We start from the raw sequence: 70364 nt of genomic DNA, 5'->3' as shown, positions 1-70364 counted from the left end.
CCATTATTGGGCCGCCTCTGCTTAGCGAGGGTGGGTTTGGTGCTGAGTGGGCCCCCTGAAAGCAGAAGCAGGCCTCCTCCCTCATAAAGCTCTCAGCTTCTTCGTACCCCTGGCTTGGGTTTCCAAGGTGAGCTAGTCACAGTCTGTCAGGGGGTGAAACCAAACTGTGTTCCCATCCAATTTATTTCCTGCTCTAGTCTGAAATATGGGTTATTAAGTGTTTTGAAGAGAGGCCCTGTTCAGATGCTGCGTAATAATATACTGGTCTCAAATTAAGTCTGATGGTCTAACTTTATTTTGTATTTTCGGTCGGTTTTTAAAAAAGGGCACTCTTATTGTTGTCTAAAAATCATTTTTCGTCTGTAGAGATATGTGACAGTTTTGCTTTCCTGTTCCGGTAAAATCTAATAGGAAATTAAAGATGGACATGATTTGACAGACATGCGGGAGGAAGAGTTTTATATCTGTGTGTAGACATATTTATTGTGCGTGTCTATTTAGTTCTTGCCCTGGATCCTGGAGAATTCTCTGAGTTGATTATGTAAGGCATGACCGCAGTTACCAAGGGCAACAATGCAATGCTGATTCATTCATTTTACTGTGAGTGGCACAGTTTTAATCGGTGCAGCATGGCCACATTTTCTAGATTATTTTGAAGTCATTGAATGTATTTATTCTGTATTTTCATTGCTGGTTTTGTAGATACTATCATTACAATCTAGATGAACATGAAAGCCATCATTATTCTCATTCTATCTCAAAAATGAACGTTGAATGGAGCATTCAAATAAACCAAATGTACAACATTGGCCACCTCAGGTTTAGATCCTATAGCATTAAACTCACAAGGAGAACTCTATTTAATTTATAGATGCTTATGCAGTGATACATTGTTAAAGGGATTAGCATATTCACAGCCAGCAGTAGAACAGACCTGTACCTACATTCAGTTAATCTAAGGAATGCCAGTTTCATCTAGGAAATGCATGGGGGATGTGCACTGAAATAGTGCTGTAGGTTTCCCTGAAGGCCGCACTTTATACTTGTATGAGGTCCAGGTTACCTAGGAAACTACTCATTATATACAGTGGTTATGACTATGAACTATGTTGAGTGGACAACTTGTGGAATCAGTGGAATTTCAAAATGTTGATTTTATGGCATTCACTTCAAAATTATTATTATCATTAAAACATGACATTGGTATTGAGATTATTTAGATGTAGTCTGACCTTATACTCATCTACTGCTGCAAATTCAATCAATATTATTTATATAAACTCTCCTGTACATACAAATGTCTGATGATGGTGAAGCCTCTGATATGTTCAGTGCTAATATGTCTGCAAGGCTGGCATTTTGTTATTTGAGTGTAATAATGTCCATACTAAAATATTATCAGAAGCTCTGAGAAACTTTACTTGGAAATGGCTGAATGGTGTACCAGGAAAAGATGATTGATGCTGTGAAAAGGTACCTGAAAATGGCCCTGTGGTGGTGTGGCAAAAAAAGAGGTAACTAGAAAATGTATTTCCTGAAGGAAATACCAGTGCATGAAATGCAAAATTTAAGAAAGGAAGAAGAAAAGTGAAAGAAGGAAAGAAGGGTGGAAGAAGGAGTGAAGAAAAGAAAGAAGAATGGAAAAAGAAAAGAAAGAAGTGAAAGAGTGAAAAAAGAAAGGAGAGAAGAGTGGAAGAAGGAAAGAAGAAAAGAAAGAAGAGTGAAGAAAGGAAAGAAGAGTGGAAGAAGGAAAGACGAAATGAAAGAACAGTGAAAGAAGGAAAGAAGAAAGGAAAGAAGAGTGGAAGAAGGAAAGAAGGAAGGACAGAAGAGTGAAAGAAGGAAAGAAGAATGGAAGAAGGAAAGAGGAAAGGAAAGAAGAGTGAAAGAATGAAAGAAAAAAGGAAAGAAGAGTGGAAGAAGGAAAGAAGGAAGGACAGAAGAGTGGAAGAAGGAAAAAAGAGTGGAAGAAGGAAAAAAGAGTGGAAGAAGGAAAGAAGAAAGGAAAGAAGAGTGTTAGAAGGAAAGAAGAGTGGAAGAAGGAAAGAAGGAAGGACAGAAGAGTGAAGAAAGGAAAGAAAAGTGGAAGAAGGAAAGAAGAGTGGAAGAAGGAAAAAAGAGTGGAAGAAGGAAAGAAGAAAGGAAAGAAGAGTGTTAGAAGGAAAGAAGAAAAGAAAGAAGAGTGCAAGAAGGAAAGAAGAATGGAAGAAGGAAAGAAGAGTGGAAGAAGGAAAGAAGAAAAGAAAGAAGAGTGAAAGAAGGAAAGAAGAATGGAAGAAGGAAAGAGGAAAGGAAAGAAGAGTGAAAGAATGAAATAAAAAAGGAAAGAAGAGTGGAAGAAGGAAAGAAGGAAGGACAGAAGAGTGAAGAAAGGAAAGAAAAGTGGAAGAAGGAAAGAAGAGTGGAAGAAGGAAAAAAAGAAAGGCAAGAAGAGTGGAAGAAGGAAAGAAAAATGGAAGAAGGAAAGAAGAAAGGAAAGAAGAGTGGAAGAAGGAAAGAAGAGTGACTCTGGATAAAGAGAGAGTGAAAATACTGAAAAAAAGAGATAAAAATGGAGTGATTAAGAGAGATTGAGTCTGAGAGAAAGTAGACTGAGAGGGATAGAGAGAAAGATGGAGAGATGGAGAGAAAAAAAAGTAGAGAATGGAAGGTGTCTTAATGTTCCTAGTTGCAGTTAAATTGAGAGGGACAGAGAGAAGAGGTTCCTTGGATTTGGCGCAGGTGTCAGTGAAGCACAAGTGCAAGCCAGTTTAAAGACCCTATTATGATGTCATAATGGCCCAATGTAAGTCAATGGGAAAATTGATATTCGTTTTTATTTAATATCTTAAAAAGTATAAAGTTTAGAAAAGTGAAAAATACATAGCATAAGTGTCCTTTACAAGACCTACGCGACAAAGTTTGAATGAAGTTTCTACGTTAAACGGTTCGGGCTGAATTAATCGCAGAAAAAGGTAAGAAGAATAAGAAGAACTAGAAAATGCATTTCCTGAAGGAAATACCAGTGCATGAAATGCAAAAGTTAGGAAAGAAAGAAGAAAAGAAAGAAGAGTGAAAGAAGGAAAGAAGAAAGGAAAGAAGAGTGGAAGAATGAAAGAAGAAAGGATAGAAGAGTGAAGAAAGTAGAGAAGAGAGGATGAAGGAAAGAAGAGTGAAAGAAGGAAAGAAGAAAGGAGAGTGAAGAAAGGAAAGAAAAGTGAAAGAAGGAAAGAAGAGTGGAAGAAGGAAAGATGAGTGGAAGAAGGAAAGAAGAGTGAAAGAGAAAAAGAGAGTGAAAATATTGAAAAAAGGAGATAAAAATGGAGTGAAGAAGAGAGATTGAGTGTGAGAGAAAGTAGACTGAGAGGGATAGAGAGAAAGATGGAGAGATGGAGAGAAAAAAAGTAGAGAATGGAAGTTGTCTTAATGTTCCTAGTTACAGTTAAATTGAGAGGGACAGAGAAGAGGTTCCTTTGATTTGGCGCAGCTGTCAGTGAAGCACAGGTGCAAGCCAGTTTAAAGATCCTATTATGATGTCATAATGGCCCAATGTAAGTCAATGGGAAAATTTCGATTAGTTTTTATTTAATATCTTAAAAAGTATAAAGTTTAGAAAAGTGAAAAATACATAGCATAAGTGTCCTTTACAAGACCTACGCGACAAAGTTTGAATGAAGTTTCTACGTTAAGCGGTTCGGGCTGAATTAATCGCAGAAAAAGGTAACAAGAATAAGAAGAAGAAGAAGAAGAAGAAGAAGAAGCCTAGGAATAACAATACAGGGCATTTCATGCACTGTAACTAGAAAATGCATTTCCTGAAGGAAATACCAGTGCATGAAATGCAAAAGTTAAGAAAGGAAGAAGAAAAGAAAGAAGAGTGAAAGAAGGAAAGAAGAGTGGAAGATGGAAAGAAGAGTGGAAGAAGGAAAGAAGAAAAGAAAGAAGAGTGAAGAAAGGGAAGAAGAGTGAAGAAAGGAAAGAAGGAAAGAATAGTTGAAGAAGGAAAGAAGAAAAGAAAGAAGCGTGAATGAAGGAAAGAAGAAAGGAAAGAAGAGTGAAAGAAGGAAAGAAGAAAGGAGAGTCAAGAAAGGAAAGAAAAGTGAAAGAAGGAAAGAAGAGTGGAAAAAGAAAGGAAAGAAGAGTGGAAGAAGGAAAGAAGAGTGAACAAGAGTGGCTCTGGATAAAGAGAAAAAGAGAGTGAAAATATTGAAAAAAGGAGATAAAAATGGAGTGAAGAAGAGAGATTGAGTGTGAGAGAAAGTAGACTGAGAGGGATAGAGAGAAAGATGGAGAGATGGAGAGAAAAAAAAGTAGAGAATGGAAGGTGTCTTAATGTTCCTAGTTACAGTTAAATTGAGAGGGACAGAGAAGAGGTTCCTTTGATTTGGCGCAGGTGTCAGTGAAGCACAGGTGCAAGCCAGTTTAAAGACCCTATTATGATGTCATAATGGCCCAATGTAAGTCAATGGGAAAATTTAGATTCGTTTTTATTTAATATCTTAAAAAGTATAAAGTTTAGAAAAGTGAAAAATACATAGCATAAGTGTCCTTTACAAGACCTACGCGACAAAGTTTGAATGAAGTTTCTACGTTTAGCGGTTCGGGCTGAATTAATCGCAGAAAAAGGTGAGAAGAAGAAGAAGAAGAAGCCTAGGAATAACAATACAGGGCATTTCATGCAGTGCATGAAATGCCCTGTATTGTTATTCCTAGGCATTGTCTACTTTCTCTCACACTCAATCTCTCTTCTTCATTCCATTTTTATCTCCTTTTTTCAATATTTTCACTCTCTTTTTCTCTTTCACTCTTGTTCACTCTTCTTTCCTTTTTCCACTCTTCTTTCCTTCTTTCACTTTTCTTTCCTTTCTTCACTCTCCTTTCTTCTTTCCTTCTTTTACTCTTCTTTCCTTTCTTCTTTCCTTCTTCAACTATGATTTCCTTCTTTCACTCTTCTTTCTTTTCTTCTTCCACTCTTCTTTCCTTTCCTCACTCTTCTTTCTTTTCTTCTTTCCTTCTTTCACTCTTCTTTCCTTCTTCCTCTCTTCTCTCCTTTCTTCACTCTTCTTTCCTTCTTCCACTGTTCTTTCCTTTCTTCTTTCCTTCTTTCACTCTTCTTTCTTTTCTCCTTCCTTTCCTAACTTTTGCATTTCATGCACTGGTATTTCCTTCAGGAAATGCATTTTCTAGTTTCATTTGGTGTGCTTTAGAAACCCGCTCATTTTGTGGCAAGATTTTTTCAGGCTTCTGCAGGTCTGTAAATCCTCTTTGATGTTTTTCCCCACTCTTCTCATTCTAAGTCCCTCTCTGCCATCATTCTACTGTGTCCTCTTTCCCCCGAGTCACAAGCTTTAGAATGAGATCTGGACATATAATTGGAAACTGGATAATGTTTCTGCCACTGTGCTCGACAAAACAGCACCTAGAGCTGACCCAGTTGCCAGTCACAGTGGTGTACTGGCTTTCTTCAAAAGTGTGAGTATATGCCACTTTTTAGACAAAGCTCTTACGATTTAGTTGGTTGGAACCGAGGCCCCTTTATATCATCTGTAATTTTCTGCAAACTCTGCCTTCTCACGGATGCACAGCTTGTTGTTATGCTCTCCCATGTTAAGGATGGAAGTGAAATGAGGGTGTCTAATGTCATTAAGTAGTGTGCTTACTGGCTTGAAAGTATGCGGTGGCATGCTGTGTCTCTGTAGAACAAGTTGACATATAAGAATGGAGAGGGCTTATGTTGATGTGGTGCATCAGCTGAAGTGAGAGCAAGTGGGCAGCTTTAAACCTGTTTACACTGTCATAATGTGACATTGTAGGATTAGTTAACCCTAGTCTTGGATCTTGCCTCAATATTTTTTCATGACAATTGAAGAATATGAAGGGAGTTCAGAGCCACTGATTATACATAGTAGCCAGAGCTCCTGCTTGTCTCCTGCTTGTCTCTACTACTACTCTGGCTTCTCAGGTATGGTGGGAAAATTCAGTACCTGGACATTTGATCTCTGGTGTTGTGTTACTGGATCTTCAAAAGGAGGGTCACTGCACACACCCCCCCCCCCCCCCCCCATGTTTCCATTCATGCTCAAATATTTGTACGTTGCCTTGGGATTCATCTTAGCTCAGGCTCCCAGCAATGCATGCATTTTGCATGATCTAATTACCTTAAGGATAGCTATTTGCCTTATCTGCAAGTACAGAATGATAATCAGTGCCACTAATCTGAATAAATTGCTCTGCGCAGTTTAAGACTTTCTTGGAAGGTAAACTTTATTTCCCGAATCTCCCTCATTTAAAAAAAGAACAGCCTGCAAGCTAGGTTGAGGTTTTTTAGGTTCATTGAGCCATGACTGTGGGCCTCTTCTGAAAATAAAATACCTCCACTCTTACTCAGCAGAGAAGGATTATGATCAAGGAAGCTTGGATTTGATGTGGATTTGAAATCAACTTAATTTGTTATTACCGCCTCGGCATAGAGTTGTTATTACAAGTCTGTAAATAACCTTCTGTATGCCTAGAGGTTAGCGTGTTGTGTTAAGCATATTCACTTAATCTAGTCAGATAGTCGGCCCCTTGTCACCACAAGGTTCGAAGCCAACAGCTTGTATCCCCTGCGCTCATCTTCAGTTCAGCTACAGTACAGCATTGGAGCAATAACACTGGCCTGCAGAAGCTATAACGGCCGGGGTTCATGGGCTGTGATGTTATTGTGCATGGTTGAGGGAACATTATTATGAATGGCTGTGCATTCACAGTGTCACAGCTGTCAGGCGCAAACTGCTCAGAGATGTGGATTACATTGCATAACCGCTGCACAAATCCATCCATTTATATTTGCCTGGCAGAACATGAACATGTGGATTTAAGACACCGTAAACCAATTACTTATACTCTCCTTTCATTCACTGTTTGTCTTCCAAGTCAGTTTTCTGTGTTTAACGATTATTTTTCATGGTGGGAAATTAAGATGGGTGTATTGACACAGACTGCCTGACTACACTCTATGTGAATATAATAGCAGTTTGGAGAATGGGATTATTATATAATATTTTTTTATATTACGTCTCTTTGTTATCCAACATCAACTTCATGTTTTCTATCTCCTAGCTGAATTTTAATTCATTTTTGTTGGCCTCTGCCTGTTTAGATTTTTCACTTGTATTGGTAATTATATTTTTCATCTATATTGTATATTTGTATATTGGTATTGTAGAGTGCCGTTTGTATCCATGGCTTTGGCGTAGGCCTATTTGTGCTCACTTATATGTTTGAACTGTGTGTACGTTTTTGCATTTGCTCCTACGGTATGCCTATGCCCGTGCGCACGCGCGCGTGTGTGTGTGCATCTGTGCCTGTGTATTGTGTGTTGTGTATGCATGGTGTGTTCATGTGTGTTTGTGTGTGTTTGTAGGTGATCGAGTCTCTGGGCATCATGATCTATAAGGCCCTAGACTACGGCCTGAAGGAGAACGAGGAGCGGGAGCTGAGCCCCCCGCTGGAGCAGCTCATCGACCTCATGACCAACATGGCCGACGCCGCGAGGGACACCTGCCCTGACGAGGGCTACGAGGCCACCGAGGAAGAGGATGAGGAAGGGCCTGCACTGGTCTGCAGTGTCCGAAGCTACCGAGACATCCTGAAGGTATTTCCCTCTGTTACACGTTGGCTTTTGGAATGTTCATGCCATGGAGCAACAACTGAAGATGTCTTGGCTCTGTTAGCAAAGTAAATATTTGCACCCAGTATGTACTCTGTGCACTTTGTGTACATAAAAGATTATGGTCTATATGTGCACTGTATATAACAACTTGTATAAAGAACACAATAGCTATGTTTTGGGTATTAAGTATGGATTTATGTATTTCATGTACTTGATACATGGTTTACACAGTGTAATGCATAATCTTGCCATGTTTCAATGTTATAGTACACTCCATTATGGGTTTGTGTATAATACTTCAAAGGCCTTACATAGGCATGTAGAGCAGAGTATGGTGCATACTGTAGTGATCTAGTGTGGCTATGTACTGCAGAGCCTCCATTAGCTCTCATTAGTTCTCCATCAGTTCTCACCACTTGGAATGAATGGAAGTCTCCCGTACAGTTAAGATAGGGGTAAGCAGGGCAGACACTCAAGTAGCAAGCAGCATTTCACATCACTGATCAGGCTGCATCGGCCCTAAAATGAACCAGCCAATATGTTACATAAGCAGCATTATCAGGCACGCAGTGCCCAGGATGGAGGGCACAGAGAACTGTAATCTTTTGCACTGCGGGATTTCCTCCCTGCAGCACGGGGACTACTAGTGAGGAGGCTGGGGGCAGACTGGGATCTCTGTACCCACACTACAGTGACCTTAGTTAGCTGTGGTTTCATTCAACACTGGGTTTGTCATTGATTTCTTCCCTTTCCCAAGCATGTATTAGTTTCTAGATCTCTTAGCCCCATCTGCTTACTCATGCCTTTTTCACATTCCTGTACTCCTGTTTCGTTATATAATGTACGTCCTGGTCCCTCATACTCACACATCCACTTCCATCAGACTTACTCACTGTCTTTTTAGATTAATCTCTCCCAAACCTTTTTCCGAGCTCAGATATTGGTTTCACTTTATTCAAGATCTAGGTTTGCTCAGTTATGAAAGCTAATCCCTTTAAACAGATGATGACTATATGGATTATGGTCGACATATCCGACATATCCATATTAAACAACTTTTCCTCTTCAGTAAAGACTTTGAACTCTACATTTTAAGAGCATTTCATTTAGAACCAAACCAGGGCTTTTGTTGATGAGATCATTACTGCCCCCTGAGGTGATGCAGAAGAACTTGTGCCAAAGCTCCAACGGAGCGTGACTCACAGTGCCGTCTGCTCAGGCCCTGGAGGAGAAGAGAATGTATGGTTTGTTTATATCTGCTGTGATCCTCCAACACCCACATGCAGCTGACTTCATACAGCCCTACCTGTTGCTCCAGTACTGATGATGCACAGGCAGGAACAGTGCAGCAGGTGTAGGATGCTTTGGCTAAAGGATGACATCTCTGTCTCATTCTTCCTTGTTTTCTCTTTCTGCCTCTACCTTCTCCCAACCCTCTCTCTCTCTCCTCTCTCTCTCTCTCTCTCTCTCCTCTCTCTCTTTCTCTCTCTCTGTGCCCCCTCTCTTTCTCTTTCTCTCTCTGTGCCCCCAACTTTCCTTCCTTCTCTCTCTCTCTCCCTCTCTCCCTTGTAGCTGTGCTCCTCCCACCTCCCCAGTCCCTCAGACGCTCCTGCTCACTACCAGGCGGTGTGCCGTGCCCTATACACAGAAACCAGAGAGCTGCGTACCTTCCTGTCGAAGATCCGCAACGCTAAAGAGGTGAGGGGCTCTGGTGTGAACATTGGCACATGATCACCGTCTCCAGCACATTCCTTTCCCCCACTGGAAAGCAGTTAACGGTTGATTGATGTAGCTATGGTCAGATGCACAAAGAAATCTGATTTCATTAGATATATTTTATATTCTTTTAAGAGAGCGCAAAGGAGACTTTCTTAGTAAAGTACTGCCCATTACTTTTACACAACAGCACAAAGCTGTAGGCTCTGTATACTGGGTGAGTGCCTGTACCAGCTGAAGAGCACACACAGTGTCTATTGTATAAGGATAAAGGAGGGCACCATGAAGACAGAATTGGTTTAAAATGTTCTCACTAGTGTTGTACTGGAAGAGTTATTCATTTATATTGGATAGATACATTGTGACGGTTAACTTAAATAGCTGCCCTAATATCTTTCATCAGAAAAGAAATTACATTTTTATCCATAATTGCTCATACTGTGAGTTTATCCTAACTGCTGCAGGAATGGGAATGATTAGCGGTGAGTGTGCCCCCTAAGGGGTTGTGCTATGCTAACGATTTGCCTTCCTTCGCCATCCGTTTGCTTAGAGCCAAGGTTTTAAGTCATTACATAATTCTCTGTTACAAAAGAGACCGGATTCTTCTTACAAGGCAGTGCGTAAGAAGATTACATTAATAGGGAGAGAAAACGTCTGAGAAACATGGATTTAAGGACCTGTAGATTGACAAAGCGCTGATGTACATTCTGATCAGAAAGTAGGTAGTAAGTCAGTAGGTCTAGATGCCTGGTCTGGGATCAGTTGGATGTGCTGAGGTGATGTGTGACTGGAGTCAGGTTGCAGATTATAGCCTTCACCAATCAGCGTCATCATAAACTGGAATGAAGTTTGTAGGTCAAGGTTTAAGCTCCCTGTATAATCATGTTGGTAAACTTTACATCAAGGCACATTCACTTAGGTACTGTGAAGTTTTAGATGGATATGTGTATCAGTACAGTAGGTTTTTTGCTTAACGTATAAACACATGCATGAATGCACACACACGCACACACACAAACACACACACACACACACACATACACACACACACACACACACACACATTTGCTGCTCTCTGTCGTGGTGCTTTCCTCCCTCAGGGAGATTTGTGTGCCACTGAAAAACCTTTTACTTGGTAACAAAAGAGGCTACAGAGGAAGGCTGTTACGGAGCTATAATTGTACCTGCATTACTGAGGCGCAGGAAAACAAGCCCTCTGCCCAGAGCAGAGCCAAAATCTTATTCCCGCTGATTTTATTTTGTGGTCAAGAGGGCACCGCATGTTCATGTGTGATAGTAAACACTGCACATGAAACAAAACAAAAAGCATCAGTGAATATAAATATTGGCCTCTATGGCTGTCAGCAAGAAAGAAACCACAGTTACCACACCTGGTTATGATTGTGTCGTATTTTAACTGACTATCACATGCACATGTAATTGTATAGCCCATTGCTGACTTTAGACAGATTGTGACTGCCATTTAAACTGAGGTATTGTACTCTAATTATCAGCTGCAGACTGGCTGTGTTGGTGGTACATTTGGATTTCCAGAGTCTCTCCCCCGCTTTTAAATATAATTAACTGCTAAAACGCACTGCATTTCTGTGGAGACTGGAAATTTGTAACTAATTTGTCATTTCATGGGTGAAATTGTATCACTAACGGCTAATTAACTAGGAGAATGAAGGATGAAGTCTATCTAGTTTATGCTAGAAGGGTGTGAATGCCAGGCAGAGGGGGTTTAGCTTTACCATGGCCATCTAAATGCTAATATGCCTGGCTCTAACCATCTTGTCGTGGCTGTAGCCAAAAGCCAACAATCGAGTCTGTTGGCTCTGGCTCAGTGATAAAAGGCCAGGAATCAAGTTTGTGGCTCTGGCTTCGGACACTTGGTGGTATTCAAACTGAAGGCAGGGGTCTATTGATTTGGTATGTGTTATGTGAAATCCACCTGAATCAAACAATTGATTATTATAAATAAGAAAGGATCTTACAAATAAACATCTCTCTTTTTCTGTCTATCACTTAAAATGTCCCCTCTCTGTCTCTGTGTCTGTGTGTCTCTCATCCCCTCCTCTAGAACCTGCGTAAGATGGGGGGCGATGCTGTGGACGACCCTGGCAGGGAGTTGACTGAGCTGCAGAATGCTGACTGGGTGAGGGGCCTGTCACCGCCACTTCATACCTGTCTGTGCCGCCTTGTGACTAAACCAGACTCAGCTCAGCTCCATGCAGCCAATCTCCTTATCACACTGACTCACAGTTACATATGAGCACCACCCTTGTGTGTTTGTGTGGGTGTCTGTGTGAGTGTGTGTGTGTGTGTGTGTGTGTGTGTGTGTGTGTGCGCCTGTGTGTGCGTGTGTGTGCGTGCGTGTGTGTGTGTGTGTGTGTGTGTGTGTGTGTGTGTGTGTGTGTGTGTGTGTGTGTGTGTGTGTGTGTGTGTGTGTGTGTGTGTGTGTGTGTTGTGTGTGTGTGTGTGTGTGTGTGTGTGTGTGTTTGTGTGGATTCTGCTCTGTGTATGAGAGTGTTGACGTTTTACCAGTAGCCATTGGTATTAGTTGGATTAAAAGGTTTTCTCTACATTCCCCTCCCCTCTAATCTATAGGAAGGCAGGCTATTTTCCCCAAACATTTCAACTTGTGTAATAGTACCCAGAGCTGTTGGAGCTTATTTGCCTGTAACTGAGACCTTGGTTTGACTGTGGGCTTCTCCTCTGCATAGGCTCAGTTCTGGGTGCAGGTGATGAAGGACCTTAGGCACGGCGTGAAGCTGAAGAAGGTGCAGGAGCGCCAGTACAACCCGCTGGCCATCGAGTTCCAGCTGACACCCTACGAGATGCTCATGGATGACATACGCTTCAGGCGCTACAAACTGCGCAGTGTTTTGGTGAGTCAAGAAAGAAACATGTCTTTGGAAGCACCAGGGAAACCTTCTGACAATTTCATGTACTTAAACTCATGAAACCTACTGCTTGTTACTGTAAGCAATGCAACCAGTGAAAACACTAAACCCTCAATATGAAGTACTAGATAAATATTTCCTTGATGATGGAACATCTTGAAATTATGGGACGCAAATGATAGACTTGTTTTCTTGTATCACTCCACTGAGATGTTAGATAAACAAACTTGAAATAACAGAAATGTCTTAGATGTTTTGGAGTGTATCCTGTCATGTGCTGGTGTTGGAGTGTATCCAGTCATGTGCTGGTGTGAGGGGGACTTAGCGTAGTTTGCAGATGGATTAGAGGAGTACATTGTGAGTAATGTGGCGCTCCCTGAAACTGTCATACATCTCAGTATACAATTTTCAACACCTTCTACTGGTCATATTTTTGGAACTACAGATCTTTTCCAAGAAGTCAGAAATGTTTTGTATTTTTTCAGCACAGTGTCTAAGATCAATCTTGGCTCCAGGAACTTGTGATAGAGGAGGAGAGTTTGCTTAAAGAAACAAACCTTCCATTAATAATCAACTTTGTTAAAGCTTCACTGGCCCTGATTTCAAATGTACTTTTTTTTTCTTGTGGTCTGGTGAGACACGCTGCCAGAAAACTCTCTGTAACTATTTTTCAGGTGCTTGATTGTTTTCAAACTGACTTGAGCAATCTAACAAATGTCTAGTACATTTATGTTTGGTTTTGCACAAATTAAAGAGAACTGTCCCATTTCTGTGTCTGCAGGTAAATGGAGATATTCCTCCACGGCTAAAGAAGAGTGCCCATGAGGTCATCTTGGACTTCATTCGCTCAAGACCACCTCTAAATCCTGTGAGTGATTTGCTGATGTAACCTGTGATTTAAGAACAGCTTACCAATCAGAGTACTTTTTAGGGATATGAGGGCCGAACATAAGTAATTAGTTAGGTATTAAATTCATAAAGCGCTTCAATGCACAATAAGTGTGAATGTAAAAAGCAAAATTGCATCTGAAGTAGCTTATTTGATTATCAAATGGCATACCAAGAGCTGCTAATCTCAAGTCCCCCTGTCTCTTCTGGTGCCTCCCTGCTTGCCTGTAGGTTGCGGCTCGAAAGCTGAAGCCCCAGGTGGAGCACCCTCCAAGTCTCCACGAGAGGATTCTGGAGGGGATCAAGTCTGAGAGGAAGTTGAGGCCTGTGTCTCCTGACCAGATCCGCAGGAGCAGACTAGGTGAGTGTACATCTCTCTCTTTCTCTCTCTCTCTCTCTCTCTCTCGTTCTACCTGTTGCACCAATAGACACTTAACCAAACACATACAAACATACACGTATATGACATACATGCTAAGATAAAAATGCACGAGAAAAAAACACTGTTTTACTTTATAACTTTAGTTATACACAGGAAAAGATGTTAAATTCCCTTTGCTAGTGGTTGGGGACTTCCCACAGTGGCCAATCATCTCATTGTTATGTGCAAGTATACCCAGCAACATAACCAATTTAACAACTGCCCAACCATAGATACAACAGCAACGCACAACTGGCTGGAAACAGCCGCAACATGGTCACTCCTTTACAGAACAACAGGCACTGTCTGTAGCCCACAAGTGCTAAACACAAAACCATAAAACAACCATCAAAAAAGCTGCCTTCATGAGCATATCACTGATGTTTTCAATCAGGCACAGACAGCTCCTTTGAGTGACTGTCCTTGAAAACCCAAATTGGTTGATTTAGCTACAAAGCCTCTAACACCTATCTCCACTGGTCTTGTGTGTGCTTGCCAACCTTGTTGTCTTTCTTTTGCTACCAGTTCCGCATACTCTAGCTTCTTCCCTTCACATGCTTCCGCAATCTCATTTTCAAAGGAAATTGTTAACTCAATAAAGTAAACCCATTGGTCACACTCAGAATACTATACCTTGTCTGGTCTCATAGCAGAAACAACAATATATTGTGGAACTTGATGTTGTCTAATATCAGCTAGCAATATCCAATATCCTGCTTTGCCCCATTTCTCAAACAGGCACGCACATTATTTTGAAACCTGATTATGTGTCCAAGAATAGCAACCCTGGGTCAGGCTAGTTTAACATCCAGTCAAAATATGTTTCAATGAGCCAACACCCAAACACAACTTGCAGCTTTTGTCTTCACCCACCCACTGACTGAGGTACTGTGCAGTTGGGAGGACATCATACGTGGCTCCAACAATGAATTGAATGCATCCATAGCTCAAAGTGCTATCCATCTGATCTCCCTCGTCTCCACACTATGCCAGTTTATCCATTGTCCTTGCTTTGCTAGAGAAGCTGATGCTGCTCATCTAGTTTCCTCTTCTTGCTCAAGAGCAAAGCTGGTTATCATCTGCCTGCTCTCCAGCAATGTAGCTTTACCCCATGATTTCAAACTGTCACCTAGCCCAAACGCTGCTCTTGCACTCTGTACCTGCCAATTGATATCCCTTTGCTGTAATGCGCATGTTGAACTGCTTCTCATGGATTCTTCTTCCAACCTGTCTTTACCATTGGAGCAGTGATCTTGTGTAGCTGCTTGTTTCAGTACCCAGTGAAAGAATCATTTCATTTGCACTGTTTCACCGTCTCTGGTGCATAACGCCATCATGCTCTGCGGCTGAGTCGGAATCACACTTATATGGTATAATGGTATTATCCTCACACGAGGCACCAGAATGATGAAGGTACAATAGGTCCTTACACAGGTACAATAGGTCCTTACACAGGTACAATAGGTCCTCACACAGGGGCACCAAAAGGACAATGGCTCTGGACAGGCCCCAAATAAATGTGGGTGCAATTATGCATTAATGTTAATACTTTCCACACAAGGGCCACAAAGATAATGCTGCAACTATCTTGACAACAGCACCAGTAAAATGTTGGTGACCTCACCAGATTGGATAGGCATTAACCATTCAACACAACAGCAGATCAGGTTGAATTATAAGGTTAAACACATGGATAGACAGGAAGAAAATGTGTGTGTGTGTGTGTGTGTGTGTGTGTGTGAGAGTGTAAGTGTGAGTGTCTGCTGGCATGCTTGAATGTGCGCATGTTGGGTGTGGGTTAGAAAGAATGTGTGTGTTTCTCTTTGTTCTGCCTTCGTATGTTCCGCATGCACAGGGATGAACACACGTGTTTGGGGCAGGAATGAAAGGATGAACACACGTGTTAGGTCAGACATGAGTAAACATTTTGCTCTTTGGTTTCCCTTGAGTTCGCTGGGCATCTCTGTCTTGCTTTCTCGCTCCCGTTGCATGTGAGCTAGCAAGGTTCCGTTTCTCAGTTCTTAGCTAACGAGGAATCTTAGACAGGCTTTGGTGTCGCTGCCATAAGAAAAGGGTTCAGTGCATCTGCCCTGAGCAGGCTACACAGTGGAGGGGACCTCTGCCCAGAGGTCAGAGAGCCAAAGAGAGAGAGCCAGAGAGGAGAAAGAGGTAAGAGGAGTAAGAGAGAGAACAAAGGAGTCTCAGGGTTTTGTAGACCAGGTCGGGGACATTCTTCAGGTGCTACCAGGTTACGTTACAGTTAAAGGAAATTATTCGAGGAGAGGTGTGACTGTTTACGTTTCACAGTAAAAGTTCAGTTAAAATCACAAAATAAACAAATTCATCAGTGGAGCTCCAATTGTACCTACACAGGCTTCGACCGTTATCCCACAATCATGGACATGTCCAAATGCCAGAGCTCAATTAAGACTCAATTGAGTTTTAGCATTAATGAATCTGGCTTGACCATTCCTCTGACTGCAGCATGCCACTCAAGAGCTGCCTGTCTCTGCAGTGCTATGCAGAGCTGGGGGCATGGAGAGCTCAGATAGCTCAACATGTCACAGAGAGGCTCTACAAACTTTGTGTTGTTTCGTTTCAATTTCTTGTCTTCACTTAATAATCAATGCAGTCTTGAATGTGTTGGGTGTTAATAAATACGATGGTCATTGTTTTTCACAATGACGAGAAGCAATAAGAAGTGTGATTGGTCAGATAGTGGTGGTGTCCACTCCTCTATTGCTTCACTACAGAGAAAATATTGCACAACTTTTGTTTGTGATGCTTTAGCACAGGAAATAACAAACTCTTCAGGGAAGATTGTTATTTGATTAAGGCTCTAGCAGAGACCGGCTTCTCTGCAAGTGGTCTTTGTGAAAGAAGATGTTTTACTTTGTTTTCTTGCCTGCTCACCCTTTCCTCTGTTGATGTTTTTAATCGCCTGCCTGTTTTCCTGCAGCTATTAGGCCACTTAGCATGTCACAGAGTTTTGACACGTCAGGTAAATGAATAAGAGGTTACCTGGCTACAGGTTTTCTGTTGTGGTTTTGTGGTGTTCTTTGTGTAACTGTTTGTGCAGTGGTTGGACATCGACATTTTACATTTCATGCTTCAGTCAGTTCTGGTAACATTCCAGTTGGATATGGATGGGGTACCTAATGTGTTGTCATGAACATGTCTAAAAAATGCACACTGCACTATCTGGCAATTTCAAAACTGCTTTTTTTGGTTTCAGTTGCCATAGCAATAAAAAAGATATTTACATTAAGGGGACATTAATCCTCATCTAAGATATTTACAGTAAGGGGACATTAATCATCTGGATTCCTCCTCTGGAATGTTGCTATATTAGCACTTTGATGTAATTTCAGCCTTGATACCCTTGCCAGTGAGCAGTGATCAAGGCACTGATATGATCAACAGCTCACAAGATGTGTGTATATTTACATATTATACAATGTCGACATATCTCAAGATATTCATCATTGGCTCATGCTATTTACAAATATTCAATGTCTTAATTCAACCCACTAATTGCAACATTAGTTCTTGCACATAAATGAATATAAAAAGAATAAAGAGGAGGAGTTAATTCTCATTTAGGAAGGTATTCAATACATGCTTTTGTTGCAGGCATTTTTACATAGTTTGCATGCTTACAGAGTGTTTAGAATAATTTGTAACTAGAACAGTCACCTAAAGTCTTTGAAAGCCCTTGCACCATTCTTAAGTTTCAGTTCCAAAACAAGCTCACAGAATAATGGAGTGTGCTAGCTGGCTGTGGACTTTCATCGCAGGCCTTCATTGTCACACAGAGAGGCCTTTCATCTTGGCAAATGAGTCTGCAGAAATTTAATCTGAGGAGCTAATGGAGTCACTTTTACACGCCTGCCACAAATCCACAACTATGCAGCGAGGCCCTCAGACACCTTTTCCAGGTCCGCTGACAGACTTGTTTATCTTCTATAGTATTGAATTTGCAAACAGGTTCCTATTTGTATGCAGTTCTCATATTTCCAGATTCAGACTTATTATGATGCAGACAAAATGGCAGCTGCAGGATTGTGTGTGATTTCCGACAGGAAATAAACTCCAACAGCGCTAAAAATAGCTAGCGCAGAAAACATCAGCATCAACAGCGTCTTTACAGGTTGTCAAACAGGTGTCAGTATTTCCAATATGTTACTGAAGCTGTAGAAAATCCCTTTCGGAAGAAGCTTCTTTCAACCCACGTAGAAGTGTTCTTTTATAGGTGCAGGCAAAAGCATCAGCACCCCTCAGGACCTGTTACTGTAACGCAGCCAAGCTGCGTGCCTATGTGTGAGAGCCTGTCTCTCAGTCCCCCCCCCCCCCACTGAGACCTGCTGAGTCTGTGTGTGTCCATCTGTCTGCTCTGCTCTTAATGAAGCCACCAGGTATTTAGGAATATAACTGTCAGCCAGCCAACTCTCATTAACATGGCATAGCCACTGAGACAGTAGCCATTTTTTTCTCAAACTTGCTCAAGACTTTAATGTTTTTATTCTCCATTGGATTTGGAACACATGGCAGAATGAAGAACAGGATAGTAGGAAGAGTTCAAAGAAATATCGGTAGAAATACGGGCGGCTTTCTGCTGTGCGTTCACCATGCTATGTCTGCTTACCTGCTATGGCTTTTCCACTCCGTCTCCAATCATTCCCCCACTCACCCTGTGCTGGATTACTCTATTTAGTGTCTTTCCAGTGTGTTTTTGACTGTGACTGGATGTATTATTGTGTAAATGTATCTGCCTGTGGCTGTGCAGATGTGTCCTCCCCTGATGCTGCCAGGATGTCAGCCAGCACGCGGTCTCTGGCCAATGGCGTGCCACTGCATCCGAATGGCAGTGCTGGATCGGGTCTTTTTCAGAGGAGGAGGCTTCAAGCCCCCACGCTGTCTGAACTAGACAGCTCCGACTCAGACGTGAGTATTTAAGGGCTGAGAGTGAGTGTGTGTGTGTGTGTGTGTGTGTGTGTGTGTGTGTGTGTGTGTGTGTGTGTGTGTGTGTGTGTGTGTGTGTGTGTGTGTGTGTGTGTGTGTGTGTGTGTGTGTGTGGTGTGTGTCGGTGTGTCTGTGTGTGTGTGTGTGCGTGTGTGTGTGTGCATGTGTGTGAGGGTTTGTAGACCTAGGCAATATGTGAATGCATGATTTTATGTTCAGTAGTCATGTATTTCCCCTGTCCTCTAAGTGCTTCTTGGCAGTCTTTGCACACTTGCATGTGCCATCTTGTAATAGGATTGTCCTGACTGTGACCTTAGGATGAGACGGTAGGTCGGAGGTCCGCCAGCAGCTCCAGCATTTCTACATCAGTGGTAGAGGACACATCTCCTGAAGCTGTGCTGGGAAAGAAAAGTGAGTTTGCTTTACTAGACTAGATATCTCAGCAATCGGTTTTACCATACCATACCAGTTCAGGGTTTGTTTGTGTTGTTTACCACCGAGTCGCCAGGTGTGGCATGGCTGTGATGAGCACTCTGTGTGTTCTTCCCAGCGCCACCCATGTTCCTGCCCATCTCCTCCACCCCGCAGCCGGAGCGGAGGCAGGTGGCCCAGCGGAGGCACTCCATAGAGAAGGAGACCCCCACTAACGTACGCCAGTTTCTGCCTCCCACCAGACAAAGCTCCAAGTCTCTGGTGAGTAGTACTGGCATTGTCAAGAGATCCTTCTTTGATTTGAAAATTACTTCAGTGGTTTTGATACTAGAAAAATTATATTTATGTGATTTTTAGCTGCTGATAGCTGCTGCACTTCCTCAAGAGTTTTTCATATTTTCAAACCATTCAACTGTAAAAAGCAGAGCCTAATGCCAGCAGATGACTGGTTGAAAAACGTTTCTGAAAGATATTTCTAGCAGCACTGCTGCTTTTTGCCCACGACTCTAGAGGGTTAGATAACTGTTATATCCTTGAGCAGAAGTAAGTTGATCTTGTATACATTCGGGTACATACTGTATTTGTTTTGTCCTTCAGTTGAAAGAAAGTCATGTCATGCTGGATCACCATCTCTTGCTCAATTGGCTTAGTGCATCTTGGTGCACCTTTATCTGATGAACTCCCATCTCAGCCACGGCTTCTCCTTCACACCGGGTCCTCATACTCCCCTGCTTTTCTCCATCACGGCTGTATTTGACCTCCGTTCACTTCTCCCCCCTCCCTCCCTCCCCTGTGGACTTCCTGCATCCTCAGGTGATGTGGATGGGCTGCCTGCTACGGCGGACGCCCCTCTCTGCCCTGCACCCCATCCAGAGCTCCCTCCCTCTGGAGGTGTCAGTTCTGGGCATGACTGGCTCACTCGCTGCCTTATGCTCTCGGGTGTACATGTCTGGGAGGAAGGTTCTAAAGGTTTGCCTGGTCACCATTGCAACCTAGAGCATAGAATTCCGCCAGCCCTTACTGCTTCTAGGTTTAGTAGCCAGCCATTTGTTTAGCTCATGAATTTAGCCTAGAGGGCAGTATTCACCCAGTGTAGTGGGTAACACTAAACTTGACCCCATTAATGACTAACAAGAACGTATTTCAGTGGTTCATATCAAACCCATTTTCAAAAATGTATAGGTAACATGTAACAGCATTTATTGTATGACTGCTGTACAAACTAGCACGTTTTGTCCAACCTACCAAAACAGAAAACACATCACATACTGCTGTGTTTATTGTGACTTTCTTATAGCTATTTATCAAACAGATGTGGTTTTGATTACATCATGTTTGTGTGGTTTCAAGTTCAGTGTTGCCAAGGTCTTACGAAGGTCAGAGTGGTGCACTAATCATTGCCCTAATCAAAGCTTCAGCTTCTCTCTCTTTAGCAACAGCCGTAGCGTAGCAATTTTAGCTGAAGTGCCTGAAAGGATGTGCTGTGTCTCCAGCATGTCCTAATGTTCTGTCTTCAAGTGATGCCATTTTAAGGAATGTTAAGAACTATGTGATGCAAAGGCTGGTTCATGTTGGGAGCCAAGAATATGAGACACATATTTAGTGCATTGATGTAGATGCAGCACCTGTAAACATGCCAGTCTGGCCATGTTGCTAAGGGATGGTTTTAGCACAAACACAAATAGAAGCCCAGAGGTTTGTATTTGAGTTGAGCTGAATTTGGCTGAATCTATTGAATTGCTGGGCCTCTACCCCTCAAAATCAGATTTATGATTTCTAGTCGTCTGCAATTGAACCTTAAGCAAGCACTCTAGTGTTCAGTCATTCAGTCATCACTGTTTTAGTGCTGTTCATAGTGCACGATGAGGAAATGTTGCCATCTTACATTGGAGACCTCACATTCTAGCCCTGCCAAGGGCTCTCTGGGGTTGACAGTGACAGAGGGCTTTCGTCACTGCTGGAGGAGAAGAGTGAAAAGGGGCCGGCAAGGGTGGGGGGCAGGCGGTGACATTTGGAGCAGAGTGAGTCCCATGTCTGGCGTTGCCATGGTAACGGTGTTTATGTTTTACATTCCTGTCAGGAGGAGTTCTGTTACCCCGTGGAGTGCCTGGCACTGACAGTAGAGGAGGTGATGCACATCCGGCAGGTGCTCGTCAAAGCAGAGCTGGAGAAGTTCCAGCAGTACAGGGACGTCTACAATGCCCTGAAGAAGGGAAAGGTTAGCCACAGGCCAATGTTTCTCAATAAGAGGTGTAGCATGCTGTAAATTAGCATGCTACACCTTTCAGGCATAAAGAGGAATATACAAACACACTTCCAGTGCCATTAGGCCCTTCACACTGGGTTCAGGTCAAGAACACATTGCGGTGCCTATTCATTGTGTTTATTTAATTATCCTTATGTAACTAGACAACAGAGACAATTCATGCTGTTGCAATCCTAAATATTCTGCCTATTGAATCGTCAGTTGCGACAAGAAATGTTTTACTTTTTTTCCCAACAAGCTGTGCTTCTGTTGCCGAACCAAGAGGTTTTCTTTCTTCATCTGGTCCTACACCTGCCAGTTCTGCAAAAGGTAAAGCACTATCTTTCTCACTTTTCTGTCTGCTGGCTTGCAGACTTTCCAAGATTAAGAGATTTGAACACTACTAACCCTCTACCCCTCCATTTGTTTCAGGCCGGTGTGTTCTCAGTGCTGTAAGAAGGTGAGTAGTTGTTTCAGTTATTTCATTTCTTTTTCATTAATGATGTAGTATATATTGTTCTATCCTTTACTTGACCAGACTGAGTTGAGAGGAAAGAGCACACTTTAAACAATAGTTATATATTTATACTTTTAGTAGTGTTTTGATAAAGAGTATATTAATCAAGATCGCTTCTTCTTCACACTGTTTTCTCTCATAACTCTGTCTCTGTGTGCCTCAGATGAGGCTGCCGTCGAGGCCCTATGCCAGTTTACCAATCTACTCCCTGGGCCCCTCCACCTCCACTGCTACGCTGGTCAAGGAGCCAGCAGCCCAGAAGCCTGACAAACCCAGCGGTAGCCCCCGCCGACACGCCGTCCAGAGGACTATGTCCAGGTACCAACCCTGACCCTCTCCGGTGCCATGCTTCACTAAATGACAGATCTACCTCTGGCTAGATTTTGGCCATATATGGGTGTTATGTATTACATTATGATGACGATGATGATGATGATGAAGTATTGCTGACCTCCCAAAGAGGCAGAGGAGATGATCTTTTTATCCCCCCCCCCAACACTTTTCTCTCTTTCTCTCCAACTGTTTCTAATCGATTTCTCTCACCCCTGCCCAGGTTGTCAAAGCACAGTTCCAGTTCATCGAAAGATGAGGTGGAGTTGCCCAAGGAGCTGACGGAGGACTGGAGCACCATGGAGGTGTGCGTGGACTGCAAGAAATTCATCTCTGACATCATCTCCTCCAGCAAGCACAGCCTGTCACTGGCCACCAAACGAGCGCGCTTGAAGCGCAAGACCCAGTCCTTCAGCGTGACTTCGGCCTCCCCCAAGGCCGGCGAGTACAAGCCCTCGGAGAGAACAATCAATGAGGTGTAGACTCTGCATGGATATCCCTCTCCAACTCTGACCTCAGCCCCCTTTAAAATGGCCCTCAGTGTAACTGGCCTCAAGCAGCCATCTCTCTCTCTCTCTCTCTCTCTCTCTCTCTCTCTCTCTCTCTCTCTCTCTCTCTCTCTCTCTCTCTCTCTCAGCAAGGTTGGATCCTATCTCGTTCAGTGTTTGTCTCAGTGAGTCAGTGTGTCAACAGGGTCATAAAAAAGGGTTGTGGAGGCTGGCTGTTGCTCATGTGGTGCGTAGTGGGTAGTGTCGTGCTTGTGGGACATCAGTGTTTATCATTATGAACCAGCTCTTCCATCCAGATGAAGGCGTAGCAGTTTTTGTATGTTTTGTTTCCAATGTACATAAGAGTGCCTCATGGTCAACCTCCATCCTCTTTCCTCCCTCTACTCCGCTTCACAGCAGGGACGAGGGCGTAGAGTCCATAGGTGAGTGTACAATGTGGGTGGTGACACGCCAAACAAACCATCCCATGATCTACCAGGTCCCTCTCTGAATGTCATCCGAAAGCGTTGCATTTGGTTATCAGCCACCCATGATGCTTCAGGGCAGAGGAAAGCACAATTTCTCCCTGCAGGGTTAAGGAGAGGATGAAAAGAAAGAAGCACAGTTTGTCTTCTGCTGACCAGTGGTCTAGCATGGTAAACAGTTAGGGACCAGTGGTCGTAAAGGTCAACAGTCAGTGAGTGACCAGTGGTCTAGAATGGTAAACAGTGAGTGACCAGTGGTCCAACAGTGAATGCCTGCTAGAAACCACTGAGGTAGAAGATAGGTTTAAGAGCAACACATCTGAGATGCACTTGAAGGGATTTGGAGCGCTGAAGTTGTTGGTGTTTTCTACAAGTTTGACTTTTGTACAGATTTTGTGGCCAACATGTATATTTATGTGGTCCATTTCTGAGATGGGTTTGTGATTGATATTTTTGTATCTTTTTTTTTAAACCTTTGGCAGATTGTGGATATTCTGCAGATCATTTTAATGTTTTTCATTTTAATGTCGATTTTTTTGTTGTTGCAGTTCTTGGCTTTAGAGGAACGCTGCATATTGTGCCACAAATTCGCACTTTCAAAAGCCGCCAACCCCCACCCCAGCATTAAGGTTTTGACCAAGAAAAAACTATTGAAAGAGGCATTGTCTAATAATACTGCACTTGAGCCCTCCATCGTGATATTGACATTACCATGCCAACCATGACAGAACAGATGCCATATCCTGTCATGCCTTGTTCTAACATTGTCATGTTACCAATACTGGTAAATAATATGTCTGTCATTGCAGTTATCAATGATAGTAACTGTTTTGTTAATAGAAATAATCTGTCATAATAACAGTGTATGGCATATTAGTAATAGGGAAAGGCATCGGCACAGAAATGTTGCATAACATAAGGCTCCAGGTACAACTGGCTTATCTTATCCAGGCTTTGTGGATTTGTGTAAAACAGGGGCAGTCTAATCCTAATCTTCAGGCCACCATTTATTGTGTTATTTATGAGATTACATGTTTTCTTACCGATGAGATATCACAGACCTCTGTAAATAATATACTGACACATGGCAGATGTACTCAATCAAGTTAATCATCTAACTGGATGCTGGTTTCACCATGTTTATATGTATAAATGTAATTTTTGTACAATATTTTCAAAAAAACGAAATCTGTGAGACCTCCAGTGTAAGTCCTCATAAGTGAGACAGTACTTTGAATGATTCAGTGAAAAACAAGCTGCGGTGATGTCTCCAGTCGAATGCTAACTGTCTTCAAGCATGTGTTGCTTAACTGCACACCATAAACAAAAAACAGTAGAATATGAGTAAAGGGAATGCTCCTTTACACCTTTAGTATACCTGCAATGAGGCCAGAAGCATACACAGTGCATTTCCTTTGAAATGGTCCTGTGTTTGAATCTGGCTCTTTTTGCAAGTGTATTTACCCATGGAGGTGCTGTTTTCTTAACCTTGTCAGATTAAATCTGCCTGTCACTTCATAATGTAATGGTGGAGGAATTCATTAATTATGCAAAGATAATTTTAGTATTCGCGACACATATAAATCAGAGTGACAATGTTACATTTTACAATATTTATCACCCTAAAGCACAGAAACCCATGTAGGCTAATATGCACTTATGTTCCAAAAAGGCGCTTACAATTTCCAGAGTTGCCTCCAAATTGTCAATTGTATGTAATCATATGATCTGATAATTATACATAAAAAAAATGTAAAAACTTTTGAAATTGTTTAAATCTCACTAGTAATTGTGCTGCCCCTGGAGGAACAGTACAGGGGCATCAATACAGTGTAACAATGAAGTGAAAATTGATAACATGCATAACTACTTTAAGGATACTTGCCATTCTTTTTTTGTCTGACCATTTAAACTATTTAAATAATTTGTTTTTAGTGTCATCATACAGATCTGTCCAACTGTATTTAAATGTATGTACTGAAAGGAGATAACTGTTCAGACAGTGAAATTAAACCATGTGAAGAAATTGTTGTGTATTCAGTGAAAATATAACAAATGGTTGCCCATAAGCCTGGGCTGTGTGAGGCTTAGCAGTAAGGCGGTCTGACGTTGTCCTAGGGTCAAAAACCTGTTCAGTCTTTTTATGTCACCTTTCTCAATGTAGCCTCCAGATAGGCTGAATTTTATCGATCTTGCCAATGATTTTGCCTTAAAAAGCATTGCCTTCTTCATCTCTGCATACTCTTTTTTGTAAGAAAGTAATTATCATTATTAGCTGTAACAATCATAGTGGACTATTAGACTGGTGTCCATGTTTTGATCCAAGGCTGCGCTACAGGTGAGATGATGTTTGCATCTGGTTTGAGGTCTCACAGCAGCCGATTTTCAGACCGCCGTCTCTTTTCATCCATCACGTGGCAGCAATGTGCATGTATCTGTGTAGCTTGCTTCTAAAGTGTAGCTGTGCTTGTTTTGGTTTGGTTTGGTTCGTTTTTCAAGGTCTCAAGACGTGATGATGATAATGATAATGATGATGACAATAATAAATTCATGCAATACCTCTGAATGTTGAATGTTTGTGTTGTGATTTTTCACAGCCTGACATCTCATTTGAGAAGTCATGTCACCCTGCTCATTTTGAACAAGGTTGGGAACGTAAGATCTCAATTCTTCCACCCATTTGTCAGATTAATTTACGGTTAAAAAAACAAAAACAAAAACACGGTAGTGCCATGCACATTTGAAACTCATCCACCATGAAATTATTCTATATTTTGTCCTTTTGCTCTACTTTCTGCCATTTCCGGCCTTTTACAAGCATCTTTAACCTTGCACAATCTGAAAGGAATTCTCGCGAGCAGTTTTGTGATTTGGTCGAGCCTCAAAATGGGAAAAGCTAGAGGCCACCTGTGGTCTTTGAAGAGCGAGGACATAAAATAAAGAGCACCCCATCTCAGCAATGGAAGATTTCATTGTCATATAGCTGTCTAGCAGAACTGGATAGTTGTACAGTATGATCCTCTTGGTATGTTGTTACCCACTAAAGTACTTGTGTAAAAGCACTTGTGTAAAGGTACTTGTGTAAAAGTACTTGAGTAATTGTGTACAACAACTCTGTTCTATTTTTGTGTCTTTGTGTGTTTTTTTATTACAGCTTTATCTTTTATATGAATCGTTGTAATTACAGCATCACAATGAGATACACACGGCTAAACACAATAAAATCATGTCAGAACATGTATGTACAGTGCCCTCACCAGTTATTGGCGCCCTTGCAAAATATTTTTTGAAAGGCTTATAATAAAGGCCTTCAGAAAAGAAAGGTTCAAGAGCATTCTATTGCAGTAAGGCAAAAGTGTTGACTGCACAAGTCAGGGAACGAATGTATACAAGAAAATAGCTGCTCAGCTTAAAATGCCCAGCCCATATGATTATAAATGCCAAATAATATGCCCATTCCTAGTGCGGGGGAATTATTAAGAAATGTAAAACTACCATAAACCAGCCCGGAAGAGGTGCAAGGCTTTTTTGTGAACAGTGAGGAGGATGGTCAGAGATGTAAAAAAAATCTCCAAAGATCACAGTTTCAGAATTACAGAGTGGTAGCATCTGTCTCCAAAATGCACAATCAGACGTCACCCCCATGCCAACTAACTGTTTGGAAGAGGCCTTCCCTATCTTTTTGTCCCAATCAAAAGCCCTTAAAATTTGCTAGATGTCACTGAAATGTTAACTGGGGCAGGGTGCTGTGGTCCGCAAAGACAAGACACAAGACATGACAGTAATTTGAAAATAGTTAAATGAAAACAAAAACAAAATCAAGCTTTTGCCATTGCCATCCCAGCCCCTTGACCCAAATCTAATTGAAAACTGGTGGACTGAGCTCAAGACAAGCGTTCACAAGAGAAAACCCAAGACCCTGTGATGTTCTGTTGGCAAAAGGGAGTCGCACAACAGACTAAATAAGGGGGTGCCAACAAGTATGTTTTTCAGAATATAATTTATTTTGTGATCACCTGTGACTTTTTCTTGTGGCAATGGGCCCTTATGAAATTGATATATTTTCTTTATTTGCTGAGCAAAGACAGCATGTGTCATACTACAGTAGGTGGATGTTTCATAAGCCTGTTTCACTCATATTAAATAAGGGCCCTGTATATCTAAACACATCTTATCATACACACAGTACTCAGTCTGATACACTTCAGGCACTTCACTCACTTCAGCATGTTAGGAAACATTACATAGGCACTGTAATGAGACTGATACTGACACAGCGAGTTGCCAGTACATTGTCTCAGAGCAACCAGGATTATATATTTATGGCATCTGTATAAGTCAGTCAAAGTCAAGTAGGCCTAGTGGGTAAGGCTGAGAGTGAAATGGTTTGAAAAACACTGTCACTGCATGTGTGTCACTGAAGTGAAGGCTCGGGGGCCTGAGCATCTTTTCATGTATTTCTCCGCAGCATTTTACAGTTGGCATTTCCTTTAAAACTGAACTCAAAGTGCACCCCACATACTGTCATATCATGCACAATAGCTACTGGCAATGTCAAACAGCTGATCAGAATTCAGTGTCTCAGATCTTCCCATAATCCTAAAGAAATAGATTCTGAAAGTGGAAATGCGACAACTGACACCAGAGCAGCAATTCAGGCATTTACAGTTAGGGCAGCTGTATGGGAAGAGGACATATTTACCTTGTCCATGCCAGGATGAAACCTTCCCTACAAGTGCAGCAAACATCTGATGTACTGTACATGATGGGTTTGGTGGCACAGGTGCACCTTAGTGGGTTAGGCGCTGGGAAGGAGCTGTGACTATGTCCTGCATGCGCTTCAGTCGAGAGAAGAGCCGCCATAATCCAGGGTCTTGCGTCCTACTTGCTATCAGACGTCTTTTCATCAGGGCAGGAGCTCTGCTGGCCACTCTTTGATGTGACAGTCTCCTTGGTGGCCAATTTCCTGGGTTTTGGTTTACTCTGTGCTCAAATGACAGGGACAGAAAAAAAAAGAAGTTAAATACAACTGCCCAAGGTACATGAGGTATGGCATGACACATTACTTAGCTCAGTTATAAAAATGAATTGCCATGTGGGTGTCAACTACCTAACAGTTCTACCCTCCTGGAAGCAAAACATCCATCCTCACTGATGTCATGGTCCAGTCAGTGTTCTCATACAGACAGCTTAGCATCGGGTCTGAATCAGCTAACATAATAACTGAGCAGCAGGTTTGGGGAGTAGGGGGCGGGGGATGTGTGACGCCAGGACTGGGTCTCTCTCTTCTCACCTCGTCTCTGTGGAGTGATCTGCCTTTGCTTCCACTGCTGCTGGTGGCATGGAGGGGAGGCTTCCCGCACTGGGTGGCTGTGTTCACCAGCTTCTTCTCTCTGCTAGGGGCAACAGAGAGCATGTGCCCAGGTTGACGAGCATCCTCTCCTTTACCTAAGGATCCAGATATGTGCAAATATATACAGGGGTTTAGCATGACTGCTGTGGGTACTCATATCAACAAAAGCCATACTCCATGACACAATTTACATTGAGGCTGCAAGCTGGCTGTGAACATCACACACTTGCATCAATAAAAGTGGTTTAGTGAAAAGTAACCATAGCGACTATGAAAGTTCATACAGACGCGATGCAGATCACATATTTACTTACAACGTAATGTTTTGTTTTGATCTAATTATTTTAGTTATGTGAACTGTCAGGTGCTACAACTGCATTTTAAGCATTGTTGTATGTGCTTTGAATGCATATCAGACCGCGGGGTATAGACACTGACAGCAGATATCTTTTCGGAAAATGATCGTGACATGTTGATTTCTTCGGTGTTTCTTTAATTTATCTTTAAGCATTCGCAATTGAACAAACCTTGGCAAGTTGTTGTACATGGTTTCATTGATGCGGTGCCAATGTCAGATATCCCACGTTGGTTGTTGTTATTACTGGCGATGGTTTGGCCAACCTCCGTGTCGGTGTTCGTGAGCCATGTCGACTCCGTCTCCCTTGTCCAACTCTCATAGTAACGTGGTTCGATTGTATCAGCCCTGCTTCCTCCGCAACCCATTGAAATATCTAGCGACACTCTTACTAGCCCTCTATGCTAGGACCAGAGCGGCACTTGGATGACTTCCTAACATTTAAGCCGCGGCTGCATCAGTCAGTGACTGAACGTTCGTCACAGCTATCAGCATCCTCTCCCCCTCGCCACTGGTCTGGTTTCGCTGCTGCTCCGTGCGAATGCGAGAATGCTTGCTCTTATGGATGCATGCCTCTGCTTAACTTGCTGGATATACGGCCACATACGTCATTGACGACGTAAGTTAGAGTAATTGAAAAGACAGCAAACGGCTGACTCGGTCAAGTCAGAGGCTGGTTCGTATTGACAGGTCTGTAAACGCTCACGGTTCCGTGCGTGTAAATGCCTTCATGACTCGTCTATAACATCTATGGATGCTGCGATATCTGCAGTGAAAATTACCACCCGGACAAACCGTTGCCATAGCGCTTGGGAAGAATATCTTCACAATCGTATTTGGCATACACAAAATACAAAATGAACGCAGAAAGAAACTTTAAATTATTATCTTTATTGTTTCATTCAAGTCAACATCAGACATTTTACATTTACTGTATACATATATTTATTCATTTATAATTTCATCTTCACACCAAATATATATAACATGACAACACATAATAAATTACATCAGTTTTGACATGATCATCTGCATTTGAGGTGAACCCAGACTGTGCTTCAACAAAGATATGATGTGGCTGGCCTGATTTCCACACACAAGCCAACATTTCACCCTGCACAAACCAGCAAGTCAATGATCAGTGGACACATCTACCACACAACACTACACCAAGGCGGAATGACTGAAAGTACAGTGTTTCTTATCTGAAGTAAACCTGATTCATCCGTTGAAGAACAAATCTGAATATTCCGATGTTCTTTTTAAAAGCACACCTACGAATACTCTGATGCTCTTAGGGGGGGAAAAATGTAAACAAAATCGTAAACTGTGATACCAGTGCTGAGTCTCTGGCAGTGAGAATTACCTTGCCAAATGGAATGAGTTTAGGGTGACCAGATTTTCTGCACTTAAACATCCCTACAAAGACCTTTATTCAAACAGCAAAGGACTTCAGGGTCAATAATGGGCCTGTTCACCCAGGCTGCACACACACACACACAGCAGTCGAGCAACACATCTCTCCTTTCACAACTGGACAATTGTGCACATTTTGGGAAAAAAAAAACATAGGACACTATAAATTAGGCTGCAAAAGGATGGATGTGTCTTGTACCTTGGGAAAAAACAGTACATCTGGTCACCCAATGAGCATGCAAGAGAGCAAGATGGGGCGGGTGTAGGGAAGAGTCAGACCAATGAAGAGGTGCCCTGGTCAGTCCATTTTCAACACAAAGACAGAGCGAGACAAAAGGGCAGCCACCAACTGAGAACTCTATTTGAAGTCTAAGAGGTTGCAATCGATTTTGTAATACACATAGGGGTAGTACTCCTGCGCGCTGAGGTTCAGACCTGGGATGTCCATGGCAGGCTGCTGTAGAAAAACACAAAGAGCAAGTCTGAGCAACAACATCTAGTGACCGACTAACCTCAGGAAATCACATTCATCATGCATTGTACTGAAGTGGTTTCGCACACTATGATGTGAGGGAAAATGAGGGTACACAGATATTTAGGACACTACAATAGTCCCAAGCATTGTGTTACCTCCTGGTATGAATTGCACAGTATAAATAAAGTTTGATTTTATTTGATTTGAAAAGGGCCTTCCATATCTCCAGCTCTGGTGTAGAGCATTCCAACTTACATCTATGACAGCGGCTGCACTGCTATCCAGGTGCTTGTACAGGTCGTATAGAACCTCTCTCAGCTTCTTCATGGTCTTCTTGTTGGTCTGCAGCAGCATGGCCTGGAAGTTGACAGGCAGGCCATACCTACATTGACCCACACACAGAGGTGATCAGCCCTGGCAAATCTACATTCATCTGTAGCTGTACAGGGATGAGAGATGACCAGACATATCTCCACACACAGCCATGATTTATCTAGTCAGTCTATGGTCAGTCTAAAGTCATTTTAGTCTAAAGGCGATTTCTTGGCAAAGGGGCTGGTGTGCTGATAACATATCAATAGTGACACATTTGTGTTGAGTGCAGGTGGTGAAATGTGTGGGTCTGCGCACGATTCGAACCCCGCACATTCAACTGGAAAACACAATTCCCGTGATTTCAAGACATTTTTAAACACCGGTTATACAACGTCTGATTGCACAATTACCATGCCTCATATACAGAATTGAAATCTGTGAGGTAGCTAGCAACCTGATGCATGTTGGTGGATTACTGCTGGCGATTGAGACTACCTTAAGACGGACTCCACAAACACTCTCAGAGCTTTGATGTGGATCCAGGCGATGAAGGCCTCACTGAAGTTCACCTTCAGCCATCGCACCAGAGGACCCTTACAACAGCAAAGACAGAGTGTTAAAGCTTGGAACCAGCCTATCATTCTAGAACATTTAAGAGCCAAGTGCAGATTCTGTGAAACAGGGGCAGACTGTGTGACATTCAGACAACGGGCAATGGTGGCTTACATCGTCACTGAGGCTAAAGTATTTGGCATACTTCTGCGGATACAGTCTACGTACGGTTTCTGCGCATGATGCAAATTTCGTCATACAGTCCATACGGACTGTCCGTGCTGCAACAAAATTGTTCGTATTGACTGTGTATGTGCTAAACTGAGTGTGCATTAGTTCCCATGCGCTCAGTACAATAAGGTCATAGGGCGCATTCCCTCAGCTTGTCTGTATCCACTTGTCTGCAACAAGAACTACAGTCCCTGACAAAAGTCTTGTCACGTATCCATTTTGTGAAAACAACCTGATAACAACCTTATAACCTGACTTTTAATTTATCCATTGGTTTCAGAAATGGCTCATATGAAAGCTAAAACCCTCCCAAATTATGTTTAATATACTTAAATAAATTTGCTTCACTGAAGAAAGATTGATCATTTAATGAACACAGAAAGGTCAGATTTCGGCAAGACAAAAGTTTTGTCGCCTACAGAGAGTAATGTGAAAATTGAGCAAATAATTTACTTCAAATACAAAAATATGTTAAGTAGTGGTGCTGTGAGATCCATATTTAATATCTTGTATGACTTCCATGAGCTCGAAGGACTGTATCCATGCGGTTCGACAATGATTCATACAATTTATTGATGAAGTCATCAGGAATAGCAAAGAAAGCAGTCTTACATGCCTCCCAGAGTTCATCAAGATTCTGTGGTTTCGTCTTCCATGCTGCCTCTTTCATTATTCCCCAGACATGCTCAATGATGTTCATGTCTGTTGATTGGGCTGGCCAGTCCTGGAGCACCTTGATCTTCTTCGCCTTGAGGAACTTTGATGTAGAGATGGAAGTATGCGATGGAGCACCATCCTGCTGCAAAATTTGACCATTTGTATGGTTGGGAATGTAAGAGGTAGCTAATACTTCTTGATATTTTAGGCTATTGATATTGCCTTCCACCCTGCAAATCTCTCGCACACCCCCATACTGGATGTAACCCCAGACCATGATTTTTCCGCCACCAAACATCTGGGTGAATCTCGGATCCATGCGGGCTCCAGTAGGTCTCCTGCAATATTTGCGGCTGCTGTGATGTAATTCAACTGAAGGTTCATCTGAGAAATTCACCTTCTGCCACTTTTCCACCATCCATTCTTTTAGCAGGCTATGGGCCTTGGCAAATGCCACACGTTTTTTTAATTGCCTTTTGTTTAGTGCTGGTTTCTGGGCACTGATTCGACCATGGAGGCCATTTCGAGACAGAATTCTACAAACTGTCCTGGTTGACACAGGGACTTGAGGTAAACAGGCCTGGTGGAGCTCTGCTGCAGTGGAAAAGGGGCTGGCCTTGGATTTTCGAGCCAACAAACGGCCCTCCCAAGCAGTTGTCTTGCGGGGTCTGCCGGACCTGGGCTTGTCAAAAACATCTCCAGTCTCTTCAAATGATTTTCTTATTCTTTGTACTTGACGCTGAGACACATTGAAGGTGTCAGCCACCTCAGCAGTGGCTCTGGTCTTCAGCCTCTTGATAATCAACGCTTTGGACTCAGGGTGAATCTTAGGCATGTTGTCAGAGGTCAAGTTGCAGTTGATGTGAAGGGTTGGTGTGCTGGGGTTCTTTTTATACACACCCACTAATTGATTGATCAATTATTGATCACAGGTGAGGCTGTAATCTAGGATTGGGTGCATCATATGACAAGGCGACAAGACTTTTGTCTTTGTAAAAACTGACTCAGTGGGCTTTACCAAGCTGTGAACGTTAGAATGCTTTTCAGCAGTTTCGTTTGGCACCAAAACATTATTTCTAAAGCTGTTGGGATTGAAATTAGCCATTTAAAAAAAATTGATTACAAATATATTTGAGGGGCACTTAATGTCAACTTGTACCCAAGCGACAAGACTTTTGTCAGGGACTGTAGTATACTTGGGTAATGTCTGTTTCCGTATTGCGCGAAGCCGCGTCCACAGAAGTGTACCTCTGCCCTAACAGACCATTGGCTCAAGCCCTTTACAGGCTGTGATATCATTTCTGCTCTATGACGGTCCTCTGAGACCATGACAAATTGCTCATTTGGAATGCCTGTCATTGCAGTGTTTCATTAATGTTGTGGTGGGGGTGCATACAAACTGCTTCTTCTTGTCAGTGGAAAGCCGTGTCATCTCCTCCTTGTCTGCCTTCATCTCCTCCTCATTATACTGGAAGTCCCTAACCATGAATCTGCGCACACACACACACACACACACACACACACACACACACACACACACACACACACACACACACACACACACACCACACACACACCACACACACACACACACACACACACACACACAAGTTTGATGTAATTCAGCAGGATTCAATTTGACCTGTGTGCTTCCTATTATCAGATTACATTGAATCATCTTTTCACCAGGGGGACGGTCATTTTCACAGCTCATTCGAGCATCTAATTAAGAGGAACACATAAACGAGTCACAACGCTACAATTGCTACTCGAAGGCAGCGCTCGCAGTGGAGCAGGGCGAAACACAGCCCGCCTTACTTGTTCTCCCGGGCCTTGAGTCTGAAGTCGTCAATGGCCTTCCTGAAGAGGGTCACGCTGAACAGGCCGCTCTCGTTGTCCTCGAACAACAGACTGGTGAGGGGGAGAGTGCAATAATGGAAGCATCGCTTTCACAACTCATTCTTATGTCCTTCTTATGTTAATCACACTCGCACATCATTTAACAACCTCCCCAAGAAACACTCTGAGATATAATCGGAGAGGCTTGTGAGAATACCTGTTTTTTATAAACTGACTTACCACAATTTACTATCAGTCTTAAATATTTAAGTTAATTTTTTCAACTATAGGACTCATTTCTTTATCAGAAAAGAGACTACAAATGAATAGAAATGAACTGAGCATGTATACAAATTACTTACAAAATGGATAAAAAGACGGCGAGGGTTCACATGTGTGTGTTAGAAAGAATGAGTGAGAGAAAAAGAGAGATTTCACCCCCTTGTCAGAAGAGACTGTACCAGTCTGCTAATGCTCTAGCAGGAAGCTAATTGGTTTCCTTAGCAACCAGCTGCTGACTAATCCCTTAGGGTATGGCCTCTCTGCTCCCTTCCCTTCTAGATGCACTGATAATGGTAAATGTCACTGGCTCTCTACTACTACTCCATAGATCTCCTAGAGTCCATCATCCCTCCCACATAGTATCATGTGTGCCATTAAAAACCTGACAACAGTCTTAATTATTATTATCTTAGACTCACAACCATGTTCAGGTGATACACATTGTTCTAGAACTTACTTTGTGGACCGGGGGACCACCATCTCTGAAAGGGTTTCATACGTCTTTTGCCAGTCAGCATAATTTGTCCTGCAGAGTATAAACATGGATTTGCCATTTTTAATACCAATAACAAGAGACATCCAGCAAAGAGTAGAGCCAAAGGATCACCATGTTAACTGCTAATCACAGCCATTTCAAATAAGCTGTCAGCTATAATAGCTTCTCATATATAGCGATTGAATCATTGTTTTGGGGGATTCTTACTTTGGTACAACCACAATCATCGTGATCAGATACTCAGAGTCCAGCACAAAGTCCTCCTTTTTGACAATATCAGCCAAACTCCTACTCAGTAGGCTCCCTCTGGTGGAGAAATGTCATGTTACAACATGGAACATCAACAACAAAGTGGTACAAAGTGGTACAAAGTGGTACAATAGAGTCAGAGAGAATCAGAGAGTAGACCATTTCAGTCATGAAGCTCAGTGGCTCTGTGATTTCGAAAGGAGACAGACCAACATCTTGGGACAGACTCAAGTGACTCAAATCTGTAATGTTTTTGTAGTGTAGCAGGGACTCAAAGATACAGACTAGGGTAGAGTAGAATCCAAGTGCTGTGTCAAGCTTAAAAGGCACCGGGTGCCTAAAAGAGCCCGGGTGATGTAATGTTGACTTTCAAACGCCTCTTGAGTGACAGTTGCTATGCCAACGCCAAAACGTCACCCTGGCACTTTTTTTAAACTACAACCTGCTTCATAACGCGATTTACTTTAGAGCATCTCGCATTGTACTTCGCTACCTGAGACCAGCTTGCTTGTATTTGACCTACAATAAACCAACCAAAACAACCATGTGCTTGATGTTTGACTTTGGTAGGAAAGTGGTTGATTCGCTAGTTGGTTATAGTATCAAAGTAAGCACATTTCATCAGCTAGCTCGTGCTAATGTAACGAGCTATCTTGTTAGCTTGAAGCTATTCATCTGTTGTTGTGCTTAAATTAAGAAAGTCCTTAATTAGTTGTGATTTTAAGACATATCTGACGGCACCCACAATTATTAATTTAAACAAAACAGGGCATTGTTTGCACAACATTTTACTAAAGAACAACGGGGGCTTGCTAGCTTTGACATGCTAGCGGACATTGCTAACTTACAGGTTACCAGCAGGCAGGTGTAGCTAAAACTTTTTATTCGCTTAATATTGTGCCTAAACGGATACTATGTACCCCGACACTTTTTGGCTTTCAGTCAGAGAGTCTCAAGAGTTGTTCGAAAGCCATCAGCTATGTTTTAGTCGCTTAATATTGACGCACAAAAGGAGGAATTGCTATTAGCAATATAGATGCTAGCGGCGAAACCTGTTGATATGTGCATAGTTACAGGAGGCCGGCAGCCAATATTAAGCGTGTAAAAAGTACCTGATGGCTTTCGAACAACTCATGAGACTCTCTGACTGATAGCTAAAAAGTGTCCGGGTGCGTAGTGTCCGTTAAGGCACAATATTAAGCGACTAAAAAGTAGCTGATGGCTTTCGAACGACTCTTCACACTCTCTGACTGATAGCTACAAAGTGCCTGGGTGACGTATTGGCGTTGGCATAGCAACTGTCACTCAAGAGGCGTTCGAAAGTCAACATTACATCACCCGGGCTCTTTTAGGCACCCGGTGCCTTTTAAGCTTGACAGCTGCCTTAATGACATGAAGTGTTGCAGGTGTTGAAGGAGGGTGTCAACTTACGCATTCTTCCTCTCCAGATTTTGCAGGTTGCCCTTCAAGTTGTTGTAGGCAGAAGCCCTGGCCTTCAGGTCATTGTCAATCTGTGTCACTTGCTAAAGAGGGGGTAAAAAAGGAGTTACAGGGGATTCACTCACTCACTTATCTCACCAACATCAGTGTTTTTCTGTGGGTGGACACCCATTTTCTAGTACGTTTACAGGTGTAATGGAAGAACTTCAACAATTAGTAAGAAATGGCATATCATGATCAAAGAGCTGATGAATACTGCTGTTCAAGAATTTGAATACAATACAATACAATCAACATAACTGTATGAGACTGACCTTGGATACAATGTCAGAGATGTTCTTTAAAGACTGTTTGATGGGATACTTGGCCATGTCCCACTGAAACCTTGTGATGTAGGTAATCAGATCAACTAGAGTGAGAGAAAAAACACACTTGTTTATAAAAAACACTCCCGTCTGCAATGAGTAAAGAAATAGGCCCCTGGCCTGCGGCTGCTGTCTCACCTCCATTGGCCAGCAGATTCTCCTGAACTTTGTCTCGGCTGTCCTCCAGCACATCGGCCATGTACTGAGCGACCTTCTTCACCACACTGCGAACAGGATCAAAAGGCATCACACTCCAGTGACACAGCCATATATAATCCTTCCATGATGCTCAATGGCACTTGATCTGACAACAACGGGGATAATGGATGATTGTGACACACAAACATGGCTAATGGGCAGAATTACGACGTGCCCTGAGAGCCTCTTGGGCTCTTTTGTCCGGAGGCCTGAGTGGGTAGCAGGACGCCCACGCTCCACCCGCTGGGATAATGGGGTCTCTCAGCTGACAAGACTGCAGCCGACTGCCTTCAAATAAATACTGGGTTTACTGAGAAGATTCACACATATAGAGAGTAGCTAAATTACTACACTGGTGTAATAATTGTGTGTGTGTGTATGCATCCATTCGGCATACTCCATACTGCATAAATGCATACTGCCTGCAGGAACGCATGTATGTATGTATGTATTTCTGGGTTTGTCTGATATAAAGTGATGCTAAATTTCACTTCACTGGGGAAATTCTGTTTGCCCAAACCACGTTCTGCTAATGTTAATAAATAAACATTTTAAAGGATTCATCTTGTCTTGTTGTGTCACTGCTTTGATCATAATCTTGTTTAGTTGTACACTATAAGATCCAGCATAGGTTACGCAAGAAATGTGCTCTTATGCGATTGATGTGTGATTTTATAAACGACCTAGCTAGCAATAGGGTTTTCACTAGTTTTTGTGAATCCACGTGGATGAGACTGCCAATGCCACTATTTATGATACATTTCCTTCACGCTGTGAAAGACACACTAGTCATGGGATTTAAATATGACTGAGCGAATGGCTGCCAGTGTGTCACCAAACTGCTAATGGCTAATTTTAGCAAGCAGGCATGGCCGCCACACTGCTGTGTGATATTTCGCACTATGAGAGGTTAAACAGAAGAGATTAAAGCACACTGGTTTTGGCCTCGGCCAGTTTTGGCTCGGTCAGTTTTCGGATCAAAGTCAGCACAGATCTGAATTTGGCAACAGTTTTAAAAGCAGAGGGAGAGCAAGAAATGCAATGCTACAATAAAAGCACTGACATTTTCTGCAATTTGGCAATCATAACATGCATGCCACTGCTGTTAAAACGCTAAAATCTGAAATGCAGAGGGAACTCTGGCATACCTCTCCACAAAGGAGTCCAGTTTGGCCAGCTCATCGGACAGTCCCACCAAGACATCTAGTGTTCCGACCTGTGGAGGGTGGGGGCAGGTGGAGAGGGGAGATAAGCAAACCTTTGATGATCACTCTGTGTAATGCACTTATCCAAACCCAGCCAGTGTGTGTTTGTTCAGCAGCGCATGAAGTTTAGTTAGCCGACAGAGGCATTCAGGACCCCAGGCGTTTAGAAAGGCGCCAGCCTCGGTTCCAAGCCCGTCAGGCAGTGGATAAAAGCTCCAGGAAACCACTGGCCACCCAACACGCCACAGAGGCCAGCAAGGTCAGGTTATCCAGGGTAAGATGGGGCAAAACGGGGCCCACAGTCGGCACACACACCACAGAGAGCAGTTATGCATCTCAAACTTCAGCAGAACAAAAAAGAGATCAGAAATGATCTTATGGCCTGTTAAATTTGTTGTTTGAAAGTTCCCATGGATAATAATTTTCCTACATCTACTTGTGCATGGAGCTGAGCAGATAAGCAGTTCACTGTATATTGGAATGTGCATGCAGTTGTTTATATAAATGATTCAACTACATATCAACTACAAGTTCTGTGCTTTAAAATGACAACCTCGAACGCTTAGATTTGATGCCGTTATCATTCAAATGTTAGCATCTCATTCACTTCGGTGCACCATATTTCAGGTTTAAGCTTATGTTTCCTGGTATCCATGTGTTATTCATATTCTAAATAAAATATCATCTGGATCATTCTATTATGTAATCACAAACTGTAAGTACGACTTTGGGGTACTGTTGTATTCTAAGCACAAAGACTAATCTAAATGTTTTCCTGCAATATTTGACTGTTAGTTTGTGTTGCAGACGAAAAAGATAATTTCTAAAACCCCAGAATACACCCTTAAACTAAGTGAAATGAGAAGAAAGTAGGTAATTATTATTAGGTTAACATTCAACATCATTAATTAATAACAATGCCATGACATATGAATACATAGCATTGTGAGCTATCATCATGGGAACTAGAAGGGTCAGGAAAAGCAGTCACATGGTGATGTGTGTATCCTTGTGAAACACAGGAAGGCGTTCAGGCCTGCATTTCTTATCCAACCACAAAGTTTGGACACACCTTTTCATTTTTTGAGAAGTTTTTTCTTTTCTACACTTTTTTTGTTAAGAACATCATTCCATACGTGTTCTTTTGTAGTTATGTCTTCAGTATTAATCTACAATGTAGAAAATAATAAAAGTAAAGAAAACACTTGAAATGAAAGGTGTGTCCAAACTTTTGACTGGTACTGTATATGGTAACGTTTTGGTTGTAAAGCAGTGCCTTGCCTTTAGGTCAGGGATGTTGAACTTGTGGTTAGTGGACAGGTTGTTGGTACGGGTGGTGGCCTGCATCATCTTGTCCCATGTCTGCTGACAAGTCTTCTCTCCAGGGGCCGAAATTAACCAGAACTCTGTCATGGCTGCTGATCACTAAAAAACAAGGGACTAGTTTAGAACTTGCTTTGCAATCAGAAATACTTTCATTTCTTCAGGCTTAAGTATTTTTTCAAAGACCCATCTTTTTAATGGTGTGACGGGGGCCTTAAAATGGGCAAACTGGAGAATGAATCAAAGCTGGAATTTAATTTGGTAATCTGTTCCGTTTTCTGACGTGACTTCCCAAAATCAGTGGCAAGTCACAAGTTATCCTCATGCGGTTGCTAAGAGAAGGGCGGTAACACATAATTTACACAAGATGCCCTGGTTGTAGCAAAAATCATATTTTGTGCGGTCATCAGTTTCGATTGTAACTGTTATATTGTGCACTGATATTTTGTGGAAACCTGAATGCCGAAGAGAACATGTTCAAACAACTAGAAAATCTGGCTTGGGGTCACTAGCTGTTTTCATATAAGGACATGGCCAAAAGTTATTATAAGGAAATGTAACCCAAAGTACACTTAGAAACATCTAGCTAACTATAACTGACAGTTACATGCTTCACATTTAGACACAGACATCGCTGTTTTGAGGTTTAAATTGGGATATATATTGTCACCGTAATAGACAAAATACACACCAAAGACAACTGAGCAAATAAATGTCGAACGTGCATCAAGGTACCATTATTAATCGGTTATGATTAAACGCTAACATTGATGCTGCAAGTAATCCTGGCCAGTGGCTAACGTTATCTAGCTATAGCTGCTTGACGCAGTGTACCCAACAAATCTCATTCGACGAGTCAAAAAGGAAACATTTAGTTGAGTATTTGACATTTTCTGAATTAATTACAGAAACACCACTATATCCATACATTTTGTATACCTTGGCCCTCTAGCTACATGATCCATCTATAACTAGCATTGCGATGCTAGGTTAATCACTGGTTATTATATGATAGCTGTCTTCTAGCCAAGATAGCATAGCAAGGTTATCGATGGCTAACCCTCTGCAAGGTTGATAGAGCGAGGGGGGGAAATCAAATTACTTACCTAATCTTTATGGCGACTTTTTTGTGTGATGAGTCGATTACAAAAGTGACGTATTTGCGATCAGACGACAAATAATGTATTTTTACCCATCAGACTGTGAAGTGGTCTCTGACAGCAACAGTCCAAAGCAGTCAGCTGATCAAGGTGGGTGTTCCTAGACCGAACGTGACCTGAGATGAGAGGTTTTACTAGTAAAACAAACGGCCACTATTGGTAGGGATGAAGTACTGCAACTGAGGAAAAAACTGAAACACTGGTCAAGATTGTATTTGCTGAAAGAAAAAGGTGATCTTGACTACTAAAGAATCTACAGCCAGGACATATCAGGATTTTGAGTTTCTCGTGTTAATATACAGCCTTCTTATTCCAGATTTTTACATTTTTGATACTGATTGTAACCATTTTGATGACAGTTTTGATTGCACATAGCCTGTAGATTTCTACATTATATTTTAAAGACCCAACACTTTTTTTAAGAGTTATTAAAACAAAACTGCCTGAAATTCCAGTTATGGTCCTGATATCAAAAAAAGATTTTTTTTCTTGCCAATGCTACAAGAGCTCACAAAATTTGCTGTATTGTGTATGTTGAGCATGTGAAAGATTTCATCAAGTCACTACTGAAACGTAAACCAGACATCAATTTTTGAAATAGAGTAAAAGGTTCTTCATCTATGAAGTGCAACATACAAACATTTACAATCAGTGCAATGTCTCCAAAATGCTGCAGCAAAAACATTTCTCTGTTGACATATTGAGTGGTGACGTTTTATCCACATGATTTGATCTTTATTCAGTTATGGTTATTGGCCATTATGAGTTCAAAGGTAAATGGGTTTATATATTGGTTTTGATTTAGGTTGTTCTAAGGTGTTTTAGAGTTCCTGCAAAACGCCCATAAAAGACAACTTAATGGCAGTGGTGTAGTCCAGGGTATACGCAGGTATACAGAGTATAGTATACCCACTTATTTTTTTGTCAGCATTGCGTATACCCACTTCTCAAAACAGGGCGTTTATCCTGTGCAGTATGGGCTGCTTAAAAAAAATAAGAGTATACCCACTTCTCCAGGGACCACTACACCACTGCTTAATGGTGCATATTAGTGATCTGGTTTCACTAAATATGGTGTGGAGTTGTTATAAGGCCAGACCTTTGCATACAAAAGCTATGCACCAATGGAGATTTCATGGTCCCTTGAGGTTGCTGGCAGGAATGCCCAGTCAGCAGTGGCTTTCAGGGAGGCACATACATTCTAAATTTGGACAGGAGTCCCACTTCCTGGCGATGGGTGTCTCCGGCACCGAATTCGAGGAAAAACCCACAAAGGAACGTGTTTATGGAGTTCAGTAGGTCTAGGGTGCATTGTTTGAGATACAATGCCGGGACAGTGTGGAGCCGGCCCCATAGATCAAACAGCAGGGTGGGCTGCCCACTGTCTGGCCTTGGTCCAGGTCGATGGGGACGTTGTCTGGGCACGCGTTCCATAATAATTTATTTGGATGCCGATTAGGGTGGTGGAGGATTGTTAAGACATATTTATTATTTATAGTGTGGAGGGTGGAGATGCATAGTCTTGGTCCCAGACGACTTTTGAGACATCAGATTATTTTTAACCAACTGCACACAAGACACACACTCTTATAATCTCTCCCCTTTGATGTCATTATCACACAGGTGTAGTAACAGGTGTAGTAAACTATACTCAGCATCTACCAAAATACATCCAGCCATAAACCAACCTGCTCATTTATTTTAGTCTGTAACCTTGGACTTGGCTCCTCAGACTGGAGGTATTTTGGACAATCACTTCCTGACCAAGAACATTTGTTCAGGTAACAGTGTTATGTAAGATACCATAAACGAAAGGCAAAAGATTAGATAAACTATTGTTTTGATTGGATATCCAGCATTTATTTTTTAACCTGCATGACCCTCACTGGAATAAACCTCAACTTAATTTTAGGGCAAAGGTCATGTAGATTATTTTCTATTACAAATACAGATATAATTTTAGTTCTATGGCCTTGTTTTAACAATATGCTTGCATTGCTGTTTAACCAGCATACATATTAGAGAAAGTAAACAGTAATATAAATATAATATTTTCTATAATATTACATGGAACTCACTGAAGTGATACCAATTATTTTACAAAAATAGCAACCGGTGTGATCCAGCTGTAGAGGAGCTGAAGAAGATCATTTCCCGAAAGAATAAGACAAAAGTGTCTGTGTGTGTGTCTCCGAGTTCCTGTGTGTTAAGAAGAGAGCGAAAGAGAGAGAGTGACAGCTTATTTGTTCAGTGTTTTTGACAGAGAACAAATGAGGTAATGCACTTATAAAGGTTCTCACTATAGGCCTACCTTCACGCCGGCCAAGGTTTAAACTACTTATTATAACGGTGAGGGTGGTGGAAACGCTGACTTCAGTGGCCTTGCTTGATATAATCTGACTCCGGCTGCAGGAACATTCCTGTTGCAGAAGCATGCGCTGCACAGTTTTTTCGTTTACAGTGGGTGCAGAGACGCGACAGCCCCTATTATGATCTAAACAATGGCAATCAAACATCACGTTTTTACTGGAAAGTCACTTTAGATGGTATTTGCGATTAGGCACCACATTGTCATTTAGTCCATGGGGAGCAAACACAAATCACAGAATTGCTTTTGTGGGGTCAAGAGAACAAACCTGCACCAGTAAGTCATATAATCGAAGCAACATTGACATGATTTAAACAAACATCCATTGTGTTATTTTCCCCTGCCAAGTCTATTGGCTCATCTGACATTCTTATCTCGGATATATTTTTAGGCAAGCCAGTACATATCAACATCGATCTAATGAGACTACCATAACACCCAAATGATCTGTCTATCTATCTATCTTGCTATCTATCTATCTAACTACCTCTCTACGGTGAAGTCAGGTAAATTGGGCCTTCAGGTAAAATGAGCCAGATAATGTTGAAGTGACATAGTTCTTTAAGATTCAACAGCCAATCACTGCTCATTTGTTTAAACTGTTGTCATGACACTTCTTGATATGTATCAACGGATTTGATTAGTCAGAGGTCGCTGGGGGAGGCATGGAATATCTTAACACAGACACTGATGGGGAAAATGCATGGAAAGTGCCTTGGCATGCTAAGCAGTAGCTTAAAAAGGTTTAAAAAGCTTTAAACACTGTAAAGAAACAAATGAGCCACTAAAAGAACTGCATTTTTAATACTGTATTCAATTTTATTTATATAGCGCCAAAAGAATAAAATTGTCTCGAGGTGCTTTACAGTGCCTAGGGCGTGAACCCGCTTAAAGCAAGCACAATGGAGACAGGGGAAAGGAAAAACTCCCTGTTAATCAGGAGGAAACCTCGGGAGGGGCATCTGCTTGAGGCAGGCCGGGTAGAGATAGAAAAAGAAGGGGGGGGGGGGGGGGCCATGATACATGACAGATTAAATCATGATGAGCATGCTAGTATACATGTGGTTAATGTACACAGCATGCATGTGGTAAATGTACATAATACATTCAAACATAATATGGTATATACATGATGCATACAACAAGGTGGGGAGAGAACATTCAAGTATTGTAGAACAGCTTAGTCTGTATACAGTGTGCTTGTCAGGTTACTATCACAAGGGCAGGTAGAGAAATGAAACAGAAAACTATATTGATGGTCGCAATTATTTACACTAGTGCAGTGCCCGTAGGAATTATGCATTCTGTAGTGTTAGCAGACGTAGGTGTAGCTGTTGGGTAGTGTAATAGCAAGACATATTTGCACTCCACATAGGTACAGGTTACACTGAAGTATTATTGTGATGCATGTTTCCTTTTCATTAAGAAATGTTTTAATGTTGTATAGCCTTTTTGGAGATATACCAACAAATAAAGTTTGAGATTATGTAGTGGATGCAGTTGAATATAGATGTCAAAGTTGCTGTCTAAACTATAAACTAAATGTCATAAAGAAAGAAATTATTTAAAATTAAGTTATGGTTGAAATAGGATCACTTCTTTATTGTAAGGGTAAGTGTAGGGTAAGAATGGTCATGCAGTTGGACTCAAATGTAGGTTCATTTTATTGAATGTATGTAGCCTACTGTACTGTAGGCTACTGTATGACTTCGATGATGCTGGCTTTGACAGCCCATTCTCAGACAGATCGTAATCTAATTATGTCCTTACAATGGGAACACAGTTTAAATACTCTGACTGGAGATGGCGTTACTATCCCCCACCCGAATTCAGTGCATGACTGGGAGGATAACATGACGACGTGGGCCCAACATAACTTACAGCGAGATTTGCGCGTATTTCGTGGACTCCATAGCAACAGATGGGAAAGCAATGGACAATCTGAAAGCCTCCGAGGCTTATCAATAAGCTACCATTTGTAGCGGTGTATACTCAAACGATAACCCATAGTGCCTAACGCAAACGATAAAATAGAAATATCTCGCGAACTATGAATTCAGAGAGAGAGTTGTATAGAGTAAAATTCATGCGTTTTGCATATGCCATGAATAAGTGCTGTAATCACAGTTACATTTCAACCATGCTTATGAAATTAGTTTGCCAAGTTGTAAGTCGAATAAGTGCAGAAAAGAAGCTTAAAAATAAACGAATAGATAAAATCAATCACTGTCTTAAGACCTGAGCAAAATCTGTATCTGTTCACCAAGAAGAATTTGAATGCGGACCTCCTTATCGTATCCAACGCTCATCTGAACTTTGAGTGAAGGCAGGATAGTTTATGTCTGTATCTGTTCACCAAGGAGAATTTGAATGCGGACCTCCTTATCGTATCCAACGCTATTCTGAACTTTGAGTGAAGGCAGGATAGTTTTAATACCGCTACGCGTATATGTTCGATTGTGACGTCATTTCGGTGCACAATCGGTCAGGGACTTGCTACGGGAAACGATAACCCATAGTGCCTACGGGAAACGGTAAAATACAAATATCTCGCGAACTATGAATTCAGAAATCTTCAAAATCAAGGATGCACAGGTTCATGACATGCGTAAGCTACATGCGAAATCTCATAACTAACGTAACTACCGTCAGGGAGATACGCCCTAGACGGACACACACACAGAGATTTCTGGATTTATAGATAGATTGGAGGAAACCGCTAGCAGTGAGTATGGGGTAGATTAAGTGTAGTATGACAGTGTGGTGGGGGTGGGTACGTGTAGGGCAAGGGTTTCTACAAGGAGATCGTGTGGAGAGACAAAGTGAGTGAGAGTTCGGCTAGCAATCGGGTAAATGTAGGCCTACTTAGGCCAAGGCCAGACTAAGCGGATTTTCATACTTTCCGGAACGTATTCGGGTTTAGTCAATCGCGGCCAGACAAAGCTGTGCTGCGCTGTTCTACGGCCACACACACCCATTGAAACTGGTGAATATGCTGTAGTACATATGCAAGGCCTGTTGGTGGCGCTGTGAAGGGTGCTACCGGAAATGGAGAAGAAGACTCGGAGAAGAAGACGACGACAAGTTACAACTAGTTAAGTTATTGACAGTTCAGTTTGTCGCCAAGTAGTTGACCATACTGTGCCTTATACATTTCCTATGCTTAAATTATCATTGTTCGACCTGTATGTGATGCATTATGTGCATACCTAATGAAAGTAAGGGTTTTCATGAAGTTGCTACTGTGATAGATCGTGTGTATTAAATACCACATTTTGGGCTACCTTCTAGTGCTATTAGTAGTGATTAGCACGCTAAGCGGAGATTTAGCTATGTTCTGTTCTTATGTTGATACGCTGTAATAAAGATGTGTTCAATCCTGCTAAGATTTCGACTCGATGAGATATGAATGAGATCCATGTTGCCCAGTGTAATGTCCACTATTATATGTATCTAGTAATATTAGTTGTGTAATTCAGTGCAGTGCAAATTAGTCCCCATAAAGAAGACTGCTTTGGTAACTCAGTGAATAAAACGTGCCCTTCTTAGATCGTTGTTTGCCAGCAATAAACAGAACAGAAGACTTACATTTTTTTGTTTTTATTGCGATTGGGAAGATGTACGTGACTACTTGACAGCTTCCAGCGTTCACGTGGGATAATTACGTCATCAGATTCGCGGATTCAAACCCGATTTGCGGCCAGACAGGCCCTGATAGCAGGGTAGATTGCAACCTTTCCACTCTGGAGAGGGGATTCTAACCTTGACGGTAAGTGACGCTCCAAATGGCAGATTTATCTGGCCGGGAGGCCATTTTGTCAAGGTACGTTCCGGAAAGTATGAAAATCCGCTTAGTCTGGCCTTGGCCTTAGTGGATATGCTGATGAGGAACAGTGTTTCATGTCAGCATTAGTATTGGTGGCTTGTGCCATATAAGGATGTTTATAGTTACGAAATAGATAACTTACTAAATAAAAAACACAAAATAGCCATCTTAGCTTAGTGTGCTAGATAAAATAAATTCAATGTTTATTATTCAAATTACTCATAATACAATTCAATATTATTACAATATTTAAGATTGAAGCCTGTATATGTAATATTTTTTATTGTTGGCCATAATCATGAAACTAATAATAGCCAAGTACCTCGTACACATAAAGTGCACATATGCCACAAATAGGCTCACTCACATCCAAATGCAAAGATGGACACATAAATTGGTACTCTCTCACACAAACAAGTTCTGCTCAAAGAATGCTCACATTTTTTGTATGTTTAATTATGTGAAGGTGTACTGCTATCGCTGTGGATTCATAATATGAATAGTTTATTAATTGCTGCATAAACAGCTCTAGAGCTTAAATCATTGAATTTGTCTTCCTATTTTCAACATAGAATAGTAGAAGTGAACTGACTCTTTGCAGTGAGTGAACTTTTCACTGGTGTTTAAGGACGATCTAAAACCTTTACCAAAAGCGGCCCAATTTACCTTACCCTATCTACTGTATCTATCTATCTATAAGCTAGCTCAAACAGTTAGTGTCAGTGTACATATTTTCAAATGAAAGCCGGCCAGAATGTAACATTTCCAAGCATGTTTGAAAATTAGGCTTAAAATAGGTGCCAAACACTATACTGCACCTATAGCTCTTACCTCATACAGCAAATCCTCGCTAAGAAGACATTTGGCAAAGAGCCTATGTAGCAGTCTCCATTTTTTTCTAATGAAAATAAACCAAGGCTACCCTCCCATTAGACCACAATCCAGTCAACGAGGCAACTCCAACACTCCTCCAGCAGCGGATGACTATAAAAGGAGACATGCAAATTGGTTAAAGGCAGCATTACACGAGCCACAAGAAGGGTGGGCAGGAGTGTTCTCAAGCTAACATATCTAGTGTAATCCGTGCTGTGGGCTCAGACTTAGAAACTTGATAAATCAAAATAAGTAATAGAGCTGACTATTTCAGAATGGACTGTTTGCTCGTATTACTGGAGAAGAGTCTTTGACGACTATTTCGTCCGCAAGTGACTTATCATATATAAAAGAATGAAGACGTTGATCGGGTATTGAAATATTCTGTACTGTATATTCTATACAATATACACATACTTCAAATTCAATCTAGCTGGTTACCTAACTTGAAAGTAGAAATATATCTTGTTATTTATAATTAAGTTTTCCGTTTACTGTCATGCAAAGTTGCCTACAAATTTGGCCATTATTACGTGTGTCTGTCTGATTGATGGTGCAAAGCAACGATGTTCCTGAATTAGTCTATAGTAGGCGAGCTATGGCTGTTCCCAAAATAATCTATTTTTGTTGTAGGTTACCTTGGCTATAATGTTATAACAGCAATGTGAAGTCCTGACATTGCACGATTAGGCTCTGTGTAGGCTAACTGTTAAATGGACAGACTATTGAATCTTTATTCCGTAGCCTAAGGGCTTTGAACTCAGCGTGTAGAAGCCAGCCTAATCGCCCTGTTGTATCTGTTTGAATTTTCTTTGAAATTACGTAGGCCAAGTTACTTTTAAACACGCCCCTCTCTGCTGCCACACTGTCAACTCAAGATAGCTGGCGGGCTCTCCTCCGAAGAAGGCGAGTTCAAAGACTGCATCTGGACTGCAACGTTAGAAAGGGCGGCCGTAGTAGTGGGAATTTGTTATAGGCGTATTACCAGTTAGATTACTTTTTATTTCATGCACTGGACCCCGATACTCTTTGAAAATTCCGCCTAAAAAGAGACCTCGATTTCCCCAAAGGATTGGGCCTTTTTCACACGTAAGTAAGCTTTCGGTGACATTAGCTAACGTTAGCTGAGGGTTTTCATTGTAATGTGAACTAGCTTGCTACAGCTAGTAAGCTAAACTGTCAGTCATATTTAATGCGCCTGTTCTAGATTGCTGTCCATCAGTATTTCATTGCGGCAGTAAAAATAGCCACCTTCGCTTACGTTTAATTTTAGCCCGACTGAGTATCGCTAATGTTACCTCTTGCAAATGCCAGTCAGAATTGTCGGCGCGTAACGTTGGTGGGTGTGTTTTAAAACTGAGTTATGCTAAATTATTTTCAGTGTATGCTCAGTTCCTGACCATCCTTACAAGTTACCTCGACAATGGTGTTGTTAACGTTGTATGCTAGCTGTTATAATGGTTTCGTTATTACGGCGAACTAAATCACTGTGTTCATCAAACATCTTGAATTTAGCTGGCTATGGTATAGCTAGATAGCTAAGTTAGCTAACGTTAACCGACACTGTCTGAGAATAACGTTAATTAACATATTTTTTGCAGTTCAGTGTAAATAGAATTAACTTGCAAACTATTGTTAAGTTAACTGTCCAGCTAGCCAGTTGCGTTGTAACTTAACCAGACTCAGCTCAGTAGCTATTCTGTCTTGGCTAGTGTAACAATGTCATACTATGCAAACTTTCGGAGATAATGTTATTCACATTATTAAATTAATGTATAACGTTAATAATGTTCGTCTTCACTTTATACGTCTTTGCTCTGTGATTTGCTTTCTCTTTCATCATCAATCGCATTTTAATTTAGACAGCGGTTTGAGTTATTCAATAACAATAACAAAATTATTGAATACATTATAAACATGTTGAGCCTCGAAGTTGAATAAGGGGAGACATTTCCTGGCCTGTTTTCCGCTATTGCGTATAGTATAGGCATATTGTACCGCTGGCTTGGTTAACTATTAGGTGCTGGGTTTGCATATAGCATATATTCAAACCAAAGTACAGCTTGTATTTTATGAAAATGTTGTGTTTGACATTTATGTCTTCTTACTCTTACGCTCTGCTCAAAGACATACTTACTATGTGTAGTTGTTTTTTCCAGAGCATAGGCCATAAACCTTTAAAAGGGTACATTTCAAGATTGCTTATTTCTGTAGGTCATTCTGAAGTATACTCCATTTGCTTTTGTGAAGGTGCACTACATCTACCTGGACGTCATAGCGGCAGCTCTCTACCACGAGCCGGTGGACTTCAACGCCGAGCCTCATTGGGATCCTAGCTGATAGCAGGAGGTTTTATTCTCCTGGCTGTCACTGTGAGTTCAGCTTTCATTCCTAGCATCACCATAATGCCATTCCAGACACAGTATTATTAATCACTGTTGCCCAGCCTTCCCCGGCTGAGCTTGGGAGCAGATGAGCCCATGTGCTCACTAACTGCAGATGAACCCAGCACCATGTGCTCACTCACGTCCTCTGGGGTCACTGAGGGCAAATCGGACACCCCTCTGATCAGCCCAGTTCCCCAGTAACACATTATGCAATGTTATTAAAGGTTAAGACATGACGCCAGAACCACTGTATGCATTGTGCGACACTAATGCATTAAACAAAAGCCTTGCCGGTAGCATTCACAGAAACCACCAGGCGGCAATGCAAACAGGCTCCACAGGGACCAATCCCCATAGAGGGAGAGAGGCCTTGTTTTCTCAGCATCCAGTGCAGACGTCAAGGCCATCTCATTGGTCTCTGATGTCTGATTCTGTCCAACAACTGGATAGCCTGCAGGGGGGGGGGGGGGTTTGCCTGCCCTGAGAACACTTTTTGTAGGGTTCTTGGAATTATCATACTTTTCTTCTCAATTTTTTTTTCACCCTAATTAAAACCTCCTTTATGTGTGACATTCTTCATTGCATTATATAACCCACCTCTGAATCCCCCTTTAATGGTGTGTGTGTGTGTGTGTGTGTGTGTGTGTGTGTGTGTGTGTGTGTGTGTGTGTGTGTGTGTGTGTGTGTGTGTGTGTGTGTGTGTTGTGTGTGTTTGTGTGTGTGTGTGTGTGTGTGTGTGTGTGTGTGTGTGTGTGTGTGTGTGTGTGTGTGTGTGTGTGTGTGTGTGTGTGTGTGTGTGTGTGTGTGTGTGTGTGTGTGTGTGTGTGTGTGTGTGTTCTTTCCCCCTCTTTCATTCTCTCTCTGGCTCCTTTCTCTTGGCAGTTTGTTGCATACCTAGGACCCCAAGGGCTCAAAGCGTACTTCACTCAGGTGATTTGTTTTATGACCGCGGGAGAAGGAATCGGGTGAAGATGAAGGGAACAGTAGACGAAATGCCCTACACTGTGGACGTTCTGGAGGGAGGCACAGCTCTCTCCGATGTGATCGATAACCATATTTACGAGCAGACTTTGGTGAGTCTGAAGACCTTTAAACAGCAGCTATTTTTGTATTTGTTTTGCCTAGTTCTGTCAGAGAGATTTGATTTTGTTTTGCTTAATGCTTCATGTTGTTGAAGAATTGCCTTTGATCAGACAGACTTTTCTTCTATGTTTTGAAGCCTGTTGTCAGTGCAGAGGTTCCTTTTTTCTCTTCATGGGAAATTGTTTTGAACTGAACTAGGTTACGTCCTTGAGTGGTTCATTTGATCAAAACACATCTTGTTGTTGAAAGTGAGGCTTGAGTGCCTGGGTCTATATTTGTTTTTGTCTCTCCCAGGCACAGAAGAACGCCTTCTTCGTGGCAGACCTGGGTGTGATTTTGTCGCAGCACGTTCGCTGGCGAACTCACATGAGTGAAATCCGGCCTTTCTACCCAGTCAGGTGCAACAGCAGCTCTGCCGTCATTGAGCTCTTGGCTGCCCTTGGCTGTGGCTTCATCTGTGCCAACAAGGTAAGGGCTTACGGGGATGCCCAACACATCCTAACCCATCTTCCCCTTTGCATTATCACATATTGGACTGACATTGTTATTGAATAAAGTGCCTATGTGGGCATGCCCTAAGGTTGTCACTGGACTGATCGTCTCTCTTTATTACTTTTTCAGTATGAAGTAGAGCTGATTAAGGGCTTTGGCAGCTCCTCTGAGGACATAATCCTTGGTGGCATGTGCAAGCAGCTCTCCCTGATCAAGTATGCCGCCAAAAGTGGCGTGGACCTCCTGCTATGCGACAACGAGACGGAGCTGCGCAAAATTGCTCGTTGCCACCCCAAAGCAAGGTAGTCATTGAGTCCAATTGCACTGATGCAGAGTCCTCTTCCATTACCTGTTGCTGATGCAGAGTCCTGTTCCATTACGTGTTGCTGATGCAGAGTCCTGTTCCTGTTGCAGGTTGCTGCTGCAGGTTGCTGTGGATCCCAGTGTAGAAGGGGAGGAGCTGGCCATGGCCTTTGGCTCCACCCTCAAGGACTGCCGTCGCCTGTTGGAGTGTGCCAAGGAGCTGGAGCTGCAGGTGGTAGGGGCCAAGTGAGTCTGACTGACCACACACACACACACACACACACAAGTGTAACAGGCCATTAATAAGGCAGGTTTAACTCTCACTAAGCATCTATTGCAACATGGTCTGTGTGAGACTCATGAAGATAAAGATCATGGATCCAGTTAGTTGGGAGTATATGGACCTTTTTTCCAGATTGGCACAAGTTTATGCACTCTTAAGTGTTTTATGATGAGAGTAATGAAATTGTGGCGATCCCAGACCAGGATGGAGTCAACGATGGGTGGTAAATCTGTCTGTTATAACATGTAAATATAGCTGCAAGCAGCGATGGCGGTTTCCTCCTCCAAACATTGCGAACCAGGGAAAAATGTAATTTTGTGACAGTTTGTCACTGTATAGACTGAGTGGAGGTTGTGTGTGTGCGCTTACCCTGTGTGTCTGTGAGAATGTATATGTGTGTGACACCAAGCTGTGTGTCTGTGAGAATGTGTGTGCGTAAAACAAAGCCTGCGCGTGTGTTAAGGGGAGACTGAGTGTGTGAGATTTAGGAGCCGCGCGGATGAGGAGACAGACATTCTATAGAGAACCACCCTAGCAAGTAGTCAAGCATGCATGTTTCAAATATTCACCAAAAATCTACTTTTCATCTTACAGTCAAATTTTTTTCAGATTTGTGTACTTAACATTCTCAAGTGTCTTCACAGGAACTTGTGATTGAATCAGAGTATCACTTTTTGACCTGTGGATGTGGAAAGCATTATTTTAGCATTAACACTGTATCTAATTTGCTTTATATCAATCATTTTTCAAGATATGAAGTTGCCTTTGCACATGGGAACATGTTGTAGTGTCTTCCAGTGACATATCGAGTTTGGTGTTGATTTCTTAAAGATTTGCCAAGATATGACTTCACTTCCTGTTTGGCGACTTTTCTGCTGAATTTGAGTGGCTGTACCGGACAAACGGTTGTGAGGATCAAAATTCTGTTCGATAACTTTTGTGAGGCTATGTCTGAAGATCATCTCTGGTGATTTTGAAGAAGATTTGCCAAAAATTGTAGGAGGAGTAAGCTTTCAAAGGTTTTTGATAAAACCGGAAATACCGGAAAATCTATACAACCGGAAATTGACGCCATAGGGTCTGTTAAATTCGTCTTGATCCAGGGAATCCAATGGTACCTCATTTTTGAAAATCGGCCATACGATTCAAAAGTTGCGTGTGTTACAAAAGTCCAACTTTGTCCTGTTGGTGGCGCTAGAGTGGTGTAATGAGAGCCATGAAACTTGGTGTGAATGAAGAAGGGACTGTCCTTAATGCGTGTGCCAAATTTCACAAAAAGTTACCATATGGTTCTAGGGGCTGCCATTGACTCCCATGGTACTAACAGAATAATACTAACAGATACAATAGGTTACCTCCTACCGGAGGAAACCTAATTACGTGCCTCTCATACAAAGCTTCACTGTTTCAGGTTCCACGTCCCCAGTTGTTGTCAGGACCCTGAGATGTTTGTTCATACCGTCTCTGATGCCCGCTGTGTGTTTGATATGGGAGTAAGTGACTCAGATGGACTGCTTCATTATCTCCACGCACATTATATTCAATTGCACATTTCTGTTTTCAGTATGCTGATATTTTTTTTTCTTTTTTGCACCTTACCAGGAGGAGTTGGGTTTCCGCATGAACATGTTAGACATTGGAGGAGGCTTCAGTTGTTCTGACGCTCAGTTAGAGAAGGTAATGGTCAACTCATTCACAGCAGTGCTCTAAACATCCTTTATAACTCATACATTGATGCTTCAAAAGACTTGTTTGTGGCACGAGTTATTCACAAAATCACAAGTGGTATAATAAACCAAACCAAACCAATGGCTTAGCCACTGATGCAGTGGGACACCTCAGTACATGCGAGAGCTACTCTGCTCTCCTGAAGGAATGGCTGCTTTAAAGCGTAGAACCCTTGCATGACTCTTTTCCCCTCTGCAGGTGCACGCAGCGCTGAGGCCCATGCTGGACATGTACTTCCCCCCATCGTGTGGCGTCTCCCTCCTGGCTGAACCTGGCAGCTACTATGTGTCCTCCGCCTTCACGCTGGCCGTGAATGTCATCGCCAAGAAAGTAGTAGCCCGGGATCGCAAAGACCAAGGCCATAGTGAGTAGCCAGCCCTGCCTTTGATTTCTGATTCGTTATGGAGGGATGGATGCCGTTTTTCTCACCGGTGTTGCGTTTGGCACGTATGTCCCCCTCAGATGCTGTGTGTGGCAGCGACGAGCCTGAGTTCCTGTACTACATGAACGATGGGGTGTACGGTTCGTTTGCGTACAAGCTGCTAGAAGAGTCCATCCCGGCCCCCACTGTGCACAAGGTGTGTGTTGAGAAAAACGGGTTGCTGTCTTGCAGTGTTTGCTTAAAAGCCAAACTAGGTCAAGCAAGTCTGCTAAAACCCAAAGCACGATTGAGCATGATCTGGTCTCTCTCACAGAGCGATGGCCTCTAGAGAAACACATACTTGTAAAGAAGGGGCCAACCCTGGTGTGAAGAATAAAATTGTATCTAATTCAAGCTACAGGACTAGATGTGGCCATAGACTGCATAATCCAAACCCGTTTCTGTTCTGTGCGTCACCACAGCCGGTGCCCCCCGAGGAGCCCCTGTTCTCCAGCAGCCTTTGGGGGCCGTCCATGGATGGGCTGGACCAGGTGGTGGAGAGCTGCCTCCTGCCTGAGCTGAGCACGGGGGACTGGCTGCTCTTCAGTAACACTGGGGCCAACAGCCTGGGAGCCACCACCTGTGATGAGCTAAAGCCGCCGGTCTACAACATGATCTCTGCTAGTGACTGGTAAGAAGGTTGCTCTACCTTCACTTGAAAAGTCTGTGGTTTGCCCGAACTAGCTTGTGTCTGCCCCACACAGGAGCGCACAACCCAGCAGTAATGCAGTCACGCGCTCTCCTCTGGTGAAATGTGGCAACACAGTTTTGCAGCATGCAGCTTTACCCCCTGAGGATGTTGGTTTGATCCATTTTTTATGTCAAATTTTTTCTACCTAGGTACGAGATGCAGGACTTGGGCATCAGTCTGGACACATCCATGAAGCATTTTTCCCTGGTGCCCTACAGTTTACCGTCTGGTCCGCCCGCAGCCGCTGTGTCTACGCCAGCCTAGAGGGGGGCCACAATAGACCACCAGCCCACTGGCTTCTGTAGAGCTGGTCTGGTCGACATTCCAGAGGCAAGGGGCAGCCTGGTTCTCAGGTGTCAGAGACGTCGATGAGAAACATGTCCGCCTTGAGTTATTAAAGCGTGAATGGAACAGAGGATGACTCAGTCGACAGGGGACCCTCACAGTCGGGCTTATTAATGCCTTTACCGTTTACACGTAGACTTATTTAAATCTAATATTTCGAAGAGATATATTTATCTCTGAACTTGTAACTTAACTGACTGCCCAGCATGGGTCAAGTATTTATCACACAGTGAAGACAAACCTGACTCAACAGGAATATATAATGTGTTCTGCTCTAGTTTGTTCCACTGTGCTTAACTCCTCAAGAAAATGTCCCTCAGACCTGGTGTACGTTTGGAAGAGTTTTGATGTAATATGGCATGCTTATTAAACATGACTCATCTTTGTCAATTGCCAGTCATCAGAATCCTCTGCCATCCTGTGAAAGGACTTTGAAAGGTGTGGGTTTAATAATCTCACTGGGTTTGACAAGTATTGGATGCGTTTACAAGCACCTTGTTAGCTGAGTTGAGACACTGTATGCAGCTGCATGCTTTTGCTTTACAACAAATGCTGCCACAACTATGCAGGCTTGGGAGCAGCTACTGTGGGATGCTATTGTGGTTCTCAAAACATTGTTCAGCTTAGTAAGTGGTATAGATGGCGTTGAGGAAGTGCTGCTGGGTTTTTGGAAGTTAAAGTGCACTTGTATAGACTGACCTTGATGAGACTACCTTGAATTTGACCTTCAATGCATATCTTTACCGTGCCCTTACACAATTTCAGTGCCTCTTGAGTTGTACATTGTTTTTTTTCCCCGAGAGGATATTTTAAAAGTGAGCTTTTGAATTGGCTCTGTTTCTAACCTGATTTTGAAGCATGTTAACAGGAAGACATTTTAAACATTAGGCCTATAGCCTTGACTGATATGCTTTAAGTCTATATTAATGTCTCTTGACTATCGCAAATGTTTGATATGTACTTTTCAAATGTTGTCTATGAACCCTACCTTGAATTACAAAAATGTAAAATTGGTTTGAAAATCATTGAACATCCAACGTGTGCTTTTTGTTCTGAGTGGATATGCATTCTCATTGTAAATGACACACAAACACTGTTTCCTTCAGTGACATAAAAAAAGCTTTATTTCCATGTTGGAATATTATTCTCAGTGTGCAAAATACTGTAACAGTCCAGCTACGCAATTTTGGCAAACATGGCAAATACCTCATTATTAACAGACAGGAGCAGAAATAACATTAAAGTGAAGTCTGTACAACATATAAGTAGGAATCCCTGATAGCCTCAAAGCTGAATTGCACTCTAATATTGGTCAAAGCTCCTTAAGAACAGGAGAGAACATGAATCATTATATACAGACATAATGGGCTGGTAATTGACAGTCAATAGTCTGTACTAAAGTTATCGTGTGGCGTGTGCAGATACACCCATGTTGGCGCTTAAGCTCTTGCTCATGGTATGACAGCAAAATGACTGCCAAGTTATTAAATCAGCTTTAGTTCACACATGGCAGACTTTGCTTGTTGGTAGTTGCCCATCAATTATAGGGCCCTATAAGTATAACAACCCTAACACTATCAGTGTATGTATTTACTCCTCACATCAGTTTGAGGGTATCTGCAATAGCTATTAAATAGTCATCAGTATTATCACTACAATCTGTAAAAATAGAAAAACACAAGAAGTCAAAGTGGCTTACATGCTTACATACATCTTGTCTTCAGCAGTGGTATAATATCAATCCTGACTGCACTCCCTCATAGTGGGAATACTGACACCTGGTGTTAAATCCCAAGATAGGGCACGTAGGTATTCTTTGAATCAGAACTCACTTGCTAAACATACGTGTCTAAGGTAACATTAAACCTTACCACCCAAAATACAGTGTTAAGACATTGCATTACAGTGTGCACGTCATTCTCCAACTTAGCCAACTGGATCAGTTTACCCTAAGTCTAGATTTTCTTCCATCCCAAGCTCCTCGTTGGTTCTTGGAAGCTGCCATGCGCTCCTTCCCACTTGCAGTTTCAGGTGAGAGGCTGCAGGGGGCGACACACAGCTGTGAGATGTCCTAGCTGGCCCACCTGCAGCTTCCACCCAGTCATCCTGCTGCTGCTGCTGAGGTGGCGGCGAGCATGTTTAGCCAGGTGGTCGCTGCGCATGAACCGGCTTTGGCAGGCCGGGCAGGTGAATCGCTTCTCCCCTGTGTGGGTACGGCGGTGGCGAGACAGCTCGTCTGAACGAGCAAAACACCTCTCGCAGCCCTCCCAGCTACAGCGGAATGGCTTTTCACCTGTGGAAAAGTGGCACAAGTGAGACGAAGGCTTACACAACATGGCATGAGTACTACCCTGGATAAAAGTGCGTACAACAGTTGTATTGAGGCAGGACTGAATGGAAACGTTTTCTGAGGTCTTACCTGTGTGAGTCCTCATGTGTGCCTTGAGGTGAGAGCTCTTGAAGTACGTTTTCCCACACCCAGCATGGCTGCACATATGGCTACGAATCCGAGCAGTGCTTTCCAACTGAAGGCTGACTTTTCTCACCATGGGACCACAGCGAGGTGCTGGGGCAATGGTAGCCAATTTAGTGCCTCCCGGAGTGATTACCACTGGCTGCTTTGGAGCTGTGGGCTTAGGTACAATGAACATCACAGAGCCCCTTGGAATCTGATGACCCACAAGAACAACAGGGGGTTGAAACAGAACAGTTGGACTGTCTGCAGGCTGAGATGCGACATCCACTCCTGAGTTTTTCACTGATGAGACAGGGAGGATCTGGAACTGAACTGGCATCGACAAAATGTCTTCTCCAACAGATAAACCTGCTGCTGCTGAATCAGGCAATATGGCCTCTTCTGAGCCCTTGGGGGAACTCAAAGGACCTTGTGCACACGAGGGCGCCTGATTTACTTTTGAATCATTCCCAGCTGAGCCATCCACCTGGGCTTTGTTAGGCCTGACTGGACTGAGCTGAGGTAATTGAGTGTTCATGCTGGTGATCTCAGAATGCCATGAACACAGCTTTGAGTCTGATGTGTGCCTGATCACGCTGGTGGCTTGAGCCCTGGGCCGTGAGATGTCTTTCTCTTGGAAGTGAGGGGCAGTCTGACCGGGAGCAGGGACCGGGAGCTCAAGGTTCACAGGACTGTGTGGTGGGGTCATCCACTGTAATGACTGGTGGGGGGAACAGAGGAAAGGGGATTGAGTGCATGGTTCTTCAGTCAGCACTTGTTTTCAGGATGTGGTTGTGATGTGACTCAATGTAATGACACTATCTTTAGCAGGTGGCAGTCAACAGTGGTTGAAGAAAACGTGATGGGTGCGGTCTGAATGTCTAAAACATTGTTCTGTATTTAAATCTCTTGAGAAAATAACTGTAGTTTGCTTTACACTTGTAAACATCTTCATGACTTTCAGTTTAATATATATTTTCAATTCTGTGTTTTACACTAGTAGGAAGAGTATGGAGTACTTACATAAGGCAAGTTATGGAACTGTGCAGGGCCAGGGAGAAGATACTCTTCACCAGAAGAGTCTGAGAAAGGAGTCAGAGGCCTTAGTTCTTTTATCAGGGTACTCCTGTTCTTCCAGTTGCTGTTAATGGACATCAGGACCTCCACAGCCTCCATTTCACCCATTTCTGTGGAATGATTTACCAACTGTCGCCTGCCTTGTGAGCATTCGACATCCATCTCTGCCGAATATTCCTGTTAGCCAAAACAAAAGACTTTCTTTGTCACCGTAGGCTACTCACAACTTTACCCTGCACTCCAACATCACTCAGATTCAACATCACTTCAACAACACTCGTCACCCTTGATCCACTTTCCCAAACACCTTCCTTTCACAAACAGACCGGGTATTTGGGCAGGGCTACGCTTCTCGTGCCACAACAACAAACACTGAAGGATACTAGACATGGGTCACGTAGACTATACAAAAATCTCCATCAATAACAATAACCCCAACCGATGAATCCCCAGATTATAACATAAATATACTCACAGCGCAAGTATGTACTCTAGGGCCCGATGTTAAACTGTTAAACATTCTTGCGTTACAGTTTCAAACAAACTGTAACTCCGTTGGTTAGGATTCAGCTTCACGTAGCATAGATCAGAATGTAAGTGGTATGTCCACCACCACCTATTCCCAGCTTCATTCAGACAGCGCAGACCATTGGGGAGGGCACGGTGCAGATACTATCCAATCACGAGCAAAGGTGTGTTGAGTGTTGACCAATGAGGAGATATTTGACGCGTGATCAGTGGCTGATACACGCCGTGAAAGTAGCGTGGTACACAACACCGACGGCGTGTTGACTGTGATGACCTGAGTGTGGTAAGTCTCCAGTGACTCATGTCCTGTCAGGTCAATACACATGCGAATACTTAAACCCTAATGTCATGTTAATTTGCGTTAAGGGTAAGATATTCATGCACATGGTGTCATGCACCCCTGAATACACAGAGACTAAACAAGTATTATGAGAGTGGGTAGAAATGAGGCATGTCTACTAATGTAAATTAAGATTTGATGCAAGCACACCAAAAAGATAATTTAGAGAGAGATGAACAGACAATAAAGTCTTTTCAAGATTTCAAGAATCTTTTCCACCTACGTGGACAAGTTTTTGTATAGGGCCTGGAAGAAATACGTTTTTTAGTCTGTTCAGGACATCTGTGTGACTTGCCCCACAAGCCAATTTTATATAGCATTTTGGAGAAGAGGGTGATGTTGAAAGGCATCCAAAAAGTGTGGCTAGTTCTCTGAGTGCTGAAAGTATTTTCTGCAGCATGAAGCCTGACTCCTCTATGGCATGCATGTTGCTGAGAGCCTGTGACGGTGGTCGTGAGGATAATGGAAGACCCACCCGTCTCGCGCAGACAGCCACAGTGGCCAAATGAACACAAGCAGATCAGGTCTGTCCTCACACCAGACTGGTTCTCATTCGGTCTCTGGATCTGCTGCATAAACAGCTGGTGACTTTGAATCAAATTTATTTTTTTCCATTACCTTTGGTACACATGTACTTTTTGCTCTATTAATGTTCTTATTCAGCAGTGCCCTTTCACCCCTGGTCTTATAAGACTGATGAAACGATGTTGTAGGGAAAATGTATTGGGAGCATTGATGAGAAACATCTGCTGAACACCCCTTACATTATTAAGGGTCATTTTCCAATGCATTATTTCCATTGCTGTGTCTAAATTGCATTTTGCTTTGAATGTCAATGCTGCTTAACAGAATTATCCCAACATCAGTATTATTAGCAGAAGAAAACCCGTTCCAATTAGGTTAGGCCCACACAACATAATCAACAAATAAATCATTGATGTGGGCTACACTCTGTGACCTCTCCAGTTGTTGGCACAGCCCAGTGTGATGCCTAGTGTGACTGCCTAGTACTTGATGCTGACGACCTTGCTCCAGCTCATCCTCTTTGGCAACACCAGCCCTGGCCAGGCCATGCCAGGGATCCGTTTGACTCACAGCACCAACTATAGCCACCTCAGCTCTTGTGTATTCACAGGCTCTAGACTTGAGGCAGGTGTATGAGACTGCCAGACAGTTAGTGATACTCAGCCTACTGAGTCACTGCACTTATGTGACTGTGTGCTATGCCTTGTGAATGCTCGTGTGAACCAATTCAGTCAAAAGAGCATTTAAACGCTGAGAATTGTTTTCAAACAGAATGTATTGGTATTTTGAGACTTTTTGTGTTATTGATGTTTTTGTTTAATGGATGTTATGTTTGCCACATCTGACCTTAACACTCCTTTATGAATTCATAATATTTGATACTTATGTCTCATATCCCGCTCCTGTAGGGGAAACCAAGGATTTACATTGCTGTGGCTGCCGAGGTGTTAAGAGCCCCAAGGAGCCTTGAGTGCACCCCCCCAGGGCCCTTCCCTCAGTATCTCACATTTGTGCCATGCTTAAGGTCAGCGGAGCTACACCCGATATGGCCTGGTAGTGCGGGGGTGTGAGGAGGGGTGTGTGCTCTAACCTATGGGTGCAAGGGCAGAGGATTCTCGGACACTGCCCTTCGTTTCCAGGACATGCCATAGGCAGCCCCACATGGGAGCATTCTGGAAATGAAAAGAGAGTCTGGTGAAGTCAAAGGGCCTGATTGACAAGGGCTGCTGTTAGTCCACCCATGGTATTTCCCCATGAAAATGGAATTAGACGAATTTATAGCTTATCCATTGTTGATGTTTTTAATACTTGTTAAACACATCCTTAAAGGTACAGTTTGCAATTCTAATCCCATACACTTTTTGTCAAATTTAGCTAACTGCTCCTCACAGTTCTCTAGCTAAGTGTTCATTTAAGCCCCTGACTGTGTAATTGGGAAATAAACATAGTGACTCGGACCAAGCCATAAACAATCCCAGCCAATCTACACACACATGCTTTAGGAACCCGGAATGGAGGGGTGTAATTTGACTGGCTGCTGAGCACAAATATCAACAACCTTTGGCAAAACCATATTGCAGACTGTATTGTTAAGTACACATCTACATCCATTTCTATGATAACAGCGTCTGAAAACAAAACGCACAACAGAAGCCAACACACTGTAAACCCAAACAGTTCTACTAACTTATTAACATTATGTATTCAGTACTTAAAACCTGGTATTTAGTTGACCCAACTTTAAATGTATAAGTTTTCTGAGCAAGTGAAGACGTTCTAATTGTATTGGAATGTATTTGTTTGAGTAAACATTGCCTGATAACTCATATTTGTTTAGTATATGACGTCAACAACGTCGTTGAGAACACCATTATAGGGATCTTGTGATGAGAGACGGAGACAGCAGACTAGAGGAGTCGTTAAGTAATCGAGAGGTTGGAAGGTTGCTAGTTCGATTCCCCACTCCTCCTTACTAAGTGCATAAGTGTGAACCCCTAAACTGCTCCTGATCTATAAATGCAAAATTCCTTGTAAATTGCTTTGGATAAAAGCTAAATCGTAAATGTAAATGTACATCTGGCAACACTGGGAAGGCTGTCGACCAATGACAGTTCTCTCTACAGTAAGGGCTTGAGCAAGAAGTTGGAACATAAGGGGGATACCCTTTCAAAAACTTGTAAGAGCGTTAGTTTGTGAAAGACCCAGAGAACCACAAAAATCGGACGAGGCAAAATCCAGGACGATTTTGGAATAATATGATTTCAGAGAACTACAAAATTATGAAAATGATTTAGCCGATGCATCATTTTAAGTTAAGTTTACTTCAAAAAAATACATATGTACTCAAATTTTATTATGTAATTGGTTACATCAAAAGTTTTAAGTACTCTGAACTTGTTCAGGTTTACAGTGCAGCAGTCACAAACTTCCACAGAGAAACATTCCTGAAGGGTTCTGCCCTTGATCCCTCTCTGGCTCGTCTAACATGAAGTAGGCTGCAAGTGACATTGGGTCATGTTAAATCTTCATCCAATCCTGTCATTTACAATGTGAGAACTGAGAATACTGTTTCTGGTTTCACAAACTTCAAAGAAACTGTGCACTACACTCCACCCAGACCAGTCAGTAGGGCAGGCAATTGCCAGTTGTAAAATGGCACTTAAAACAAGACAGTAAAGAGAGATTGTTCCATCATTGACAGAAAGAGGGATTGTTCCAACACTATAGTGTGACAGCCAAACCACTTCAGAATATCCTTTTATACTCACTCACTTTTGTCCAGCAGCTGAACTTAGATTCTGTAACATTTATATAAGAGCCAAATGTGGAAACGTTACTCAAAAACGTCTGCTTCACTAAAGGGCCCCTCTGAAATGTAAATTAGATCACATCATATCATTTCTAGTTGTGTGAATAAAAGCTTAGGGATGCAGATTGAACCCTGCATTGAACCTTGGAAACTCTGTGGCAGTCATACAGTTCATCATCTCTCCAGTGGCCGTATTTACTTGCAAGGTCATTTTTAGACTCATTGACCAGATTTAGCTCTAAAAATAGTTTTTGATTGTCCATTTGTATTTGACTGGACACAGGTCCAAATAAGCATTAAGGTTGTCTCAAATAGCCAAAAAAAATTGCGTTTTCAAAATGAATGTTATTCTGAAGTTGTAAAGTTGTATGGGGAAGGTCAAACATAGCTTTTTTTTTTCAACAAGAGCTTGAGGAAACGGTGTACAATCTAATTACATCAAGACAATGGTGTTGGGATTTATTTAAAATGTTTACAGTTATCTGCCTTTGAATACAATTAGTAGTGCAATTGTTGTCATGACTGAACGCAATTGGGAATAGCATTGTCTGCAAAAAGATTAATTGCAATCCACCACCAAAGTTTCAATCACTTGTCCCCAGACATGTATCCTCATAATGAAGTGAGGAAGTCACGTCTGACCTTGTGGGACCAATACTTACATGAGTGTACATGCAAACATCTATTCTACTTTGAAGTTATGGTTGGTAACTTATCTGAATATGTGAAAATTGAGAAGCTAAGAAGTAAAAATCTTGCTTTTAGAGAAGAGGGGCTCAATGTGTTTCTAAGACACGGCAGATTGAAATCTTGCTTGTAATTGATATCAGTCAGGCAACTTACTCTGTCTATGTTTAGGCTCAGAGGCCCAATTTCAACAATCGTACAACACTCTACAGTTTCCTCTCCTGTCATTTTCCAGCTAAAACTACTGAAAAGGACCAGATAGGTATGAGAAAATATTGCAACAAATTGCTATATCATTGAGTAGGCTGCAAAGACTGCAAAAGGGAGGTATCTGGTTAGAAACAACATTAAGTTTGGCATGTTTTGAACGTTTATCAGGGTATTTTTGCCACAACAACATGCCTGAGCCCCTAGGTTTGTAAATGTTTCAAGGACAGAATAATGTAAATAGGCAGTGATCTCTCTCTGTGTGTGTGTGTGTGTGTGTGTGTGTGTGTGTGTGTGTGTGTGTGTGTGTGTGTGTGTGTGTGTGTGTGTGTGTGTGTGTGTGTGTGTGTGTGTGTGTGTGTGTGTGTGTGTGTGTGTGTGTGCCCAAGTCTGGGTACCTGAAGTTGAGTTGGGACCAGGATAACTAAAATGAATGCCAAAGCCTGCCACCTGCTGGGGTTGTTGTGGGTCATGGCATATGGAAGCTTGTAATTCACACTGTTATTTGAATCTCTCAACACTTCTTTTTTGGCCTTCTATTCAATGGCGGGTATGTCATTTGAAGCCTACTTTTCACATTCTTTATTTCACATTGGTAACAGAAGTTGTTGAATTTGAGCTGTCATTTAGCATAGTTTTTCATTAAATGTTGTAACGGCGGCCACTTAAGTCAAGTGTTTTAGGAACCACTGAATGATGTGCTCAAACTAAATGACTTGCACATTTAACACTTCCCTTTGATCCTGTACTGAAGTTGCCACCCCAACAGGTCTTTTGGTCTTACAACCTCCTCCATAAATAGTTCAATGTGAATCTTAAAAAAGACTGGAGACTGCAATTAAGAAAAGCACATTCCCTTATATCATTAGGTATTGTTATGCAATTTTCATACTACATAACTATTCCCCTATGAGTGCCAGTTGTATTTTTAGGGCTCATGCCCCAACAACAGCTGCAGTGCTTTCTCATTTGACAGCGCAAATTAGTGGTTATCGTTGTTTTTTCAAATTAGTGGTTATCGTTGTGCATGTGTCAATGTGGATAAAACATGCAGTGAATGATGCGTATTTGTTTGTAAAGGAAGGTGTAAAATATTTAAAAATGTGTTACAACACTTCTTAAAGGGGGGCTCTCACCAACAGTGTGTTGACACTGTGTCATTGCTTTGATCTCTGGAATGAGGACTTAGCTAGGTTACACAGTGCAAATGACTCACAAAGTTCTCTTAACGTCTATGATCATCCAACTTTTACTATGGCTACAAAAGCACGGATGCATATCCATGTTTAGTTGCATATTTGCCCTTTGTTATTTGAGATTATCCACATAAAACAGTTTGGGCTTCAACTGCTTTGATCTTCTTCTTATTGTCACAGACTGTTATCAGTAAAGGGTTGACAAAATTACACCTGGGTTTACTGAGAAATGAGTGCATGTGAGAACAAATGCCCTTATAAAATGACAGTGCAGCCGTTCGTCATTTGTTGTGGTTACCTTGACTCTAAAGTCTTCAACCCATATGAACTTGACGAAGGCCTCACAAGAGAGCGTGAAACGAATGACTTCACCAATTCGCCACCTTGGTTATTATTTCTGGATTTCTGAAGTGAAGCACAAATCACATGTACAGAGGAAAACCATGACAACACAGTCAAATACCCTTGGATGGCCAGAAGAGAATTCGACTATGTCCTTAAACAGTTTTGGAGATAGAGAGCCATGATAATCTTAAGAACAACACAGTTAAACAGCCTGCTTGTTTGTCAAAGTATTCAAGGGTGTATTTTTCTCAGATATATTCTCTGGCTTAAATATTATTAAGGGGCTTCAATGCAAGTGTTGAGGCCAGTTTGACAGATTAATCTTACAAAATGTTGTTCATATATAGTTACATAGATATAGATGGCAGTTTCTGTGGTTCATGATATAAAATGTCTCTTTTTTTCTAGTAGTAAATTACAACGTCTTACATCAGTTGATGAGGAAGTCAACATGCGATTGTACCAAGAGCAGGTGCAAGAGATTTTAATACTGCTCACCCCCCACCCAACTGGCCTGCACTGCTGACTCTGCAGAGATTACTTACAGGATTTTCTGTTCATCTCGACATATGCCTTTCATCCTATCCTCTTTCCCCCTTTTCTAGTCAATTTACTTTACAAGCTGTACCAATCATGTGACCACACAACTTAGAGTGCCATGACATGTATTTCAAATATGATGTAATTTAATGTCATCATCTGCTGAAAGCAGAAAAACGATATGTGAACTTTGAACCTAATCCCTTTGATATCCGTATCAGCTGAGGAATATTTGTCGGCTGCCACAATTTTGAATAAAATACTGGACCATCAAGCTATCCGTCAGATTTTTAGCTATTCTTACGGTGCGAATCCATACAAGCGACGCAACCCGCTTCCATCGCTTTGAGTGGGCGTGGTGTAGCTTGTGGAAATAGCATAAACGACCAACCGAAGCCACAGTCCTACAATTTTCAAACCGTCAAAGACGACACCAAACAATCTCATTGGCCGCTGCCGGGAAAAATCGCTCCTCATTTGCATAAGTTTCAACATGTTCAAATTTTCATCGGTCGCGTCACCCAGATCACTGGTCTACGTCACAATGGAGCTGGCTCCCGTTGAAATGCATGGGGTTTAGAAAATCGCGTCGCCCAGATCGCTGGTATGGATTCGCACCGTTAGGTTTAGAGTGTGCATTCACTTCAATTCACTCCATTTAAACTCAGTAGCACTAATGTCCTTATTCACGCCATTGACATATGCATGCACCATTTCAATTTTGTAATACACATGTTAACAAGGTTAAAAACTTTAAACTTATCCTAATGGCAGGGACTATACATTTTATTCTGCCTACCACCACATATATACTAGGATTGACTATTTTCTGATATCTCATTCTCTGATCCCATACGTAACCTCAAGTACCATAGGGTCAATTTTGGTGTCAGACCATGTAATGGTCTCCCTCGACTTAAGGCAACCAACCAATATAAGCAAATCACGAAGATGGCGATTTAATTCCTCCCTACTAAAAGACCCAATTTTTAAATCTCTATTACAAGAACAGATTACATTATACAGGGACACCAATGTTCCCTCAGCCCCCTCTCCAGGAATAGCTTGGGAAGCATTGAAGGCGTTTCTGAGAGGATTCATAATTCAGTATGCTTCTCATAAAAAGAAATAAAAAGGACAGCAGAATTCCTTAATCTAGAAAGAGAGGTGAAAGAGGATGAAAAGATTTTCAAAGCCAACATGTCTGAAAACAATCTGCATAAACTTTCCCAGCTTAAATATAAGTACAACACTTTGTTATCTGAGAATTATCGCTGTTTAGGGCCAGACAGCGTTTCTTTGAAGGAGGGGATAAGGCTGGGCGCATGTTAGCCAACTACATAAAACAGCAAGAAGCACACAACTCTATTCCAGCAGTATATGACCAACAGGGTGCGCTACACACAAGTCCTGCTGACATCAACAACACTTTTAAAATATTTTATGAGAATCTATACAGTTCTGATTCAGTGGCAGGCAGGGCAGAGATTGAGGCCTTTCTGCAGAAACTGGAGCTCCCAACTTTGTCACCTGAACAGGAACAATTACTTGACAGACCCATTACTGTTATAGAAATTGAGGAAGTCATTAGGTCCCTCCCCTCAGACAAGGCCCCGGGAGCAGATGGATTTACGTCTTGTTTCTTTAAGTGCTTTGCTTCGGACCTAGCCCCACTGATGCTAGCTATGTATATGGATGCTCTTGAAAAGGGAACACTTCCACCCACTCTCTCGCAGGCCCTCATTACACTTATTCTTAAAAAGGATAAGGATCCCACAGATTGCCGTAGCTACAGACCTATTTCCTTGACTAACTATGACAGCCGTATCTTCTCAAAAATCCTCGCCAATAGACTCAACAAGGTTGTACCCTCCCTGGTTCACTCAGACCAGGTCGGATTCATACGCAACCGTCATTCCTCAGACAACCTACATCGTCTGATTGACATAATGTGGACTGTCAAAGATGATGTGGCTCCCACTGCGGCCCTGTCGTTGGATGCTTAAAAGGCCTTTGACAGGGTTGAGTGGGAGTATTTATTCTTGGTTCTTGAACCCCTGGGTTTTGGGAGAGTGTTTCTCAGTCTGCTACGATTAATCTATAAGGAACCTACTGCAGCTGTTACAACTAATGGCCTCACTTCCCCATACTTCAGATTACACAGAGGCACCCGTCAGGGGGACCCTGCCTCCCCAGCCATTTTTGCCCTTGCTCTAGAGCCCCTGGCGGCTGCCATTCGCTTAGACCCTAACTTTACTGGAATACGTGTGGGGCCCATGACACATAAGGTGATGTTATATGCAGACGACATCTTGACCTTTGTTACCCGCCCTGAGACCTCCGTCCCTGCGCTGTTATCTGTAATCAGCAATTTTGGCAAATTCTCAGGATATAAGATAAACTGGTCCAAGTGTGAGGCTCTTGCCCTAACGATATACTGTCCAAAAACATTGTTCCACCCAGGCAACTTTAGGTGGCCAGATCAAGGCATTAAGTACTTGGGGATATTGTTTCCACCCAGCCTGTCAGATGTTATGAAAGTTAATATAGAACCACCACTTGAAAAATGTAAACTTGATATAGAAAGGTGGTCACCCCTTCACTTGTCCATGTGGGCTAAGGCTAATGTTTTGAAGATGACAGTAGCCCCTAAATTCAACTACATCTTGCAGGCCCTTCCAGTGAATGTTCCAGGGATTTTTTTTCGGAGGTTTGACAAATGATGTAACCTCTTTCTATGGAATAGTAAGCGAGCAAGAATCCACCTTAAAAAACTTCAACAAAGGGGTGATCAGGGAGGTTTAGGAATTCTAAACTTACTGCTGTATCATTACGCATTTTGCCTAAGACACCTGGCACAGTGGTATCTCCCCCCAGAGCGGGCTCCACCATGGTTTACTGCAGAGGCTCATTACTGTCCTGATCTCCCATTGGATGCATATCTTTCCGCTACACTCCCCCCTGCTGTACAGAATCACCCTGTTCTGTAATGCCTTAGGGGGGTCTGGATGAAAACCGCAAAAATTCTTAATTTTGACCCCTTCTTAAGTACATCATCTAGCATATGGTACAATCCTAGCTTGCGAGTAGGAAAATCTTCTTTCTATTGGAACGAATGGGTGAGGAATGGTATCAGGACACTGGGCAATCTTTTTGAAGGACAAAACCTCAAATCTTTCAGCGATTTACAGGTAGAATTCCACTTGCAAAAACATAATTACTGGCAATGCATGCAAATACATAGTCTCTTAAAAAGCATATTTAAGCCTCACATGGCTCCCTCTAGCGCAGAAGTTCCATCTCTTATTATAGCAAGATATGGAATGGGTCATGAAGCATCTCTTTATTATTCAATGTTGTTATGCAAATATACTACCATGTCTTCATTAAAAAATATATGGGAAAAAGATCTTGAAGTTACGTTTACAGATAAAGAATGGAGAGACATAGTCTGTAATTTAAAGAAAATGGCACGAGATCTTCGAACTAGACTAATTCAGTTTAAAATTATTCACAGAATGTACTGGACCCCCTCTAAACTGTACAGGGTCAAGCTCACTACTGACCCAGGGTGCTGGAAGTGTGCAGAAGGCACACTAATTCATATGCTGTGGAGCTGCCCAAAAGTACAAGACCTCTGGACATCAGTTCATGAGTGCATTCAGAAAGTTGTAGGCCTAGAGGTTCCCTTTTGCATTCGCCTATACCTTCTGGGAGACCCATCTCTACTGACAAATGACATTGCCTCAGTCTATGCAGAATGGGTCCAGACAGCCATCATGCTAGGTAGGAAACTGCTAGTCCAACAGTAGAAGTCAACCCATGCCCCCTCAATTACAGACTGGTATAATGCCCTTACCACAGTTGCTGCATATGAGCAGGTATCATTTACCCTGTTGGACAGATTAGATTGGTACTTTT

General features: G+C 42.2%; 5 protein-coding genes across 7 annotated transcripts in view; 2 read left to right on the top strand and 3 right to left on the bottom strand.

Moving 5' to 3' along the window:
• The window catches only part of spire1b (spire-type actin nucleation factor 1b), a gene marked incomplete at both ends in the record, with an annotated part of 30150 nt that extends 7618 nt beyond the window's left edge, over nt 1–22532 (top strand). Inside the window, 16 exons of the mRNA XM_080857409.1 lie at nt 7385–7615; nt 9206–9331; nt 11433–11507; nt 12076–12240; nt 13037–13123; nt 13375–13504; nt 17817–17856; nt 18343–18508; nt 18844–18937; nt 19077–19219; nt 19772–19927; nt 21039–21176; nt 21463–21533; nt 21636–21663; nt 21884–22038; nt 22274–22532. Coding sequence (XP_080713535.1) covers nt 7385–7615; nt 9206–9331; nt 11433–11507; nt 12076–12240; nt 13037–13123; nt 13375–13504; nt 17817–17856; nt 18343–18508; nt 18844–18937; nt 19077–19219; nt 19772–19927; nt 21039–21176; nt 21463–21533; nt 21636–21663; nt 21884–22038; nt 22274–22532 — 2064 coding nt within the window. The remainder of the gene's footprint in view (nt 1–7384; nt 7616–9205; nt 9332–11432; nt 11508–12075; nt 12241–13036; nt 13124–13374; nt 13505–17816; nt 17857–18342; nt 18509–18843; nt 18938–19076; nt 19220–19771; nt 19928–21038; nt 21177–21462; nt 21534–21635; nt 21664–21883; nt 22039–22273) is intronic.
• A 5372-nt stretch (nt 22533–27904) lies between these two features.
• baalca (BAALC binder of MAP3K1 and KLF4 a) lies at nt 27905–29099 on the bottom strand (the record flags this gene model as incomplete). Its single annotated transcript, XM_080857634.1, has 3 exons — nt 27905–28006; nt 28317–28471; nt 28904–29099. The coding sequence occupies 3 exons, from the start codon at nt 29097–29099 to the stop codon at nt 27905–27907; spliced, it is 453 nt and encodes a 150-aa protein (XP_080713760.1).
• Nucleotides 29100–29775: 676 nt separating this feature from the next.
• Nucleotides 29776–41292, bottom strand: atp6v1c1a (ATPase H+ transporting V1 subunit C1a). Of its 2 annotated transcripts, XM_080858279.1 has the most exons (13): nt 40881–41292; nt 39733–39876; nt 38395–38462; nt 37187–37272; nt 36998–37092; nt 36675–36766; nt 35202–35300; nt 34956–35024; nt 34196–34288; nt 33774–33867; nt 31433–31530; nt 30878–31004; nt 29776–30604 (listed from the first exon to the last, which is right to left on the bottom strand). In XM_080858279.1, the coding sequence occupies exons 2-13, from the start codon at nt 39862–39864 to the stop codon at nt 30506–30508; spliced, it is 1152 nt and encodes a 383-aa protein (XP_080714405.1). In that variant the 5' UTR covers nt 39865–39876; nt 40881–41292; the 3' UTR covers nt 29776–30505. The 2 variants fall into 2 exon arrangements, with proteins under 2 accessions (XP_080714405.1, XP_080714406.1); XM_080858280.1 differs by lacking the exon at nt 40881–41292 and having other exon boundaries at nt 39733–39971.
• A 6868-nt stretch (nt 41293–48160) lies between these two features.
• Nucleotides 48161–56764, top strand: azin1a (antizyme inhibitor 1a). 2 transcript variants are annotated; one of them, XM_080858211.1, is made up of 13 exons: nt 48161–48372; nt 48828–49090; nt 50252–50373; nt 51271–51461; nt 51766–51939; nt 52093–52265; nt 52378–52512; nt 53961–54042; nt 54152–54226; nt 54476–54641; nt 54740–54855; nt 55121–55329; nt 55539–56764. In XM_080858211.1, the coding sequence occupies exons 4-13, from the start codon at nt 51360–51362 to the stop codon at nt 55651–55653; spliced, it is 1347 nt and encodes a 448-aa protein (XP_080714337.1). In that variant the 5' UTR covers nt 48161–48372; nt 48828–49090; nt 50252–50373; nt 51271–51359; the 3' UTR covers nt 55654–56764. The 2 variants fall into 2 exon arrangements, with proteins under 2 accessions (XP_080714337.1, XP_080714338.1); XM_080858212.1 differs by lacking the exon at nt 48828–49090.
• Nucleotides 56765–56845: 81 nt separating this feature from the next.
• On the bottom strand, nt 56846–59876 carry klf10 (Kruppel like factor 10). The gene is made up of 4 exons (XM_080858213.1): nt 59742–59876; nt 59213–59443; nt 58154–58910; nt 56846–58027 (listed from the first exon to the last, which is right to left on the bottom strand). Exons 1-4 carry the CDS (start codon nt 59784–59786, stop codon nt 57762–57764), a joined length of 1299 nt encoding a protein of 432 aa, XP_080714339.1. The 5' UTR covers nt 59787–59876; the 3' UTR covers nt 56846–57761.
• Nucleotides 59877–70364: the final 10488 nt, after the last annotated feature.

This window comes from Sprattus sprattus (assembly GCF_963457725.1).
Source record: "Sprattus sprattus genome assembly, chromosome: 19".
Lineage (NCBI taxonomy): Eukaryota > Metazoa > Chordata > Actinopteri > Clupeiformes > Clupeidae > Sprattus > Sprattus sprattus.
Note: the sequence above shows the minus strand (reverse complement) of the source record. Positions and strands in the feature narration are given on the sequence as shown.

What these genes read in the sequence shown, in the direction of transcription:
- atp6v1c1a (XM_080858279.1), bottom strand. Translation starts at nt 39,864, where the DNA reads ATGACAGAGTTCTGGTTAATTTCGGCCCCTGGAGAGAAGACTTGTCAG. An exon ending in TCAACATCCCTGACCTAAAG is followed by an intron (nt 38,463 to 39,732) that starts GCAAGGCACTGC and finishes CACCCTCCACAG; the next exon opens with GTCGGAACACTAGATGTCTT. An exon ending in GTGCAGCCGCTGTCATAGAT is followed by an intron (nt 30,605 to 30,877) that starts GTAAGTTGGAAT and finishes GTTTTTCTACAG; the next exon opens with CAGCCTGCCATGGACATCCC.
- azin1a (XM_080858212.1), top strand. Translation starts at nt 51,360, where the DNA reads ATGAAGGGAACAGTAGACGAAATGCCCTACACTGTGGACGTTCTGGAG. An exon ending in ATATTTACGAGCAGACTTTG is followed by an intron (nt 51,462 to 51,765) that starts GTGAGTCTGAAG and finishes TGTCTCTCCCAG; the next exon opens with GCACAGAAGAACGCCTTCTT. An exon ending in CTGCAGGTGGTAGGGGCCAA is followed by an intron (nt 52,513 to 53,960) that starts GTGAGTCTGACT and finishes TCACTGTTTCAG; the next exon opens with GTTCCACGTCCCCAGTTGTT.
- klf10 (XM_080858213.1), bottom strand. Translation starts at nt 59,786, where the DNA reads ATGTTTAACAGTTTAACATCGGGCCCTAGAGTACATACTTGCGCT. An exon ending in CTAGAGTACATACTTGCGCT is followed by an intron (nt 59,444 to 59,741) that starts GTGAGTATATTT and finishes TTTGGCTAACAG; the next exon opens with GAATATTCGGCAGAGATGGA. An exon ending in ACACATGAGGACTCACACAG is followed by an intron (nt 58,028 to 58,153) that starts GTAAGACCTCAG and finishes ACTTTTCCACAG; the next exon opens with GTGAAAAGCCATTCCGCTGT.